The sequence below is a fragment of the Saccostrea echinata genome, unplaced genomic scaffold, assembly GCF_033153115.1.
Source record: "Saccostrea echinata isolate AGI-Se365-2 ecotype Australia unplaced genomic scaffold, CSIRO_AGI_Sech_v1 ptg000014l, whole genome shotgun sequence".
Lineage (NCBI taxonomy): Eukaryota > Metazoa > Mollusca > Bivalvia > Ostreida > Ostreidae > Saccostrea > Saccostrea echinata.
Window position 1 is genome coordinate 1,883,126 of NW_026889763.1, and position 72,089 is coordinate 1,955,214.

The window sequence follows — 72,089 nt, forward strand, 5'->3', positions numbered from 1 at the left end:
ATTTGAAAAAAAAAAAAAAAAAAAAACATTGGCTGAGTTAGTACTGAAACCTTTATTTTACGCAGAAGAAAGTGTTTACTTTGCTTAAAGTAAGACAGCAAGCCCCCCCCCCCCCTTTTTTTTTATTTTCTCTCGCTGTAAACGCATGGTAAATTTAGTATGGAAATTATTAAAAACTCAAGCCTAACGTAGCGTATGAAATTCAGTAACTGTACGAGTTACTCCACTACTATGACTAACCGACATAATGATGAACAAGTTAATGAATTTTTCCAACCAAAACTTCTTGTTGCGAACGAAAACTTTTGTTTTTGACTTTGTTCTATAAAAAATAATGGCCGATGAGCCCTCAGACCACACTGTGGTGATAAAATGGAGTGGTCAAGAGTACAAACTTACCGTTAAAAAAGACGGCGCGGTGGCAGACCTAAAGAAAACAATTCAAGATGCAACCGGTGTACTCCCAGAAAGACAGAAATTACTCGGGTTAAAATTCAAAGGCATGTGTATTTCCTTTAAAATAGTTTATACAATTTTTTAAATTTTATTTTAAGGAAGCTCTAACCACTAGTGAAACTAACAGAAAAAAAATATATCGTATAAAGGTACATATTTAGTTTATCTAGTTCTCTTTGTAACATTTAGGGTTTCTGTCATATTCTGATATTTATCAGTTTATATTTCCCCAAGAAAATGTTCAAACTTAAAAGACAGTGAAGTCTTAGTGAACAGATAGAATCATTGTTGCCTACTTACATTAGAAATAGGCAAATAAAGAGTTTAAATTACTTTACGTCAGTATAATATAGTTTTTAGTATATTTGGGATGGGTATAACCAAAAATTTCTTATCACGATTTATCAAGTTTGCTCATTTATACAGTGGATATCAGTCATATGATAAATTTTTCACATCAACAGTTGTGATGTCACACAGTTTTTGCTTGGAAAATGATGAAGTCGAATAAAGTGGGTTCTTATATAAAAGCAAATCATGGTAATAAAAAAGAATCTCCCATGATTAGTGGTTGCATGGATAGGATTTTTATTCATTTAGTTTTAGGTTTTCAAGCCCCTTGCCAAGGCCTGGGGATAGAAAACACACAACTTGTTGGATAAAAATCATACCCAATGAACATGATGAAAACCATGGGAGATACTTTGTATGTTGATTCCCCAAAAATTTCATGATGATGTCATAGTTATAAATGCAGTTTTTATCGATTTAAACAAACTCTATTATTTTTTTTATGAATATGATGCTATGAAAGCATAACCTTGCTTTTTTTTTTATTTTTATTTCATTTTTGTATTTTTGTATTTTTGTATTTTTTTTTTTGGATGTCGTCGGTCATATAACAGCACCTAGCTGTCCATGCATGCAGCATTAGCATGATTAGTGGGGTATTCAATTTGTCAGCACAGCCGGGTGCTGTTACATTACCAAAAATAAAAAAAAATTCAATGCTGAATGAGATACAGTTGTTTTAAAACATTTTTCCTACTTCTTGTTTAATAATTTAAAGGCCTGAATGAAAAAATGAACTTTATCAGAATTCTGGAATTTATTATTATGCACAAAATAAAGCCTTCATATCACGATACATATCACACAATAAAAATAATCATGATGTGCCATTTTACCAATAAAATCTTGCATACCTATAAGGCCTATATAGAGTAATCTTTTACAAATTGTGTTGATCTCCACATTGTATCTTGTGCACCTAAGGGCAGAAAACTCCAATTGCATAAAACTACCATGGAATTAGAACTCTTCAGTAGAAAGTGTTTAGAGTTTCTTTGATATAAATTTTTCATGTTCAATTATTGATACATGATCATTCATTGTCTGTAGTTAGAATGACCTGGGAACCTGATAATGTTCCAATAGATTATTAGCTTGTCAGTGAATTATATTTCACAAGTACTTTTTACAAGATACAAGTATAATCAACAAGGACTATAATGTTATTCAGATTGAACATTCCAGGGAAATATACTATTATACACACAGGGGATTTAAATACTTGAACAATTTCACAATTTAACCCTCCCCCTTTTTTATTTTGTCCAGATGAAATGGGAATAATGAGATACTGATTGGGATACTTGTAACATTAACGTTTTTCTTATTTTAGGGAAGCCTCCAGGGGATGATGTCTGCTTAACTGATTTGAAATTAAAACCTTCCACCAAAATCATGATGATGGGAAGCAGAGAAGAAGAGCTGGTAAGAGTTGTAGAACATTCACTAGTGAAAGGACACAGACTACCAATTATTTTGCTATACATTCCTTTATAATGTAAAAATTTATTTAAAAGATCACACCAGCTCTACTTACCTGAAACTTGGCACAGAGTTAAAAAAATTCAAGTCCAAAAAATTTTTCAGGCTCTCAGGAAAATTCATAGTCTGCAAGTCCAGCTATGGCACCACAAATAACCCCTACCCTGCTTATTTCACTTTCCCTTCGAGGAAAGGGTAAACATGGGCCTCTTTACACCCTTCCTACTACACACTTAAAAGCAAAATTTCCCATTATTATCAATTTCATAATTTTTTTCAGACCCTCTCCTTTCCATCTATGCCCTAAAATAACCTGATTCCACCCCATATACATCCCCAAGAATTTTTGAGAAAAAAACCTCCATTTTTAAACTGGCACTAATTGCGTGGTCAGTGAAATAGGGGTAAATTTAGTAGCCTGTAACCTTACAGAAACCTTCAGTGACAGGTGCTCTGTATTCAGCATAACTTTACCTGTCTGTGAAGTCTGTGGTTGATTATTCTTTTTTTTTTTTTTTTGATTTCCATTTAGTAGGAATGGAAATTGAAGCAAAGCTATGCAGTTTTGAACCATATTGGAGAGTCTAACTTGTGAATGTTAGTTCATGAATTTAAACAGCTGACTTCAATCAATTATGAATACTTTTTGAAAATGTTAGACATACATGTACTTTTTTGTTTGTGTGTGAATCACAAAAGTACAATGATCGAAATGCAAAAAAAATTACTTTGATGAAAAAAATGGAAGAAAACGTTAACGGAACAAAGAGAATTAAAACGTAATACATTCTAACCTTTTGTCTTGGAGATTAAACTTTAAGATATTCGAGGATTTTTAAGATATCAAGATTAAAAACTAAAAACACCAGAAGAAAGAAGACCTTTCAGTTAAAACTGAAAGGCGACTTTCATTGACTTTTCAGTGGCTATTCAGTCATGAATGGCGGGTACAATTCAGGTACCTTTCAGTCCTCATTCAGGGGACACATTTCAGTTATCTTTCAGTGACCTTTCCGTCGTTTTTCAGTCGCGTTTCAGTGACCTTTCTGTGGTCTTTCAGACACCTTTTAATGACTTTTCCGTCATCTTTCAGTAACCTTTCAGTTGTAATTCAGTGACCTTTTCATCAGCTTTTCATTATGTTTATCAGTAATTATTCCAATCGAATTTTTAATAAAATTATTCACATCTTTAAATGTTTTTTTTGTTTCTCATTGTTATAAAATTCAGATACGTAGAAGTGGTAATGTTTAGATGTTCCATTGTCTTTCAGTTGTTTACTAAAATGTTAAATTGTGATTATTAACTATAAAGTTTATGTCTAAAAATAATTTTATTAATATTAAAGATTACAATTCAACCGTGGACTCATAAAATTCAAAATGATTTTCGAATTTCTAAGGAGTTGCATGAAAATTGATTTAGAAAAAGAAAATTATTCAAATAATGAAAAATAATGATGAAATATTTGTATCAGAATTTAATTAACAGACATAGTCATAGAATTGTCTTATTTTTGTCTTTCTGTAAAATCTCTAAACCAGCGATAAATATTTAATTTAATAAGTTGTTATATGAATAAACAATCAGTCAATCTGAAAAAAAAAAATCGGATATCGGTCAAAATTCTCTTAATGTAAACAAGAAAAAAAGTTTTCTTATTTTTTTCAGTAGTTTTTCATTATTTTTATGTCCATCTAACACAGTTAGTTTTCATGGAAATAGACATAACAGAATTTATTATTTCTGCCTTTAGTGGAAGAAACTTAATATTGTAAAATTAATTCTGTTTCTTAATTGTTAAAATCGCTTGATATTTTTGCTTTTTTAAAGATATTGTTTTAGAATTATTTTATATAATTTTCTAGATCTACATGTATAGAGAATTTAAAATGATCTCCGAGGTGAAGTTTTAATTCTTTGAGAAAAAAAAAAAAAAACAGGTGCCTGTCGCCGATAATTGTCATCCCAATAAGAGATGTGTAATTAATTAGCCTGCCCCAAAATTCCATGCAATTAACATAGAATATACAAAATGCATACAAGATATATACACAATGCCCACCTCCTCTATACAACAAGTGAACTGGGTGTTCCAATTCGATTTCTACAAATTTATTGATTTTAAAACCACATGATATTCATCAAGATGCCGTGGGCTAATGGAGAAGCTAGGTCATACACTACCAAGCGGGAGGACACAGTTCGACCCTGGCTTTCTGCAAGAATTTTCTTTTTTATCTTACATTCACTTTTTTTTTTTTTCATTTTTTTAATTTGAAAATAGATAAATAGATTAATTTAATACCATTATAATAAGAAAACGTGAAATAAAATTTTTAGTTAAAAAATAAGCCGATTATTTAATAAAAAGATAAAACTGAAACGTCTGAAAGATAACTGAAAGGCGACTGAAATGTACATGTATCTGCCATTCAGTCGACTGAATGGTAACTGAAAGATCATGGAAAAGTCACAGGAAAGGATCTTTTCAGTGACCTTTCATTGACCATTCAGTAGGCATTCAATTACCATTTGGTCAACTGAATGGTGTAATTTCATCCTGTGAAAGAAAAAGGGGTAGGACTGCTGAATCCCTGATATATCCCCTATTTCTTTTTTCATTATTTTAATTAATCAAAGTACTGAAAGTACTACTACGAGTTGATGGTATTGATTATATAATGTTTAAATGAGTTGAGGTCTCTAATCCATATTTGGATTATGTGATATTATGTGCAATGATGAAAACTATCACTTAATCTTTTCTTTTTGTTTTCTTTGAGAAATAAAATTGTATCATTTTATTTCCACCTTTTCTATCACGCATTTTTAATATATTTTATTTTTTTTTAATATCTACTGGAATGTATAATAATTTATCACAAATCGAACCTTTAAATATAGAAAACAAATACAATGTAATACTAATTCAGGTGCAGATCCAGGAATTTTTTCTGGGGGGAGGGGAGGGGGGGGGGTTCCACCCCAGTGAAAAAAATTTCCAACCCAAAAATTTCTTGACATGCAAAAAAAAAACAACAAAAAACCCCCCCTAAAATCCATTTCCAAAACGAGAAAAACACCTATTTCGTGGTTGTGGGGTCCACGTTTTCAAGGGGGGGGGGTGTCCAATGTCATTTTATTTTGCTTCAGTATATACTTTTAGTAACTCTGCAAATTCCAGGAAGGTTCGGACCCCCCCCCCCCCCCCAATCTAGATTTGCGCATGTAATTAGTTGTAGGATTTTTTGTAAAATGACAATGTAGCTTGCATTTAAAGTAATTTGTATTTTTACAAAATATTAAAGGATACTACCATCATTGAAATGGTCACAGAGCACAGAATATCATCATTAAAACTACCGGGAACAGGTTTTAGCTCACCTGAGCCAAAGGCTCAAGTGAGCTTTTCTGATCAAAATTTGTCCGTTGTCTGTCGTCGTTGTTGTCGTTGTTGTCGTCATCGTTGTCGTTGTTGTTGTAAACTTTTCACATTTTCATCTTCTTCTCAAGAACCACTGGGCCAATTTCAACCAAACTTGCCACAAAGTATCGTTGGGTAAAGGGGATTCAAGTTTGTTCAAATGAAGGGCCACGCCTTCTTCCAAGGGGAGATAATTAAGAATTCGTGAAAAATTAATGGCATCATTAAAAAATCTTCTTCTCAAGAACCACTGTGCTTGAAAATATGAAACTTATGTGGAAGCATCCTCAGGTAGTGTAGATTCAAGTTTGTTCAAATCATGACCCCTGGGGGTTGGGTGGGGCCACAATGGGCGATCAAAATTTTACATAGGAATATATAGGAAAAATCTTTAAAAATCTTCTTCTCAAGAACAGCAAAGCCATGATTGGTCATATTTATATGGTAGCATCCTCAGATAGTGTAGATTCAAGTTTGTTCAAATCATGACCCCCGGCTGGCAGGTGCGGCCACAATGGGCGATCAAAGTTTTACATAGGAATATATAGGAAAAATCTTTAAAAATCTTCTTCTCAAGAACAGCAAAGCCATGATTGGTCATATTTATATGGTAGCATCTTCAGATAGTGTAGATTCAAGTTTGTTCAAATCATGACCCCCGGGGGTCGGGTGGGGCCACAATGGGTGATCAAAGTTTTACATGGGAATATATAGGAAAAATCTTTAAAAATCTTCTTCTCAAGAACAGCAAAGCCATGATTGGTCATATTTACATGGAAGCATCCTCAGGTAGTGTAGATTCAAGTTTGTTCAAATCATGACCCCCGGGGGTCAGGTGGGGCCACAATGGGCGATCAAAGTTTTACATAGGAATATAAAGGAAAAATCTCTAAAAATCTTCTTCTCAAGAATAGCAAAGCCATGATTGGTCATATTTATATGGTAGCATCCTCAGGTAGTGTAGATTCAAGTTTGTTCAAATCATGACACCCGGGGGTTGGGTGGGGCCACAATGGGCGATCAAAGTTTTACATAGGAATATATAGGAATAATCCTTGAAAATCTTCTTCTCAAGAACAGCAAAGCCATGATTGGTCATATTTATATGGTAGCATCCTCAGATAGTGTAGATTCAAGTTTGTTCAAATCATGACCCCCGGGGGTCGGATGGGGCCACAATGGGCGATCAAAGTTTTACATGAGAATATATAGGAAAAATCTTTAAAAATCTTCTTCTCAAAAACAGCAAAGCCATGATTGGTCATATTTATATGGAAGCATGCTCAGGTAGTGTAGATTCAAGTTTGTTCAAATCATGACCCCCGGGGGTCGGGTGGGGCCAAAAAAAATGGGCGATCAAAGTTTTACATAGGAATACATAGGTAAAATCTTTTAAAATCTTCTACTCAAGAACAGCAAAGCCATGATTGGTCATATTTAAATGGAACCATCCTCAGATAATGTAGATTCATATTTGTTCAATCCTTGACACCCCCCCCCCCCCCCCCCCCCCCGAACCACTTTTTTTATTTAAACTTTTCAACCTTTCAAGACTGAACTGTGATTTCTGCTTTTTCCTAGCCATAGTGCTCAGGTGAGCAATGTGGCCCCTGGGCCTCTTGTTCCCCTGCGAGAGTATCAAGAATAATTCTTGAACTTTTAAGAAAAGTTCATGAAATATATTCTTGAATCTGCTCATGAAATATTCATGAAGATCCTATGAAGTTAAAATTAGACACTCATGATTTCATGAATTTTATTCATGAAAACCAAGTTCAAGAATATTCAAGAATAGTGGGTTGTTCATGAATTACTTACTACTCTTGAAAATTCATGAACTTCCTTATAGAATTCATGAAATCATAGTGTCCTGTGAATTTTAGCTTCATTAGATCTTTCATGAACATTTCAGGAACTTTTTAAGAACATTATTCTTGAATTACGTAATTTAACAGAAGGCCAAATTGACAAAACCACTGTGAGTACCCTCAAAATACATGTACATAAACATTCTATTTAAAAATTTGATAAGGCCAAACAAAAAAATATGTGTGGTTCTGGTTACACCTCCAAAAAAATTAGGGAAGGTAGGTAGGGATTTTTTTATTATTTTTTTTTTTTAACAAAATGATTTTCTTAATTATTCTAAATAATACTTATCACTACTTTGCAAATGACATTTAGATGTTGTGTGATAAAATACTAGTCAGTATTGGTAGGGGACACCTACATGCTAGCTTGCTTTGGATTTAACACTAATAAACACTTGCACTATGTTGTGCAAGGAGGCTGTCATTGCTGAAACTAAAACTTAAACCGGAGCCATTGATGGAAATTGGGGAAAATTCCTGAAAAAATATGAAAATTGTCAAAAAAGTTTAGGGTCGGGGAGTATAAAATAGGGACGGTCGGGTAACCGGAACCACACATATTTTTTTATTTGGCCTAATATATAAATAATGGCTACAATATTCTAAACTAAATGCTATGTATTAAATTAATTCATTGAATTTATAAATGTATACAGCTTTAAGCCAACACACTCTTAAACAATTACATGTACAGCCTGGATCAGTTTCAGAATCTTAAACAACGCTTGTGTTCTTCTTATGGCACGTTCAAGTAAGTCAGATGCCTGTGGTGCATTTGTTATCCCTGTCAACTTTGCTTCTTGACATTCCAAAAATGAATTTTTCTCTATGGGTGTTTGCTGGATCACTCACTAATTCATCCAAAATTGAAATCCATCCTTTAAATCATGACGTGGTTTTTTTTTCTAGCTCTTTTACAATAGGCCTTGTTTTTCATTTCACTCTCCCTGAAATTACATATACATGTATATAAATGATATGCCAAATAGAAATAAATATTACAGGGAACAGGATACTTTTAAATAATATGGGAATTGTGGTGATGCTGCAACTGGAGGCCAGAAAAAAATATAGGAATTACCAGTCTTTTATAAAGAATACTTGGTCTTTAATTTATAAAGAGTCAGGAATCCTCAGAGACGAGTCAAAGTCAATTTGTTCTAATCAGTAAAGAAAATTTAAAAATGATTTTAGTTTCAATTTAGAATCAAGTTTCCTTTTTTTCTTCAATTTGAGCTTGTCCATGGGCATACGGGGGTGTGTATGCCCCCCCCCCATCCAATTTTTATTATAAAATATAAAAAAAATATTCTGAGACCAAAACACACAAGTTTTTTAAAAAAAAAAATTAAAATATATTTCATTAAAATTCATTTCATTTAACAATAACTGAAATTATATTTCTTTCCCATCTTCGCTAGCCAAAGGTTTCTGATACGCTACTCTCCTCATAAACCCTTGGCATACGGTGCTGACAAAAGACGGGATTGTTTTCGTCACGTGATCACGATTCTTACCAGGTTCGCACGGATTGCGTCATCGACAGAAATAAAAAGCGTATTTAAAGATATAATGTTTTTAAAGAATAATTAACAAGAAGTTATTGAATTATGTTAATTTGTTATTTAAACATGTTAAAATGCAAATCTACATCTTCAGTATAGATTCTTTATCACATATTTTGCAAGTAGCTTAAGATATTGGATGACACCATATAACTATATTCATAGAATGGCATGTAATCTTACGGATCGTTGTTTGCTTGCGTTTTTCATTCCCGATATTAAAGAGTCAAGATATATCCCGAACGCAAATATCGTCATTTACAAAAAAAACTTTTTCTGATTGGTCGAACGATGTCGATCAACTCCAATCACAACTTGAGAAAAAAATCCCAACTTTTTTTAACGCCGTATGCCAAGGGCTTATGAGGAGAGTAGCATATCAGAAACCCTTGGCTAGCGAAGATGTTTCTTTCCGAGTTATTTTTTTTTTAAAATCACGTTTGTTTGGCATACGTGCACCAAGTGTGCTAATCAACAAATTTGGAACCAAAAGAATTATGTTCTTACCACATGCTTTCTGTATTGCAGTTCTTCCTTTCGATGAATATAATAGTTAACTCTCCATTAAAAAAAATGTTGACAGAATCTAGGTCTATCGACAATCTTCTGACAATGCAATGCACATCTTCCTTCCAATCTATTGAAAATTTGGCGCTCGCGTAACTGCTTAACTAATCAGTAATGATGTTATAAATCAGCTACCAGAAGCGTCCAATCAAACGACGTTTTCTAAAAACGATTGAGGTTGCGATTCAAATCGTACCCGTTATATTAATTGGCCGCCAATGTATTCTTGTTTGGGGTACCTTGATAAAAAATGGTAAATAAATAGGCCTAGTTAATCGTGAACTGGTACTATTAAATAAAGTTTTACTTTTTTAATTATATTTATGCCAACATTTCTACAAACTTTAAAAAAAATCTTTGAATTAAAAGGGTGTGAAAAATTATTGATACGAATTGCCTCGCCACCCGCTAAAAAGATGGCGGCCTTTTTGTTTTTCGGTGGGCGATAGAAGCTTGTAAACTTGAGATTTTACAATATAGACTGCATTGGAGGTTATATTTTAAATGCACACCATCCAAACAACATCCACAGAAAGACCAGCACTGTTCCGCCTGCATTCATCAGCTAACAACATGAGTAAGTTTTCATCTGTTTTATACATGTTACAATCGGGGGATGGATATCGTGTGCACAACCTGCAAGCTGCAAGGTTGTTGTTTCATATGTTCTTAAATTAATTATATTTTTATGGCCCTATTTATTGTTTGGTTTGTTCGAATTTCAAAATGAGATTGGCAAGACATTTGCTTTTTTCTCAAGAATGAAACAAGAGGGAGATAAAATACGATTTAAAATTATGTATACAGTGTTTTTAGTTGACAGAGTTTGACACAATCCGTGTCCTCACAGATTACTTAGTAGGCAAAAAGTACCGATATTATGTGGAAATATTTTTATAAAGTATTTAAACTTAACATTTTTTTTAATTATCTAGCTTACTGAATTCAGGGAAAACGATTGTGTTTCTATTTATACATCAAAATTATTCACATAAATTGAAACTTAAGTCATCACAGACATACTAAACGTATAGATTACCTGCTTTGAAACTATGCAGATAGTTGCTGAATGTTTTGTTTGTTTTTGTTTTGTTTTTTGTCAATGTCTATTCATTTAAAATATAACTTTCATTAAGAGCGTACAATTTTTACAGGTCTAACAAAGAAACAACTAGAACTGAAATATCCCAAAAGACTGAAGAATCAGCGACAAGAATCAGCTATGTTTATCAGTGAAGGAGAATTGACAGGAGTATGATTCTTATGGAACCAAGTTGTTTTGGATCTTCTCATGCAAGCACACAATTTGAAACTGACATCATAGACAAGACTAATATATCTTTTCAGATGATCGGCAACATGTTTATTAACCTCACAATCTTTATTTTCTACTTCAAGATGTTACCTTATAAAAAAAAAATAAATATATATGTTGTAAATTTTAGAACCATTTATGCCCATGAACAAAAATGTTGCAATAGGCATGGAGGCTTTTTTTTAAATAATAAATTATAAGTTTTAGGGATCAAATAGTTTTTTTTTAACATACTGGACTGTGAAAGATGGTTATCATTACTTGAAAACATTGAAGATTCATGTATTTCTTAAATGGACATGAGAAAATACAATTCATGTTAATGTGTATGTACCAAAATTGTATAAATCTTTTGCATTTTAAGACGTAAATTTACGTAAATTCCCTGATTTGCAACTTATTACTGATGGTCTATAATGATGTTAAAAAAAATCCAGCAAGCTTTTCTGTCTATTTAGTCTTTCCATTTCAACATTGAACAGTATTGTAATACATGTATTGTTAAGCAATTACCAATGGAGAACACTCAGTTAATTAAAATTGTACTTAAAATTCAATATCAATAAATTTGAATCATTATAGAATTTAAATTGTATTGAGTCATGAATAATCATGAATAATCATGAAACTTGTGTTGCTGTGTAATGTTGAAGATTTTCGAATTTCATAAAGGTTCATCATTGTTCATGAAGTATAAATTTTTTTCAGTATGAATGTGTTCATGAATTAAATTCATGAACTACTTTTATGAAACTATTATGAATCTTTTATGAGCATTCATGAACAATGATGAACAACTCATAAAAGTTCTTTAAGTCATGAATATCATCTCGCAGGGGTTGGGCACAGTATCATTTGACAGAAATATTATATATCAAGTGACTAGAAATTTCATATAGGGAAAAATGGCACAACTGTTGTATAAAATCATATTACAGAACTAAAACAACTCCTAAATAGACAAAAACAAGAAAAAGCTTTAAACACACATATCTCAAACTAATTGGCAAAATCTACAATAGTATTACATTCAAGTAGAGAATTATTACTCACAAATAGCGCAAATTGAATTATTTCATTAACATGTTCATTGAACATTTTCACTGCTTTCTTAAATTGACAAACAATTTGACATTTTCAATGCACATCAATATATTCCAATTCTCATGATTAAGCCAGTCTTAAAATTCATATCTTTTACTTTCATTTAAATGTATCTTATATAATTCAATTTTCTTGGTTTAGTTACTATTGAAATTCAACTCCTTGTCTTTCAAAATTTACATGCACGTATTATAATTCAATTTTCTTGATTTAGCCACTCTTGATATTCAGCACCCTGTCTTTTATGATCATTGATATGCACAATAAATATTTTAATTATCTTGTTATAGCTACTCTTGAAATTCAACTTCTTGACTTTTAACTGAAATGAGCATTTTATATGTCATTTCGTTGGTTTTGTCACTCTTGAAATAAATATAACTACTTGACTTTAATTGATATGCACATTTTATACATCATTTCTCTCGGTTTAGCCTTTCTTGAAATTCAACTACTTCACTTTCATTGATACATGTATGCACGTTTGATATTTCAATTCTTTCGGCTTTTCGACTGAAGACTTCAAATTCATCACAATGACATGATATTGACTATTTACATGATCTGTCTATACTCTTGAATTAATTTGATTTCTTAATCTCTTCACATTTATAAATATGCATTTCACATTTAATTTATCAGTAACACCCGCTTAATTTTTAGCTCACCTGAGCCGAAGGCTCAAGTGAGCTTTTCTGATCACATTTTGTCTGTAGTCCGTCTATCTGTCTAGCTGTCCGTCTGTCCGTCTGTAAACTTTTCACATTTTCGACTTCTTCTCAAGAACCACTGGGCCAATTTCAACCAAACTTGCCACAAAGTATCCTTGGGTGAAGGGGATTCAAGTTTGTTCAAATGAAGGGCCACACCCTCTTTCAAGGGGAGATACTGAAAAATTAGTGAAAAATTAGTAGCATCTTTTAAAAATTTTCTTCTCAAGAACCACAAAGCCAGGGAAGATGAAACTCAAGTGGAAGCATCCTCAGGTAGTGTAGATTCAAATTTGTTCAAATCATGACCCCTGGGGGTAGGACAGGGCCACAGTGGAGGATCAAATTTTTACATAGAAATATATAGGAAAAACCTTAAAAAATCTTCTTCCCAAGAACAGCAAAGCCATGATGAGTCATATTTATATGGAAGCAACCTCAGGTAGTGTAGATTCAAGTTTGTTCAAATCATGACCCCCGGGGGTAGGGCGGGGCCACAATGGAGGATCAAAGTTTTACATAGAAATATATAGGAAAAATCTTTAAAAATCTTCTTCTCAAGAACAGCAAAGCCATGATGAGTCATATTTATATGGAAGCATCCTCAGGTAGTGTAGATTCAAGTTTGTTCAAATCATGACCTCTGGGGGTAGGGCGTTGCCACAATGGAGGATCAAAGTTTTACATAGAAATATATAGGAAAAATCTTTAAAAATCTTCTTCTCAATAACAGCAAAGCCCTATTTGGTCATATTTATATGAAAGCATCCTCAGGTAGTGTAGATTCAAGTTTGTTCAAATCATGACCCCCCGGGGGTAGGGCGGGGCCACAATGGAGGATCAAAGTTTTACATAGAAATATATAGGAAAAATGTTTAAAAATCTTCTTCTCAGGAACAGCAAAGCCCTGATTGATCATATTTACGTGTAAGTATCCTCAGGTGGTGTAGATTCAAGTTTGTTCAAATCATGATCCCCGGGGGTAGGGCGGGGCCACAGTGGAGGATCAAAGTTTTACATAGAAATATATAGGAAAAACCTTTAAAAATCTTCTTCTCAAGAACAGCAAAGCCATGATGAGTCATATTTATATGGAAGCAACCTCAGGTAGTGTAGATTTAAGTTTGTTCAAATCATGACCCCCGGGGGTAGGGCGGGGCCACAATGGAGGATCAAAGTTTTACATAGAAATATATAGGAAAAACCTTTAAAAATCTTCTTCTCAATAACAGTAAAGCCCTAATTGATCATATTTATATGGAAGTATCCTCAGGTAGTGTAAATTGAAATTTGTCCAAATCATGACCCCTGGGGGTAGGGCGGGGCCACAGTGGAGGATCAAAGTTTTACATAGAAATATAAAGGAAAAATCTTTAAAAATCTTCTCCTCAAGAACAGCAAAGCCCTAATTGGTCATATTTATATGAAAGCATCCTCAGGTAGTGTAGATTCAAGTTTGTTCAAATCATGACCCCCCGGGGGTAGGACGGGGCCACAATGGAGGATCAAAGTTTTACATAGAAATATATAGGAAAAATCTTTAAATATCTTCTTCCCAGGAACAGCAAAGTCCTGATTGATCATATTTATGTGGAAGTATCCTCAGGTAGTGTAGATTCAAGTTTGTTCAAATCATGACCCACTGGGGTAGGGTGGGGCCACAATGGAGGATAAAAGTCTGAAATAGAAATATATAGGAAGATATGTTCTGATGAAGAACTGCAAAGCCATGATTAGTCATTTTGATATTGAAGCATCCTCAGGTAGTGTAGATTCAAGTTTGTTAAAATGATGACCCCAGGGGATAGGGATGGGCCATAATGGGGGATCGAAAATTTTACATAGGAACATATAGGAAAATATCTTCTTCTCAAGAACTGAAAATCATGTTTAGTCATTTTGATATGGAAGCATCCTCAGGTAGTGTAAATTCAATTTTGTTCAAATGATGACCCCCGAGGGTAGGGTGGGGCCCAATAAGGGGATCGAAAGTTTTACATAGGAACATATAGAAAAAATTTCTTCTCAAGAACAGAAAAGCTATGTTCAGTCATATTGATATGGAAGCATCCTCAGGTAGTGTAGATTCAAGTTTGTTCAAATGATGACCCCTGGAATAGGGAGGAGCCACAATGGGGGATCAAATTTTTACAGAGGAATATGGAATTTTTTTAAAAAACCTTCTCAAGTACAACAAAGCCATTTGTTGAAACAAATTGTATATTGACATGGAAGCATCATCAGGTAGTTTAAAATTCAAGCCCCCCCCCCCCCCCCCGTAATCTTTTCAATACTGAACTGATTTGTGCTTTTGCATTGCCAATGTGCTCAGGTGAGCGATGTGGCCCATGGGCCTCTTGTTTTGATTTTGTTTTTATTTATTGCCTTCACAGTACTAATTCACTTTATCACATGGTCAGTATCTGATAGCAAAACACAGCTGCACATATTAAAGGAAACCACTTTCTGGTGTATTATGCTGACAATTAATGAGATAAGAATCACAGGCGCAGTAAGTGACCATTGCTGTATTTAAAGCTTGCTGTGAAACAGATCTAGATTGTGGAAGACGGGAATTTTCAACACTGTTTTTAACAAGGAAAAGTAAATTGGAACACAAAGTTGTCCGCTGCTGAAAAAATCTAACCCTTTAAGCAATCGAAATCTTTTGTTGCTTGCACAGAAAATCAGAACTTTAATTTCAAATTTTTTTTTTTTCAACTGGTACAGCTCATTTCTTCCGTTTGAGATAAGTAATTGGTTTACTTCGATCTTCTTTACTGCAAACTCCTCGCTTTGTTTACAAACATAGGCAGTGTTCTCTGTGTTGAACGATTCATCACTAGCGCGGGAAAACTGCTCTGTTCATTAGCATAACAGCGCAAGAATATTAGTTTATTTATATACCACCAGCACGTCAATCTTGTAAAAATAACCTAGTTTGTACAATGTTCAATTTTGTAAATTTTCTTTAAAAATCTGTTTTCAAAATACTTCTTATTATATTAAACATTTATTGATTTATAAATCAAAACTTTGTTTGCACGATATGTCACTTTTGTTGACCGCATGTCCCTAACACTATTTTCTCTAGCGGATAGACACAAATTCCATTAAAATCAATAATAAATATATAAGTTTATAAACACTTCAAAGCATATCAGGAAACATATTCTTGTTCTGTAGATTACGGAAATTGTAAATAAACCAATATTATACAAGAACCCGCACGCAAAGTACTCAAACGAAAATGTGATTAGTTTCGATACATTGGGGAATCCCTTACAAGTCACATAACATGAGTTGATACCATCAACTCGTAAAAATCATGTCCAACCACAACTATTAGAAATCCTTCATATATATAATTATGTGTATATTGTATATATATACAATTTTATCAAAATAATCATTACAGTGTATATGGTAAACATGTCTATTCCGTATCTGGGTATTTCTTTTAAATCTTTCATATAGTACATGTATTAATATTGTTTTTGATGGGTTTATATAGAATCTAGGGGAAAAAATTGATTTTTTTATATTTGAAATAATAATCCGTTAATTGTCTTACAATGTCATTACTATTGAGTACAAGTAACATCTCTAACTAATGTTGTAATGCATATGTGAAAAAATAAGAAAGATATTATCATGATCAATGGACACTCCCATTTAGAGACATGCATAACAATGATATTTTGGAAATGTGCGTCAATGATAAATTCTGTTTTCAAATTACATGCATCTTCTCTCTTCTCAAAGTGTAACTTATATTGATAAATTGTTAGCTGACTGAGATATATGATATATTTTACAGGAATATATGTGATTGTCACATATTTCTACTGCTAGTGTTTTCTTTTTTCACCCTCTCAAATTATCTGATCATGAAGTACATGTACATGTATATATGTGTTGAATATGAATTTTAACGCACTTTTCTATGCTTTGTATCAAATTAATCCACTCTAAACCTTGCTTAAAGTGACAGTACGGCGCATCTCATCAAAAACTGACTAGATAAAATTTTCCGACAAGATTTGGCATTTTTTTACTACTCATAAATGTATAAACTTTCAGAAAATTACAACTTTTACAATTAATTAATTTGGATTACTTCATTAAAATTAATAGTTATTTATGGGACGTAAATATATACATCGCAACGTGTTCGGGGTTCCACATTCCATGCTATGCACGCATGCGTAGTTTTCATAAACAAAACAGCATGGTTAGAGAGAGAATCCCGGTAGGCCTGCTACATTGACAAAGTCGACTAAAAATAAAAAGAAACTGAAATAGAACTTGAAAAAGCAACTTTCCTGACTAAAATTTAGTTTGGGGATAAATATAATCGCTGGATAAGGAAGAAACGGGAACTCGGCGACACTCAAGCAGGGCTCTCGAAGGTTCTACTCGACAGGTTTGTTGATACTTGTTATCATTTCTCATTTTTCTGTCGCTGTCAAAGAAAAAAAATAGTGTAAACTCAACATAAAAAATACATCTTTGACTTATAAACATTGTTGCCATTTGAAATGCTAATATTTTTTAATTGTGCAGAAAAATATTTTGTTTGACATTTGCCGCGATAACGTATGATTAGTTGGTTTTTCCTTTCTCGGACCCCAATACACAAAACGTCAACATTTGTACTTTTAATTCTGTTAAATTCGCCTGAATGCAGACTAAAATCTTTACGATTATTATTTTAGATTATTTTATCAGAAAGTTATGATAATTTGTGTTTTTGAAAATTGCTTTCACCTAATATTCATTATAACTGTAAACTCTATAGTGTAGGCACGTGCCGTTTTGGAATTCACGTGGTACAAATAAACAGATCTAAGATTGCTCCAGTTCGTACGACCCTTGATTTTCCGGCAGATTCTAATTACGTTAATTTTGTTTGAGTAGAGAATATTTCTGTTTCTCAAACTGCTTACATCAACTTTATACCTTATTTCTTAATGACATATTGGGTAAATTTGGATGAAAAAGCACACATTTTGCAGCCGTACTGTCGCTTTAAGTCTACTTTGACTTCCAAGTCATATGAAAGGGAATGTGACTTCAATTTTGTTAATGATCTATTGTCTATAATTGTAAAATTATAACAACACGTTTTGGTTGATAAAATTTTCTGCTGTAAATTGATTAAGGATATGCTCCATAGCCAGGAACGATAACTCTTAAAATTATTATTTAATTTAAAAAATCTCAAAATGAAGCTTGAAATTAAAATTTTTTGTGCAAAAATTTTCAAAATGTTTCAAGGTTCTTTGAAGTTTCAGAAATGGTCTTGTAAAAAGTTGACATATGGTATCCCATAAAAGTTTGAAAAAGTGAAAATATTCTGAGAGAAATTGAATTTTCTTTAATCTAGCATCAGATACCAATGTGTACTGGCATGAAATGAAATTAGAAGTAATCTGTTAAATACCTAAATAATTGCAATGACAGCGTAAGCTTTATATGCATTATATAACAGTTGAAGTAAACAGAAGAACTAAATAATTTAAAGCAAAATATAAAGGATAAGTAAAAAAAAAAGCATGCAATTTTCTCACAATTCCTGGATATACCTGTAATTTTTTTTTTCATCAATTGATAATTATTGATCACTTTTCAATTAGAAAATGCATAGCAGGTACTTTTATTTGCATTTTCTGAAAAAAATATTTGAGATTTGATAATATTCCTCATATGATATGGTTATGTATAACTTTATATGATGAACTTTGGAGAAATACCATGGGTAAATACATATTACTTTCCGAATTGAGAGACATTTTTGTAAGCATTTTCAATTACTCGACCTCTGATTTTCAGAACCTGAGGGAACGGACTACCTTAATTTAAAAAAATCCTGATTGTGACTTGGCTAAATGATTAAAAAAAACTATTTATTGATGGAGGTTGGGAATGCAGCTTTAATAACTGCACCCCAAAACAATCTTGGCATATCGTGTTCCAACCGCAAGAAATTACAGGTATTTCACTGTTTTTAGGACAGCTTCATGATAGATGGATTATATACACTTGTAGAATTTTAGAATAATTGTGGAAGTGCTTCCCTTGATTAGTATAAAAGGGTATTACACTGTATAATATGAATGTGGGGATTATTAAATGTTATTTTCCTTTGTTAACAAATAAAATCTTGACATGATCAAAAATAAATATTTTACTGTCCATTCTTTTCCAAAAAATATTATAACACTTAAACATTATTGTACAGAAAAATCACCTTCAGTTGTGGGAATTCTTTTTTCACACTCTCTCATTATTTGTTCCAAAATGGTGCAAAAATCATGAAACACATATTGAATTCATTTTAACACACTCATATCATGTTTATTTTCTTTGTATCAAATAAATCCATGCTGACTCCAAACCTTAACGTTTAGCCGACATTGACTTCAAGTCATATGTAAGGGAATGTGACTTTAATTATGTTAATATACTTGCTGTTTTATGTATTTATAACACTGTGAAAGTATTTTGTTTGATAAAATTATCTGCTGTAAATTTTGAATTTAAGGGGCTGGCCTTCACCTTTGCTTATTTACAGGTTTAAAGTAGAATACAAATATGATAACTAAATCAAAAAATGTAAAGGTTGCTACCTTTTTTTTTAAAGATGTTAGATATTAAGCAGAATTTGAAATACATTTATGTACATGTTAACATCACAAAATCACATATCTTCTGTAAACAGCATTTATTTATTACAAAAAAAAAAAAAAAAAAAAAAAAAAAAAACTGGTTCAAATGGCATAATTTAATTATAATTGTTTCAATAAAAATGTTACTTAAAATTTATTTATATAAATTTTGGAAATCAGAGAAATGATGTACATCTGAAATATTTTATAGAAAATGAATGACAAAACATGAGTAAGAGTTATTGCCCTTTTCATAATGGCATGTGTTAAATTGAATAATTGATTATATAATATATTAACCTTTTTGGTATCTTTAATCATACTACATGTATATTCATCAATGTATCTATTAAATAACAATTTTAAAATTTGTACTTTTATCATGCAAACAACTTAATTAAAAAAAGAATCTGTTATACCATTTGATATATCAAATGAAGGTCACGCCCGTACGAACAAGTGAGGCGTAAACCAGCTGGATGAGACATGGAAACCAGCTGGTTTCTAGACGGAATTCAGAATTACGTGTCTTTACCAGGCGTACATGAGCAGGACACGTATTCCTGCTCTTTGCACACACGGAATACGTGTCATTTTCCGCCTCTTGGGCCAGGCGTAATTCTTGTATCAGGCGTAACTTTTTAAAACCAGGCGTAATGCTGAACTTAGTAAAATTGGTAAGGCGTAATGTTGGACTTAGAAAAATTGATGAGGCGTAATGTTGGACTTAGAAAAATTGGTGAGGTGTAATGTTGGTCTTAAAAAAAAAATAGAAAAGGTACAATGTAGGCAAAACATTATATATCACTTTTTTTTTGTTAACAATAAATCCATTGGCAATATTTACAGTGAAATACTTTATAGATTAGAAAACTTTAAGATAAATATTTCAGCATTTGTGTTTGTCCTTCCCAACATCATTGTTGAGCTAAGATAATTTCTAGCTGAAATTACAGTCCCATCACAGATGTCCTTATAAGTTCCACCAGCTATATTTCTGTTAAACCACTCTTGCATTTTGCTTTAAAAAAATCCATCTTGAAAAATAATATTGTGGAGTAGATTTATAACAGGTATTTCCAGAAAGAAGTTTTTGGTTTCTTGAATGGTGTTTGACAAAATTCCTTTAGACAGATGACACAATCAACATTTTATATGGCCCCCAAACAACGATGACAATAAAAGTGGTAAACACTGTCACAAAGGTTCCTTAGTTTTGTTTTTCTTTTTGGACAACTGTTAAATGCATATATATGTCAAATGGCATATAAAATGTGTTCTGCTAGCATCACATCTGAAATTTTGTTCAAAAGTGGTTGGATTCATCATCTATTATTGGTGCAAATCACAGCAAGCACTAACATGAATACTCTTATTGAAATACGGATGTTACACAGCAAAGAATGAAGTTGGAAGTCTTGATCATCATGCTCCGTAACATTGCAATTTCTTCAGTGATATCATCCAAAATGTATTCTTCTTCATCAGATAAATCAGAAAAGAGAATACTTCCTCTTCATTATCAGAAAAATCCTCATCACTAAATTTTATGTATCTTTTTGGCAGTTGGGGTTCTTTGTTTCTTAAATGTTGTCATGTTACTCATCAAATCGTCCAGCTCAGACTCTTCATGGTCAGACATCTAATTCAAGAATAAAACACCACTATTATCCAGTTAATCAAATGCATGCAAGTGAACATTAATTTAATCGACTAAAATATATATATTTTTAAAAACCAGTAATTGGTGTGGAGGTTGTATTGTTACAAGCTAATCAATATGTACAAAAAATAATTAATTTTCTTGAAACATATTGAGAAAAAAAAATCGATGAGAACTCATTCGTATTTTTTTTTCTCTTGCTTTACATACATGTACTGTATGATCATCAAGTAGCAGGGATCTATATACGTCCCTGCAACTTGCAAGAAGTAAATAATTTGTAAGCTAATGGTAAAGCGATACAAACAAAACAAAACAATGTTATTTAAGGTGACCTACCTCGCTCATGATCATTATTTCTGCGCCTTCGTCTTCTAACTTCAGAGTCGATTTAGTTCCGAGATAATTCGGGCTGCAATCTGTAAAACGGAAGTAACATTCTATTAAATTGATTGTCGATCCCGATATATGTAAGTCGATCTTTTTTTTTTTTTTTTTTAATGTTTTAAAAAACTGTAAAATACTTACCGATAACAGTTTACTAGAATCTTCTACGGTTTTCTCGCTATCCAAGATTCCTGTTCTTGTTATTTATGTCTCGGCAAATTTTACACATTTCGATCACAAATTCTGTAACTTGTAATACATCTCATATTTTTATTCTCCATCGTTCCATAAATTAACTTGAGCTGAAATTTGCTAAACTTTACAAACGCTTTCCGTAAGTAACCTTCTTTTATTTTGTTTGGTTATTCCATGATTTTCCAATGTGTCGAGAACAACTGTAAACTAAGGTGTTTTCTCAGAGGCCAAGGGGAATCGCCTTACAAAATGATCTCAGTGAAATTTATTGATCTACACATTGATTTGCATCTTAAAAAAATTCGACAAATTAATACTAAAAGAACGCATTTTATTATTTTGAGAGACGTTTTTGGGGAAAAGTTTGTAATAGCTTTTGTATCGATCCCGTCGTGAACCTCAACAGTAGAGCATCTTCGAACCGGGGCTGCAGAAACTTGATATCCCACGCTATCAAAATCCCGCCCGCATGGTCATTTCAAATTCTGTTGCTTTGAAAGAAACATTGCCCTGCCGATTTCTACTTGTTTCTGACAACTTGGTTTTACTTGAAAGTGAAAATACTTCGATGAGGATTGCAGTTTGACTGTTGTGGGCGAAAAAGACAAAACGTTGACAATACGGACGGAATTCGAAGTGAGATACCATCATTCATGGCCCCATCATCAATGTTCATGGTAAGAATTTTTTAGATTTTCATACTCCAGCGAGGTTAACACTTTGAAATATACCATATAGTATTATTTATAAAAATTTAAGAAATGTGCTTTCAAAATCATTCTGTTAACATGGTTAATGATTAGATTACATGTAGCATGCGTGTTTGTTTACGCATGGAGACCTGTCGTATTTGTAAACTACTGCTGTTGTATACTCCATGATTTTTTTTTTGAATTATCTTTCTATTGCATAATTATCATTTTTAGTATTTAACATTTCGAAAAAAATATATACAAAACAAAAAATATACGAGGCATTTTCCACCTTTTTTTTTTTTTTTTTTTTTTTTTTTTTTTTTGAAAAACAAGTCGGGATCAAGATGAGGGAAATATAAAGTCGCATGGATCACAACATGGTATGATGGTATGAATTATATAGGGAAAAGACCACTAATTATTTTCCCATAGAACTCTATACAAACCTTTTGCCCTCTCAGTACTCTACTAATTCAATTTCAGACAAATCCTTGGCACCATTTGAAACTTTATTCTAAGCGCTTATAAAAAAGCCCGAAAAAAATATAGGGTCCCATGGCGTTTATAGGTCAAAATTGCAGTTGTTTACAACTTATAGCGATCGGCAGTAAATGTCACTCTGCCAAAAATATCAACCCCCACTCCTACAATCTCCCCTGGTATTTCTATATTTTCTGTAATATTCCTACATTCCATCATTTATTTCAAACATTAATATTTTTACTTTAAAATGAAAATAATTACATACCTGAATTCAGCCAATCAGGTAACACACACTATTCAGTACTCTATACTACTTTCCATAACAAACAAAACCACGTGTACATCCGGGGATTTGGTGCTCTCATTCCTATAAATTTGCCACACGGCGCGGTGGCTGTCTTAAAAATTTTACTAGACAAAATAATTACAGTAATTTTAATAAAAAGCTGTCCTGATAACAAATAGAGTGCACTTTCTGATAAGCTGATCATGTTAACATGGTTAAGGTGATGTTTAATGGGTTGCTACAATGCATAGGTGGATCGGAAACTTTTCATTTCATACCCAATCAATATATATATATATATATATATATATATATATATATATATATATATATATATATATATATATATATTCTTTCATTAACTTTCTTGTATTCGTTCCTTCCTACTGACTTACAAGGGGTCTGTTTTGTGTTTCTTAAATGGGGGGGGGGGGGTTGTTCAAGCTCAGATATGCTACACAAAGCTCACATTTCTTGGTGATAATTTTGTTATATGTGTGTGTATTTGTAGATGATGAAGAGGAACTAACAAAGTTTGCTATTCGGCATGCAGCAAATTATTACGAAACTTGCAGGAGAAAGCCAAAGATATTCCAGAGAGACTGTTTACTTTCTCAATCTAAACACAGAGAAAGCAAATGGGAAGAGAACAAGGGCTCCAACAGACAAAATAAAAGAAATTAAGGAAGAGTTTATCCCAAATAATAAGAAGAAAAACACTGAGGATACAAGAGAGAAGAAACATGAGCTAAATCCCAAGGAAAAGAAGATACCAAGTCACAAAACTCCTCCCTTGAGAAAACACTCTACTACCAACATCCTTTCATTGGTAGTAGTAGTAGATATTAGCATTTCATCCCATGGAGGATTGTGTTGAGGTTAGAAAATAATAAAAAAATAAAAACCTAAATAAAGTATTTGTGTAATAGTAAAATACACATTCAATATTTGATATATTTAACTATATGCACGGCTTTAATATATTTCTATTCCTATCATCCAGATAATCAAGAAGCAGGCTTCCTGTGTCCAGATCCTCCTTCTTCAGAAAAACCAAGGGAGAATGACCAGGATATTTCACCCCCTGGAATATCTGAAAGGGTAAGATTTTCATGCCCCCAATTGAAGGATTGGGGATATATAGTGTTTGGTCTGTCTGTTTGTTTTCCTGTCAACCCATTATGTAATACAACAATTTTTTTTTCTCTAATTGTAAATACTGATCTTGTTGGACATAATGTGATTTCAGACCTACATTAAAGCATGGCTACAATTTTCCTTCAGGTTATGCCCTTGAGTGGTGTGGAGAAAATGAAAAGAAAAAGTGAACCAAGAACTGAACAATGCCATCACAGAGCAAGTCTCATTGCAGGACAAAAATGTAAAAAGGAACAGAGGAAAGAAAAATATGAGAATGCTAAGAAGAGCTCAGTGCACGATACAAGATAAGCTAATGTAAAACACACTTATTGCGAAGTACAATGAATGAACAATTTTAATTAGATGTAGTTCATTATATCCGTTAAGTTCACAGCAATATTCTAAAACTTAAGGAAATGAAAATCACTATAACCATGAATTCATTATAAGCATCTCTGCTGTAATACAAAGTCATCAGAGATTGGTATTTTCAAGATAATTTATATATTTTTGTATAATACAAATTTTGAATTTTCCTTAAATGGGAAGATTTATTAATGTAAAGTTTATTTGAATGACATTTTGTTGTCCATCAAAATGTTAAGAAAAACTGCCTTTGAATGTCATTTAAATTGATACTAAGATATGGATGTTTTGATAAAATAAATACTTAGTTTTCAAAACTTGTAATGTATTTTGTATATATCATTGTGTATTGTACGCCTGGACTTTTTTACGCCTGGACATTTTTACGCCTGGACACTACGATCCTTTACGCCTGGTCTATTGAAGAGGCGTAAAATTTGCATATTACGCCTCTTTTTACGCCTGGTTTCCGTCTCATTTGACGCCTGGTTTACTTATTTGGTATTGAGTCAAAATCCGCCTGGTTTTTGCAGAGCATGACGCCTGGTTTACGTGTTATTACCAGGCGTACAATTTCGTACAGGTGGAGATCTCCACCTTAAACAACCCTGATTGTGACATAGCAATAGTGTTTGAAATAACCATGCACCCAACCACCCGAGATGCACAAATTTTGCAGCAGATGAACAAATTTGTATGTATGGAAACCCGACTAGACATGTTAAAATTTTCCATTATGATAATTAAAATCCATATATATGATAAATCTCTCTCTGTCAAATCATTAAATAGTATCAGTAACAAAGTGACATAAGCCAAGAGGAAGAACTCATCAGTCTGTTATTATAGATTCAAGATTGAAGTTAATATACTGTCCTGATCCAAGTCAACTATTGCTAAAAAAAATAGTTCTATAAAGACAATTATTTTCTTGGGATAGTAGATCTTTGGCAGGGCTCAAAACATTGCAGTTCTTTAACCATGAAATCAAATCCCAATTTCAAACCAACATTTTTTCCTCGAACCAAAAAATTTTGATCCCACTAAATTATGTGATATACAGTATCCCTGGTATTTGAGATATCAGAACAACTGTTCAAGATAATGAAGGTTAATTGTATCAGATCTTCCATACAGGTCATTATAGGCCTAATTAATGCAATAAGAATTAATAGCTGTCAGATATCAATGTGCTGTTACATATGTATGATGTACATGTAAGTCATTTTTCTTGTATAAATTGTCAGAAGTTCTCCAATTCACACAATATCAAGTACAGCTTATTTATGAAAAGTGAAAACAAAACAAAAAATCTGTCATATCAGACTTGATATTTTGTCATGGTCACCATTTTTTCTTAACAGCTCTCACAAAGTTATTATTATTTTATTTCTCAAAAGCAACAAGTGTTGTGATAATTCCTTATGCCATCAAGTTAAGACAAAGAAATAGTTCCCATTTTTGTTGGATTGATCCACATTGTCATCCTCAATGTCACCTGGTACATAGTCATATTGGTAAAAGAAAAACAAAGTACTATTACAACCTGTGCTAGCCTTGAGTAACATTAAACCTGTAATACTCATGAAGTGTTTATGTCTCTTAATTTGCTGAAATGCTGATAAGGTTAACTTTAATGTTTCAAAAATAATATAAGTAAAGGTATTTACAGTTTATTAGGAATATGATTATGGTCAAGAATTTTAAGTGGTTTACCAGGTAATTCAAGTTTGTTAGAAGCAATATGTTTTAGGTCATATGAGGAGCTGAGGACTCTGGGCTAAGATCTGTAATCCCTGGGATATCCAAGACAGCCAAGTTAGCTTTTGTCTTCACTTTGTATCCCTTGTTGTAACCTTTACCAAAGGTGACTTCTCCTCTGAAACCACTGTGCAGAATTTATAGTATTGTGAGACTTTATAATATTGATTTCCTCTACAAACGATCAAGGTTCACTTTTCATTTTGATCAAATGGAAAACAAGGCCACTATTACTATGAAAAAAAAATTGGAAGGCATGAAATGATTTTTTTTTTTTTTGCCAGTAACTTAGAAATAAAAAGCTAAAAAGCAAAATCTGGCTGGGAAAAATAACAAGATGGCAAGACTTGGCTACTTAGCAAGTTTCATAAAAATCTGTGCACCCATTTTGTAGTTATTTCCCCCTGAACTGTCAAAGTTTTGTGACTTTTGGTCTTAGTCTAGACAAGTATTGGATATTTTTTAATTGTCTATACAGCCAGGTGAGCAATTCTGACTCCTTGAAGACTTTTGTTGCCAGCCCAGGGCCCCAGGCAAAGTTCCACTGTACTAAATTAGTGTGAAACTGAAACAAACATATTTTGAGTAAGCTTTAGTGTGTTTAGTAAGTCATTTCTTTTTTCACACTCTCCCATTATTTGTTCCCAAATGGTGCTAAAATCATGAAACACATATTGAATTCATTTTAACACACTCATATCATGTTTATTTTCTTTGTATCAAATAAATCCATGCTGACTCCAAACCTTAACATTTAGCCGACATTGACTTCAAGTCATATGTAAGGGAATGTGACTTTAATTATGTTAATATACTTCCTGTTTTATGTATTTATAACACTGTGACAGCATTTTGTTTGATAAAATTATCTGCTGTAAATTTTGAATTTAGGGTGCTGGCCTTCACCTTTGCTTATTGACAGGTTTAAAGTAGAAAAACCGCATTAATATATATATATATATATACAAATATGATTATTAATCAAAAAATGTAAAGGTTGCTACCTTTTAAAAAAAAAAAAGATATAAGCAGAATTTCAAATACAAGTATGTACATGTTAACATCACAAAATCACATATCTTCTGTAAACTGCATTTATTTATTACAAATGCAAGGGGAAAAAACTGGTTCAAATGGCATAATTTAATTATAATTGTTTTTAAAAAATGTTACTTAAAATTTATTTATATAAATTTTGGAAATCAGAGAAATGATGTACATCTGAAATATTTTATAGACAATGAATGACAAAACATGAGAAAGAGTTATTGCCATTTTCATAATTGCATGTGTTTAATTGAATAATTGATTAAATAATATATTAACCTTTTTGGTATCTTTAGTCATACTACATGTATATATTCATTAATGTATCTATTAATTAACAATCCTAAAATTTGTACTTTTATCATGCAAACAGCTTAATTAAATAAAGAATCTGTTATACCCTATGATATGTCAAATGAAGGTGGAGGCACCTTAAACGACCCTGATTGTGACATAGCAATAGTGTTTGAAATAACTATGGGCCCAACCACCCGAGATGCACAAATTTGCAGCAGATGAACAAATTTGCATGTAATGACACCCGGCTGGACATAATTTTCCATAATTAAAATCCATATATATGATAAATCTCTCTCTGTCAAATCATTAAATAGTATCAGTAACAAAGTGACATAAGCCAAGAGGAAGAACTCGTCAGTCTGTTATTATAGATTCAAGATTGAAGATATATTGTCCTGGTCCAAGTCAATTATTGCTAAAAACATATTTCTAAAAGACAATTATTTTCTTGGGATAGTAGATCTTTGGCAGGGCTCAAAACATTGCAATTCTTTAACCATGAAATCAAATCCTAATTTCAAACCAACATTTTTTCCTCGAACCACAAAATTTTGATCCCACTAAATTATGTGATTTACAGTATCCCTGGTATTCGAGATATCAGAACAACTGTTCAAGATAATGAAGGTCAATTGTATCAGATCTTCCATACAGGTCATAACAACTATAGGCCTAATTAATGCAATAAGAATTAATAGCTGTCAGATATCAATGTGCTGTTACATATGTATGATGTACATGTAAGTCGTTTTTCTTGTATAAATTGTCTGAAGTTCTCCAATTCACACAATATCAAGTACAGCTTATTTGTGAAATGTGAAAAACAAAAAAAAATGTGACATATATGAGACTTGAGACATTTTGTCATGGTCACCATTTTTTCTTAAAAGCAGTCACAAAGTTATTATTATTTTATTTCTCAGAAGTAACAAATGTTGTGATAATTCGTTATGCCATTAAGTTAAGACATAGTTCCCATTTTTGTTGGATTGATCCACATTGTCATCCTCGGTGTCATATGGTACACAGTCACATTGGTAAAAGAAAAAACAAAGTCCTATTACAACCTGTGCTAGTAACATGGAACCTGTAATACTCATGAAGTGTTTATGTCTCTTAATTTTGCTGAAAAGCTGATAAGATTCCAACTTTAATGTTTCACAAATAATATAAATGAAGGTATTTACAGTTTATTATGAATATGATTACAGTCAAGAATTTAAAGTAGTATACCCTGGCAGGTAATTCAAGTTTGTTAGAAGCAATATGTTTTAGGTTATATGAGGAACTGAGGACTCTGGGCTAAGATCTGTAATCCCTGGGATATCCAAGACAGCCAAGTTAGCTTTTGTCTTCACTTTGCATCCCTTGTTGTAACCTTTTTCAAATGTTTTCTTCTCTGAAACCATTGTGCAGAATTTATAGTATTATTATAGTGAGAATTTATAATATTGATGGCCTCTACAAATGATCAAGGAACACTTTTCATTTGAAACAAATGGAAAACGAGGCCTCTATTACTATGAAAAGAAGGAAGGTATGAAATGCATTTTTTGCCAATAACTTAGAAATAAAAAAGCTAAAAAGCAAACTCTGGCTGGGAAAAATAACAAGATGACAAGACCTAGTTACATAACAAATTTCATAAAAGTCTGTGCACCCATTTTGGAGTTATTGCCCCCTGCACTGTCAAAGTTTTGTGACATTTGATCTTAGTCTAGACAAGTATTGGATTTTTTTTATTGACTGTACAGCCAGGTGAGCAATTCTGGCTCCTGGAAGGCTTTTGTTGCCGGCCCAGGGCCCCAGGCAAAGTTCCACTATCCTAAAGTATTGAGAAACTGAAACAAACATATTTTAATTAAGCTTTAGTGTGTTTAAGTAAACGATATGCTGCAAACTGTCATGTATAATATTTACACACAGGATAAAGTGAAGGAAGTTCCGAAGGATCTCCCAGAAGTGGTGAATGATTTTGACATTGAAGAGGAAGAGATAGCTATAGAAAGCAGGTATCAAATTGTCAATGTCAATGGTGCTCTTTGTACAAGTCTAATATATGGATCAAGATATGTTAAAGCAGTTTCGAGGGGGGGGGGGGGGGGGTGTAAACCAAACAAAAAATCCTTGACAAGCAAAAACAGTCATCAAGCACTACTGTTAAGGGGACACAGCTCTGATTTTCTAACTTATAGGGTTTTCAAAAAAAACCCACTGATTTTCTAATGCATGCTTTATACAGGCATAATTATCCCCCTCCCCAATTCCTACAGACATGTAAAGCAAAAGTTCATAGAAAATATATTTGCAATTCTTTCTACTGTAATTGTATTTGTATAAAGACTGACATTGAATGTTTATCATATGTTAATGTTTTCATTTATTTTATTTCTTATTTATATGGATAAGAAATGTAATATTTTCCTTCAGGTAGTGATGTTTTACATATATTCAAAAACAATCTAATTAGAGGTTTTGAATCTGCTATTGCTTCTCAAATTTTGAGAAGCAATAGCAGATTTATAAAATTGAATTAATTTTGGATAACTTTGTTCAGTTTTTTTTAAAGTCAGCATTTTTTAAATTTTTGTTGTTCTAGAGAAGAATATCTATCCAAAATTGACAGACGCATCAAAGACTATAAAATCACTGTACTAAATGAACCAAGGCAAGGGAAGAAACTCTTGGTATTGGACATTGATTACACGTTGTTTGGTAGGTGCAAGTTTTACATAATACATATGTATATTATTCTTGGCAACAAGTATACCATGTATACAGAGACTGTTATACTACTTTTTTCCAAACCAACAGAACTTCATACGGAAGACTAAAATGACAATACTCTTAAAATGAAATTTGAAAACTATTCAAAATTTGATATGTAATTAATTTGAAATTGTGTCATTCAACACTTTTGAAGCTGCTTTGTATTTCAAGGCAAATTAGACCAATAAAAATACCAGTTTGAGATTTCCCAACCAAACATCCATTTATTTCACCATCGCCAATTTTTATGCATCCATCTTTATGACAAAAAGTGGAAAGAAATAGCCCCCTCTCCCTTTACATGCCTGAAGTTTGTAGAGTTTAACCTTTAACGTACTGAGGCTGTCTACTTTTGTGAAATGATGATCTTTTTCATAAAATATTAGGACGTTTCATGTATATGTAATTGGATTTTAAAAAAAGTACCTGCATCTACCCATATGGAATAGCATCTTGTTGCTCTCTACATATAATTTCCAAACATATGTCCAAAATTCTTGCCCAACTCTAAATCGGAATCGGATTTGATAATGTTGCTCAAGTCAGACATTTCTTAATTCTATTCTCTCTTTTTCTGTAAGTTCCCTTTCCCACCAACAAGTTTTCAAATAATAACAATCTACAATTCTGATTTTATTGTTTAATTAAATATTTAATGTACATGTACATAGGTAAACAGTTTAATTTGTTAGTTAAATCAGAAAATTAATTTAAAGCTGTAACTGTCACCTAACTTTTGTACAACAGGTTTAACTCTCAGTTAATTTTAATGTAGCATTAACACAAAGATAATGGCTATAGTTAAATTTAACTAAAGTTCACAAAGCCAGATCCTGAAGACCTTATGAGATGGTTTAGTATCTGTTATATCCAATTTTCTGTCTGTAAACAATTTTACATAATGCTACTCCTCATACAATTTTCGTCAGATTTCAGTGAAAATAAGTACTCGAGTAGACTACATTAAGATACATAATTCTATTGATCGGTTTTTGATTTCAACAAATGATATTGCCATTGTTACTAAAAATAGAATCTCTAAAAAAAATCCTTTGAAATCGCAATTCCCCCTACAGTCAATAAAATTTGGATGTACAAAGTAGACAACATTTAGACATGTACATGATTCTGTTTACTGGTTTTTGGTTTCAAAAAATGGTTTCACCATGTTTAATAAAAAATCAATTTTTCTGTGATTTTTTTTCAAAACATTTCTCCTCCTTGCTTTACTGTGATATAAATACAAATAAGACTTGGTACAAAAGTAAATTACCCTAAGATACACAATTCAGTTTTGGTTTCTTATTTTGAGAAATGATGTTGCCATGGTTATTTATGATAAAAATATCTGTGAAATTCTTTCAAGAGGTTACACCTCATACAACTTTAGTCCAATTTCAATAAAAGTTGCAAGGAGACCAATTTTATTTATTGGCATTGCTACAGTCTAAGTGTTGCTTTTAGAGAGGTAGAGCTGCATGCATTCTCATTACAGAAAGCTGGTTTTTCAACATTGAAAAATAAATAATGATGAATTATATCTGAGAGAGCAGCAAAAACCATGCAGAAGTAAATCTTTTAATTTAAAGACAATAGCATAAAATTGGTCTAATTAGTATGTCACAGTATTTCTTTTCATTTTTCTCATTTTTTTTTTTCAGATCACAGATCTGTGGCTGAAACAGCTAATGAACTGATGAGACCATACTTACATGAATTTCTGCAATCAGCTTATGAAGACTACGACATTGTAATATGGTGTAAGTGCATAAATGATTGACATATTCATTATATGATTAAAAAAAAAAACTGCAATGACCAATTAGAATATTATTAAAACCGTATGTTACACATAGATACCAATAAATCTGTTAAATTTTTATTCCCCATTGTAATTTAAAACTTAAGTAGAGCATAAAAGTACATGTAGTTTTAAAACCTTTGGATGTACAAGGTATCGGAGTTGAAATTCAAAATTCATTATAAGCTGGGAAAGGCCTACTCAGTTTGACATGTTCTTTATATTCAATACATTAAAGTTTCGAGATTCTGCAACTTTAACTTTAGCTGTTACTTTTGACAATTCCATTTTGCTTGGGATCAGTTTTTGGATTTCATTTGCCACCTCTGAGAAAAAAAATGCACATATTAGACAGAGAAATAATCTTTTTGACAGGTTGTTAAAGTGAAAAATGAGGTAGTAAGAAGAAATGTCTCGGGGATTAATTCGTTTTTTAGCTCACCTGAGCTGAAAGCTCAAGTGAGCTTTTTTGATCACCCATTGTCCGTCGTCCGTCCGTCCGTCTGTAAACTTTTCACATTTTCAACTTCTCCTCAAGAACCACTGGGCCAATTTTAACCAAACTTGGTACAAAGTATTCTTGGGTGAAGGGGAGTTTAAATTGTTAAAATAAAGGGCCAAGTCCTCTTACAAGGAAAGATAATCAAAAAAAGACAAAAATAGGGTGGGTTCATTAAAAAATCTTCTTCTCAAGAACCACTGTGCCAGAAAAGCTGAAACTTATGTGGAAGCATCTTGGGATAGTGTAGATTCTAAATTGTTAAAATCAGGACCCCCGGGGGTAGGGCGGGGCCACAATAGGGAATCCATGTTTTATATTGAAATATAGAGGAAAAATCTTTAAAAATCTTCTTCTCAAGAACCACTGAGCCAGAAAAGCTGAAACTTATGTGGAAGCATCTTGCGGTAGTGTAGATTTTAAATTTTTAAATCATGACCCCCGGGGGTAGGGCGGGGCCACAATAGGGAATCCAAGTTTTACATTGCAATATATAGGAAAAATCTTTGAAAATCTTCTTCTCAAGAACCATTTGGCCAGAAAAGCTGAAACTTATGTTGAAGCATCCTTGGGTAGTGTAAATTCTAAATTGTTCAAACCATGACCCCCAAGGTAGGGTGGGCCCACAATAGGGAATCCAAGTTTTACATTGAAAATATAGGAAAAATATTTAAATATCCTCTTCTCAAGAACCACTGAGCCAGAAAAGCTGAAACTTATGTGGAAGTATCCTGGGGTAGTGTAGATTCTAAATTGTTCAAATCAAACCCCCGGGGGTAGGGCGGGGCCACAATAGGGAATCCAAGTTTTACATTGAAACATATAGGAAAAATCTTTGAAAATCTTCTTCTCAAGAACCACTGAGCCAGAAAAGCTGAAACTTATGTGGAGGCATCCTCAAGTAGTGTAGATCCTAAATTCTAAAAATCATGACCCCAAGGGGTAGGGCAGGACCACAATAGGGAATCCAAGTTTTACATTGAAATATATAAGAAAAATCTTTGAAAATCTTCTTCTCAAGAACCATTGGGCCAGAAAAGCTGAAACTTATGTGGAAGCATCCTTGGGTAGTGTTAATTCTAAATTGTTCAAACCATGACCCCTGGGGGTAGGGTGGGCGCACAATAGGGAATCCATGTTTTACATTGAAAATATAGGAAAAATATTTAAATATCTTCTTCTCAAGAACCACTCTGCCAGAAAAGCTGAAACTTATGTGGAAGTATCCTGGGGTAGTGTAGATTCTAAATTGTTCAAATCAAACCCCCAGGAGTAGGCCAGGGCAACAATAGGGAATCCAAGTTTTACATTGAAACATATAGGAAAAATCTTTGAAAATCTTCTTCTCAAGAACCACTGAGCCAGAAAAGCTGAAACTTATGTGGAGGCATCCTCAAGTAGTGTAGATTCTAAATTGTTCAAACCATGACCCCCAAGAGTAGTGCAGGGCCACAATAGGGAATCTAAGTTTTACATTGAAATATATAAGAAAAATCTTTAAAAATCTTCTTCTCAAGAACCACTGAGCCAGAAAAGCTGAAACTTATGTGGAAGCATCCTTGGGTAGTGTCGATTCTAATTGTTTAAATCAGGACCCCAGGGGGTTGGGGCGGGGCCACAATAGGTATTTCAAGGGGAAATCTGGTAAAGAACAGCATAGCCAAAGTTACCCAGGTGAGCGATGTGGCCCATTGGCCTCTTGTTATGCTCTCAGTTCAGAAGTGCATACCATAGTCACTATGACTTCACAATTATTATGTGCCAAATAATGTCTGGAAATGTTTAAAGGTGTCCAAAATAAGGTGGAAAGTAATACAGATTTCTATTTCAATAAAAACAGTATTTTAAAAACGAAGTGTTTCAAATCTGTCACTGATCATGCTGATTATGCATGTAATCAAATGCAGATTGTTGGATTTTCATTCTGAAAATAGCATTACAAAAAGCTTCATGTTTTTAGCTCACCTGAGCTGAAAGCTTGAGTGAGCTTTTCTGATCACCCGTTGTCCGTTGTCTGTCCGTCCGTCCGTCTGTAAACTTTTCACATTTTTGACTTCTTCTCAAGAACCACTGGGCCAATTTTAACCAAATTTGGTACAAAGCATCCTTGGGTGAAGGGGAGTTTAAATTGTAAAAATGAAGGGCCAAGTCCTCATCAAAGGGGAGATAATCAAGATAATACAAAAATTGGGAGGGGTCATTAAAAAATCTTCTTTTTAAGAACTTCTGGGCCAGAAAGGCTAAAACTTATGCGGAAGCATCCTTGGGTAGTGTAGATTCTAAATTGTTCAAATCATGACCCCCAGGGGTAGGATGGGGCCACAATAGGGAATCCAAGTTTTACATTGAAATATATAGTAAAAAAATCTTTAAAAATCTTCTTCTCAAGAACCACTAGGCCAGAAAAGCTGAAACTTATAAGGAAGCATTCTGGGGTAGTGTAGATTCTAAATTATTCAAATCATGACCCCAGGGGGTAGAGAAGGGCCACAATAGGGAATTCAAGTTTTACATTGAAATATATAGTAAAAATTTTTAAAAATCTTCTTCTCAAGAACCACTAGGCCATAGAAGCTGAAACTTACGTGGAAGCATTATGGGGTAATGTAGATTCTAAATTGTTCAAATCATGACCCCCAGGGGTAGGATGGGGCCACAATAGGGAATCCGTTTTACATTGAAATATATAGTAAAAAAAATCTTTAAAAATCTTCTTCTCAAGAACCACTAGGCCAGAAAAGCTGAAACTTATAAGGAAGCATTCTGGGGTAGTGTAGATTCTAAATTGTTCAAATCATGACCCCAGGGGGTAGAGAAGGGCCACAATAGGGAATTCAAGTTTTACATTGAAATATATAGTAAAAAATCTTTAAAAATCTTCTTCTCAAGAACCACTAGGCCATAGAAGCTGAAACTTACGTGGAAGCATTCTGGGGTAATGTAAATTCTAAATTGTTCAAATCATGACCCCCGGGGGTAGGACAGGGCCACAATAGGGAATCCAAATTTCAATTGAAATATGCAGAAAAAATCTTTAGAAATCTCCTCCTCAAGAACCACTGGGCCAGAAAGGCTGAAATTTATGTGGAAGCATCCTGGGGTAGTGTAGATTCTAATTGTTCAAATCATGACCCCTGGGGTAGGGCAGGGCCCCAATAAGTACTACGGGTGGGGGGGGGGGGGGGGGGAGAGAAATCAGGTGAAAACAGCAAGGCCAAAGTTAGGTGAGCACTGTGGCCCATGGGCCTCTTGTTATTAGTAAAATGTGTTAATAAATCAAAATATTAGATTATTTTGTATTAATGGATGTGAATATTCTTTACCATGGTTACTATAAAGATATTATAAACATTATTCAGTTTTAAACAAAATTCAGTGATAGAATATGTAACAAGCAGTTGCTTGAACCTTAAAGAATGACATTAATATTAAATCAGATGGCAAAAGAATTCCATTGATGACAAGAAAAAAATTTCTTTTGTACATTTTGTAGATCTACAATTGTGGTGCTATATTTTTTCACTTTCAAAAAAGTAGGTCAGTGATCTATTTTTTATGCTTGCTAGTGACCTTGAGTATTTCTCAAAAAATCCCCATTAACATGCTAAAAACTATGACTAATATTTTCTCTCTCCTCGAAATATTACAGGTCATAGGGAATGCTTTGGATAATGAAGTATATTGAAAATAAGGATAGTTTTACAAAATGAAATAAAAAATTAGATTTTGAAAAATAAAATTGTTGAAATAGTCCATTTTGAATTTCCTCTGGCAAATTTCTGAATTTTCTGATTCAACCTAATTAAAATCTAATGTTACAAAAACTGAATGATGAGAACTCCACACTACTCATAGCTTCTGTTTAGTTGTATTGTCCTAATTCTGCTGGTATTCAAATTACATAAGGTCAATGTTCATATTTTTGAAATACGCTGTCTGGAATGGCTTTTGATCATTGCATATTTCGAATTTTTTCTATTGTTTGCCTTCAAATTATTTGTAATAATACATGAGCTTTCACAAATATAAATTTCACCAAACTATGTGAAAAAAGATAGAAAAATAATTTTTATAAAAAAAAAAAAAATTATTTAAAAAAAATCAGAAAATTAAAAAAAAAAAAAAAGTCTGAATTTCCTCTGCATTACCATTCATCTACCTTTGTTTGTTGCATATTGTCATAAATCGTAACATATTAAATTTTGATATTCATTTATTACATGATTATTTTGTTTGTTTAAAACAATTTTGATACAAGACATTGTACTTTATATCAATCCATTTCCAAAAACTGAAACTCTGAGTATTAATGTCATCCTTGTAGCTTCGTTTGTGTATTGTTTAACGTCCCTCTCAAGAATATTTCACTCAATGTCATATGGAGACGTCACCACTTGCTGGTGGAGAGCTGCAAATTTTGACTTATACTCGGCACTCAGGACCATTGAGTAGTGAGGGATTTTTTTCGTGCCAGTGTATATGGTCTCATCCGAAGGACCGGTCTCCATTTTAAAAAATCGTTGTTTGTAGCTTCGTTATTTAAAGAATAATTTAGCTACTCAAGTTTTACTGTATAACCTGTGTGGGACAGTTTATGCACGCTCTATATAAACTGTGAAGTAGTTTATAATAAGTGTAATGTGTTCCATGCGAAATTATACAAGTATTTCGTATATATACACTAAATATTTTCTTTTTTATTTCTCTTGAAAACTACTTCTCTTGATCAATCAATTAATGCTTGTTAGAACTGGTTTTCAAGGTCACCTGACAATTGGCTCTTCCATCAGTGAACCATAACATGACATACAGATAAAGAATACGATTATATTTTAAATACGAGGGCTGTTCAATAAATTATGTCCTGAACTCTATAACGTACAATATAGAAAATATTTTACATTTACCTTGGCTTTTTCTCATTATTGAGTCTTTAATAAATTGATAACCGTTTATGTGACCACATTTCATCATATAGTTTCATTGTGAGAAGCTGGAAAACAAGGGCTATTCGAGACACTGCATTAAAAATGAATGGTAAAGAATCGGTTAACAAGATTGAAGTTATATGCTTCATGTAAAACTTGTTAGGAATGCAAAAGTAATATGAACTGAAATATGTAATGTTTACAGCAACCAGTGTTTGTTTTATAGACACTTTAGCAGGTGGATTTCAATGATCAAAAATGGAAAATGAGCATACAAAATGGGTACTGTCCTTGGCGACAAGGACTTACAAAACCAATGTAATATTTGCCAAAATTCAACAAATTATCATTGATGATGTTTAAATTGACTTTAAGACGCATAGCAAATTCGGTAGGCATAATTTTGGAGGTAGTTCACACTGTTTTAAAGAAACATTTGACAGTACAAAAGTTTTGTACTCAATGGTCACCCTTTGTTTTGACAAATGAGTGAAAACGACAGCGTGTAACAATATCGAAATTTTTTTTTGAAAATTCAGAAATTGTAGTTATACACGTTTGTCTGAAATTCTAACAGATAATAAAACCTGAATGCATTGTTTTGAACCCTAAAGGAAAATTTACAACAAGATGCACATGACCAAATTAGCAAGGGTCTGAGAAGAGCAAAGAATTGCAAGAGCACAAAGAAAGTTTCATATGCCATTTTCTTCAATAGTAGTGGTCTTGGTGTTCAGATTCTTGTATGGGGAGGCCGTTTAATTTCTGGACGAGTCTAGAAAGCAAAATTTTTGCAAAAAAAATCGAAAGGTTTATGAGAAGAAGGAACCAGAATCAGGAATCTTCTGCATTAATTTTCTTCATGACAGCGTTCAAACCCACATGTCCTGAATACTAAAGGGGTTTTTGGGATAAACAGAAAGTTAATGTTTTGTCACACCAACAATATTCGCCAGATCTTTTACCCTACCACTTGTTTCATTTTCCAAACTTGAAAAAACACCTTTCAGAAAGAAGAAACAAGTCCAGGAAATCATAGAATCTGTCATATTCCAGTATACGAAGGGCATACTCAAAAATGTGTTCTAAAAACAATTAGGAATTGGATAAATATATTACAGACATGTGTTTCAATTAAAGGAGCATATTTAAGGGAAATCATTAAGACAAAATCATTGAAAAGCGTTTTTTGTTTCTTTCCGAGCACCGAGGACGTAATTTATAGAACAGCCCTCGTACTTAAACCTACTTTATACAATTATTTATACATACATTAATATAGAAATACATAAAATGTTTTGGGTTATGTACATTTTTTTTCTGCAAAAGTTGCAATTATTAAATTCCCCATTTACAAACAAAGCATTTAATTGTTAAAATAACTTCGGTAGCTATACAATTTATTTCTTATAATTCAATTTTCTTTCATTAAGTGTAAAAAATAAGACAATTTCCCTTCAAAAATGACTTCAAGTTGAACAAAATTTACGTGTAGTGTCAAACAGAATGATACATTTTAAATATTTAAATAATATTATATATAATTGTGATGTCCCTTATTAGACCTTATTAAACATGTTTAATGCCTTTTAGACAAATTTATTAAAAAAAAAAACATTTAATCATTTGCTCAGTATAGTATTAAAATATTTATTCAGTGCAAATTATTTTTAGCTCAACTCTATAAAGTGAAGATAACTGCGCTTATGCTCTGTGTCAGCATCCCAGTTGAGATTTTTAGAAGCATTCATTGCCAAGTCTGTTCCCAAGTAACTACAGTACATGCTTAACCTGGACCAAACTTGCATGAATCTAGTGATACATACTACCAGACTTGCTTCAGATGCTTGATCTGGAACCTGTTTTACAAAAGAACTTACGACTTACATTTCTTTCAAAGTTCTTATTAAAAAGACTAAAACCATTTTTAAATAATGTATAATGGAAAGTTATATATAAAAATTATATATTGGTCTTAGTTGTAAGTTCTCTTGTAAAAGGGGGCCCTGATCTACATTTTCTGGTTGAGAGACCAGGTGAAAATTTTTGAAACAGGTCCATTTGAAAGTAACTACAAACAACATTGTCTCAAAACATGCATGATGATGCATTTAGGTATGCAAATAAATTTAAACACTTATTTTCACGTGCGAAACTTCGCATAACTTGTGCATAACATTTCTCGAGGTGAACTTTGTAATTTTTGATTACCAGTCTTTCAAGATATGTTCAGGTTTCAAATCTTTATTTTGATAGCTGCCACAGGGATGAAATGGGTGGAGGTAAAGATGAAAGAGTTAGGAGTTACCTCAAACCCGAACTACAAGATCTGCTTCATGTTAGACAGCCTCGCCATGATAAGTGTTCATACACCTAAATATGGAGTCATTGAGGTGAAAATGCTGTAATATACCATAATTTAACTAATTTATCTAATTTTTGGTTGTTGCTTACTGTGAAATCACAAATTTTGATGAGGGTTTAATTTTTGTTGTCTTTATGGTGAAGAGACACACGAATTCACATCCCCAGTGAACTGTGAAAATTTCATACTGCTGCATAATATTTCTCCTTTAAAACCACGAAATCAAATCTCCTCAAACCATGAAAATTTGACCCCATGAAAATAAGTAATTTTACAGTATACAAAAACTTGAATTATTTAAAGTTTGTGGCAAATTATTGTTGTACATGTAACATGTGGGCATATTTTAAAACAGTTAAGAATGGGTAAACACATATACATGTAAAAATGCTCTATATTTAAAGGTGAAGCCACTAGGAGTTATCTGGGGTAAATATCAACAGTGGAGTGCCAAAAATACTATTATGTTTGATGATATTCGAAGAAACTTTATCATGAATCCACAAACAGGACTTAGGGTATGTAGTTAACTTGCTATGAGAAAGCCTTGGCACCCCATTTATAATTACTCCTCTCTATTTATGGCAATGCATATAACTTGAAAAAGCCCAGTCTCTGTAAACAAACCGGGAATAGTATTTACAGATAATTCCATATATGGCCTTTAACTTAATACCTTATAATGAAAAAGAATAAAGATACTGTAAACGTATTACATTTGGCCATGTATTCTATTTACATCTAGCTGCTTTCTGCTAAATCAAATACAATGCTAAATGTTTTTTGTACATTATATTCATATATAGCACATTCAGAAAGTGCTAAATCGAATCTTTGCTAACTAAATTGTTGAAGACTCAATTTCTGCAATATGTAAATACATTAACAGTATGCTTTGTTCCAAAAAAATAAGGTAGTTAAAATGGAAATTTACTATATACAGATATAAAAAGGCAACTTTTACTAACACGAAGGACTTTTTAATCATTTTCCGGCATGATGTTGTCTCTGTTTTATGATTCAAATTTTTTTTGTAGATACGAGCTTTCAGGGAAGCTCATTTTAATAGGGATAAGGATAGAGAACTATTAAAACTTTCAAAATACCTCAAAGACATAGCAGCTCTAGATGACTTCACAGGTCTTAATCATCGTCACTGGGAAAGGTATGTGTGAAGAACAGGTTTGTGCCTCTCCATGGATTTAAACCCCGGACCTCTGGCATGCCAGTCCAGCGCACTACAGATCAAACCAAAAAGTTAACCCACTATATAGCCCAAGCTAGTAGGAGGTCATGCATCACGCACTACCATATTTGATCTAGAATTTATTCAAACCCAATCCACCCTCCCCTTTTAAATAGACTGTAGATATCTTGCATAATAAGAGAGAATATTTTGTTGTTTGTTTTTTTTTTTTGTTTTCTTTTTTTCTTTTTTCTTTTCTGTTTTTTTTTTTTTTTTTTTTTTTTTTTTTTGAAAAGGGGAAACTTATTCATTAATTTCATAATTTCATTTCAAGATTGTTGAAAATAGGTACAGTCAATTCTTTGATGTAATACAATGTAAGTATCTGATATATTTTAATTTGATCTGTTATACATGTACATATTCATTAAATTCAAACCCATATATCGGCTTTGCTACCATTTCCAAACTTCCTGAGCTATATATTTGGATTTTCAAGAACGAGGACGCATTTGATTGGCATTCGGCAGGAATCTGGGCGCACTGGAAAAGTTGAAAATGTCATTGATTTGTTACATCAAATTATAGCATTCTTTTGATGTATCAGGTTCATATTTTCCCGATGTCGTGTTTTAATTTTGCTAAAATATAACTTAAAAATGGGTTAGATGAGTGACTTGTACAACATAACATTACATTTTTTTAAACACCTTTTGTGAAGAGTTCCTATCTCTGGGTCGTCTCTCCATGATTTTAAAACATTATTTTTGTGCATTTAGTTCAAGGAAACGAGCAAACGCTTGTAAAAAATGGAGAGAAGACCTGAGATCATAAAAATTGAACTTTTCTATTTATAAAAAAATCCCCTTGTGTAAATGTGGGGCTTCATTGCCGTTTTAAAATCCAGAGTAGCGATGATAGCTAAGTTGTATGTTGTACCGGTCCAAAGCTCTCTGGAATCGAGAAAATTTTTGGTTTGATCCTCGCATGGAGCATTAATTTTTTTTAATGAATACATTCATTTTAATTTTATGTACTGATCTAAAATTTCAAAATACTAGATAAATTTTGGTTCAGTTACACCGAAAGTGAAAGCAGTTCCTCCAAACTACTGACCGTTCATGATAGCTTAGTCGGTAGAGCGCTCGCTTCGTGATCGGGAGGTCGTGAGTTCGAATCTCGGCCGCGACTGACCTAAGTCGATAAAAAATGGATACACTACTGGACGAAAAAAGTGCTGAGAATCCCAAGTTTTACTGATAATGTTTGATAATTACTGATACCGTGCTGTTCTTGCTGATAAATACTGATATTTACTGTTATTCTTACTGTTGTTGCTGATAATTTTAGTTGTTTCTGATAAATACTGATAATTACTGTCGTCTTTACTGTTGAGTCTGATCAATACTGATAAATACTGTTGATGTGCTGTCGACGCTGAGATTTACTGATAATTACTGTGGTCATTGTTCTTGAGCTGAGAAGGTGCTAAAAAAGCTTGAGTGCTGATTAATTATTTTAAAAAAAGTATTTTATCAACAAAATTCATTACAATCTACTTACTAGTTAAATTCTAAATGAAAATCACCTGAATTGTTTTCACATTTCATTATTCATTTATTTATTTTTATATTTTTATTATTATTATTTTTTTTACATCTTAATGTTAAAATTAGATCATAAATGTTTATGTTTTCCTTTATCTTTATATTTCTCCTTTGTTGTTAATATCTGAAAGGGGGGGGGGGGGTGTTCATGCAGTAGTTACTCTACCTATGCAGGTACTTTTTAAAATAATTTTTTATTCACAAAGGTTTTTAAAAAAATCCCATCTCATATTTTTTTCATATTTATTTGTACTGTCGTTAAAACTTTTAGGAAGCATCTTTAATGCAGTCAATGGTTGCAATTAAATATATATTTTCATGTAGAGAACCTGAATATTTGACAAGTAACATGGGTTCCGTCTACTCTGTTAGTTAAGACCCCCCCCCCCCCCCACCATTCTCCTTTTAACTAGGCAGTATTAAATATTTCTCACAAAAAAATCTATTCATATAACATATATTAACCTTTAACGAAGAATGTGACAGGTTCAAATATTAATAAAATTTAATCATGATGAATTATATCTTTTATATACTCGGCTAGTGTGCTCTACATGTAGTTCTATAATTTATGTCCTCCTCGCAATTTTTTAAATATCATTTTGTGGTATCAAGCTATCTATCTTTCGTTGTTTTTATTTTCATTTTAATTATCTTTTAAACCATCGGGAACTAGAAATCTTATGTAGTGTGATTTTCAGTCAATGAAATACATGTACGCATCTTTCTTTCTTCGTTAGTACGATGTACGTAATTACTGGTAACAGCTAGATCAATTTAAAAAAAATTAATAACCTGCTACGCGGTCCGTCAGCTAAAAAACAAAATAAAACAAAACTTGAAATTACTCGGTTGTTCTAAAACACCGTGTTAAATATTCACATGTCCACCACGTGTAGAAGTTTCTACTTTCGTTTTGAGAATCGGGTCAAATATTAGTACATTGTATGTCTTACGATATATGCATTTAGTGAAATTAGAAATAACCTTGTACAGAGAGTATAATATTTGTTGTCCATTCCATTTCTCGTTGTGCGAGACCAATGTACTCAAAGTACACGCGACATGATTCAATTACATGTAGTTATTCAGACTGTAGCAGAAAAAAGGGGGATGAAAGACTTTTACCTAGGCTGCTAGGCGCAAGGTTGATTCTTTAGTTTTAAGTTCCATAAGTTATGCATATATTAATAACTTAATATCTATAATATACATGAATAAATTATTTTAGAGAATCAAGGAACAATACAAAATTCAGCTATTATAATAACATTTATTCATGAGTGCGATCAGCATGTTACTGACATTCATAAGTCATACAATGTAACAGATTTTTTCCTCGGATTCAGCGATGTGGAGTTTTCGCGTTTCTGAATTGTGAACAGTTGATGCTAATATCATTACACAGATTGCTAAATCACTAAACCATCTTTTTTTTTAAAAACAAAAATCTCGTATAAATTTTGCATAATTATTTATTAGATAGAGACGAAATCTTCCTTTTGATTTTCTCGTCTCCGTTTTACAGGCCCTTAAACAGTTTAACACTGTTAAGAGAGATTCAAATGAATTTACATGTAGCACCCTCTCCCCGGATATTCTTTAAACTTTATCTCAAGAAATGTACGTAAAACTAGCAAATGAAATTAAATACTAAGCAAAGATCTACGTGAATTAAAATAAATTTATTTTATTTTAACATGTTTAAGTTACTTCATTTAATTAATAGGTTTGTACAATGTATATAACTTCATTTCTTTTCTTTTTTTTTAATTTTGTACTGTGTACTATTTTGCTAAATATTTTCTATCAATTTAATTTGTCAACAAAATCGATAACAAATATTATTTTTTTTTGTACATCCATAAAGATTGTTCCTGCTCCAAGTAGCAAGACTTAGTACATGTACAGTGTAGGTTCATTTGTTTATTATTAACACCGGTGGCCGCAGACGCAGAACAATGGGTAATTAGTGCCCATTGTTACGCTGACCACTACAACTTACATGGAATATACATGTTGTACCCCGTTCTGCCCCTGTGCCTAACATGTACACAATAAAGCCAAATCACGGGTTGATCTTCGATTTCTGATCAATACAAATTAATTTAAACGTGTATTCCATTCAGATCTGTGACCTCAGAATATTAAAATCGATCAACTTAATAATCCATTATTTACATTTAGTAGGTCCCATTTCTTATTTTCCATTCCATAAAATTAAATTAAATGAATGAGATTTTTAAAACTGATTGAATAAAAATATTTTATGTGGTCACTTGTGAAATTGTAAGAGACCAACATCAAAATTACATGTACACGTGTATACCATTGCACTTACACTTTAATTCTGACAAATAATTTTTGATCAGCCCCCATCTGCCGGTTGCACATGTATAAACATTATATTCTGGGACGATCTACGAATGCTTGCATTACGTATTCCTAAAATGAATAAATAAAAAAATGTGCCTCCTGACGGAACATATTCACCCCTGTTTTCATCTCTCAATTTATTTTTTAAAAAAGCATAAAATTTATCACTTTCGGGCAGATTTACGGGGGTGGGGGGGGATCAGAAGAACCGAACATTAAAAAAAAATGTTTAAAACTATGCATATCTTTCGGAAAGAATTTAAAAAAATTGCTATCATGTTGGGCCATCTTTAAAAAGAAAATGATTGTTTGTCCTCTCTTGACCGAGTAAAAACAGGTCAAAATTTTTCTATTCTTCTGGAATTTTTTTTTATCCCGATTTTTTCCCACCCATTAATAACTATTTCCACTTCAGATGAGTGTTTTTTTTTATGAAAAAATTCACCAACCTCCTTACCCAAATTTCTTGAGTCGGGCTATCACCCTTTTCTTTTCTTTTTTTTCTTTTTTTTTTTTAAAGCCTTAATGTTTTAGTATTACAGTGACTTATGTTAAAATGAAATCTTCATGCAAAAGGTAAATTCCATTTATTCTGCTTACAGACATACATGTACTATTTTCATAGATTCTTGGCAAATATTTCCCTTTACGCTGACAATTTTATTTAATGGTACTTAACTTTTATTATAATTGTCCAGATTTTCACAACCGTATTGTAATCGAGATCAGTGTCATAATTTTTATCACAAGCAGTAGATATAAAGAAACATGAAAATGTTGTTGTGAAAATTAAATAAAAAGAAAGTAATGATTGAAGAAGGTTTTAACAACCCTAAGCTCTATTTCAGCACCTTCTCAGCTCAAGAACAATGACCACAGTAATTATCAGTAAATCTCAGCGTCGACAGCACATCAGCAGTATTTATCAGTATTTATCAGACTCAACAGAAAAAACGACAGTAATTATCAGTATTTATCAGAAACAACTAAAATTATCAGCAACAACAGTAAGAATAACAGTAAATATCAGTATTTATCAGCAAGAACAGCACGGTATCAGTAATTATCAATTATTATCAGTAAAATTTGGGATTCTCAGCACTTTATTCGTCCAGTAGTGATAGCAACTGTTCCTTCGCCATGTGCTCGGCACTTTGAAGTGAAAGTTGCGGGTCCTTCGGATGAGACCTTAAAAACCGAGGTCCCTTGTCATGACAGGCGTTAGCACGATAAAGATCCCTCACTGCTCAATAGCTCTGAGTGCCGAGAAATGGTCAAAATTTGAAGCCCTTCACCGGTATATGGTGACGTCTCTATGTGTCAGAGTGAAAAATTCTCGAATGGGACGTAAAACAACACACAATCAATCAATCAATCCAACCTACTGAAACTTTAATATTCAACTATACCCTATTATCTTACATGTATTATAATAGATGTTTATTATTTATCAGAAGTGTTACTAAGTTATCGTAACTATAAAGATCAGTGGACTTAAACTTGAAAAGGTATTTCAAATTAATGCAACATTTTCCTAGTGCGTAACTTTATAAAGTCTGTCTAGCTTTTATCAGCCGACTAAATCATGGCCATTAAGACTATAAATCTTTTGTACCCATGATTCCTGCAGATCATACGCCATACATGCCCATCTGCTTTCTACTGTATATGCATTATGTATCAAGAAGAAAATATTTCGTTGAAATGAAGTTGTCTAACTTTCATCATCAGCTGTTTACAATGATATTGTAGGTAAAGTCACAAAGGTATGACTTTGGTATATTGTAGTAAATCTGACTTAATGATCTCAGGTATGGTTTATATATGTAGATTATGTCTCTTTTGTAAATATTTTACTCGAATATTATAGTCGTTTATTTGAGGGAGGGGGGGGGGGGGTAGTTGATGATAGTTGAGTACTCGCTTAAATAATTTTCTTACCGCAGTTTATTTTTTAAGTTATAATGCTATAGAACATTTGAAGAGATCGAGGTTGTGCTCTACAGGAAATATCGAAAAAACTTCTTGAACGTTTGTCCATTTTTAAAGAAATTTTTCATGGTATTGGAATATTGACGCAATTTAGGACTGACCCAGTACCAGCACTTGAACACTCATTGACATCCTTACTCTATGAATTAAGAATTGGGTAGGGAATATTATAAAATTGTTTTATGAATTCCATTATCTGCACACATCTCTGCATTTATATCTCAACTACTGGGATCTCCAGTGAAACAATAAATCGGAAATAACATATTAAGAAAAAGATAAGTATTGTCTGTAATTCATAAACTTCTTGTCTGAAAATAGATTACAATCAATCAACCTTGAATTAGTAGATGTATATTTTAAGTACATCTGAATGTACATAGTACTATTCAAAAGAATTTTCTGCTGTTGATTAAAAAATTATTTTTTTAAAATTATGAATTCATTGGGTTTGTAAGTCAGATAGAAAAAACTGTATGATACTTATGCTTTTATTAGACTCAAAAGATTCGGGGTGCAGCAAGCAGCATTCATTGTGAAATTCAAAGTGATTGAAGAGAAGAAAAAATATCAACTAAGTAATGGTACTTACGTATCTGTAAGATCGAATTCAGAAATTGTTTAATTCAATGTGACATTGTTTAGCTGAAAAAGCAGAGACCATTTTAAAGATGTTTTAAAGAGAATAAGCATCATTGTTATAGTACTGATATAATCCTTATCATATAGTGGAAAGTCCCATTCTTTTTATGTAATGGTATATCCCAATTATTTATTTATTTAATTATTTTATTTTCTTATAACCTTAATGCAAAAATAACTTCCGTCGCCCGCGTGGCGCAGTGGTTAGAGCGTCTGCTCTAGAGTCGCGAAGTAAGGAGTTGATCCTTACGTCGCAGGTTCGAATCCCACTGTGGGACGTGGAGACCGGTCCTTCGGATGAGACCGTATAAACCGAGGTCCCGTGTCGCAGTAGGTGCTGGCACGAAAAGATCCCTCACTGCTCAATGGCCGTAAGTGCCGAGTATAGGACAAAATTTGCAGCTCTCTAGCGGCAAGTGGTGGCGTCTCCATATGAGTGAAAAATTCTCGAGAGGGACGTTAAACAACATACAAACAAAAACCAAAATAATTCCCCCCCCCTTTTATCCGGACTTTTTTTTGTAAAAAAATTGTTTTTATTCAGTGCACCTCCACGTTTACGCTTGCAATTTAAGCTTGAAGAAATACTTGAACTTTCTTGGATGAAATCCTAAGCAGTTGTAAGCCTGTATTTTCTGTTTTATGAAAAAAAAAATAAGAGTTCAAAAAGTGTGAGAGATTTTGTGTCACATTTATTAAATGTTATCTGTTGAAGAAATTTTCAGGCCTAATTAGTTAGACTTTCCTCTATTCTGCACAAATTACCTAATTATGTTTGACATTTGATATCTGAGGAAAAACAAGAAGTTTGCCTTGAAGGTTTAATGGTAAAATTCTGTGTTAATATTTCATTGTTAAAAGACTCATGATTACTAAAAAGTCGTTTTTAAATGTTGCTCACATATAGAATTTTTTTTTATTAAATACCATACTTACGATAAATATATGTTTTAGAAACCCTTGTAAAATGTTAGGATAAAAAGAACACTCATCTAATACAGACTTTGAATTGATAGAGTATCATTTCTGTGAACTAACTTATTTCATACTAAGCAGTAATTATATATATATATATATATATATATATATATATATATATATATATATATATATATATATATAACTCCATCTAGTTAAGGACATTGGCAAGGTTCCTGGTTATCGTATAGAATTTTTCAAGAACTCTTGAGTAGGTTTAAATGTACTAAACAGGCTATATTCTGGACTGTTTTACCTTCCAATCCAACCTTCTTTTTTAGATGTTGTCAAATCAATGTTTTTACACTTCTCAATGCATTTCCTATGTAAAATGTTGATAAAAGGGACCAACATAATTTTTCACCATAATATTTTTCCAAAACCCACTTATTTCATAAAGTTTTTGGATCATATACATTATTGTATCATCATTTCCTATGACTTCTAGAAATTTTGGCTAAAAAATTATATATCGGAACAAGACATGGATATACCGGCACCGATCATTATTTCTGAGTTGCTTCCCTTAACAGCTAAAATTGATCAAGAGACTGGTTGATTGTTTTTATCATGTAGTTGACTGAATTGATTGAAACACATTGTAACAAAAATATTGGCATTGTTTTATTTTTATTTTTCATTCGTAGTTACTAAATGCTGCTTCCTTCACACGACCTAGCTAAGAACTGTTCTCAGTCGGCCTGACCTTTCAGCGTATGTCACATCTTTGCCCTTCTCAGCATACTGAGCACAACTATCGTAAATGACGACCTATTGGCTCTTTGTCCCTGAATACAATGTACAACAAAGCCATTGCTACTTTTCTTTCTTGCTGTATAGATGATTCTACCCGTTGAAGGAAGTACACGTGCTTTTGTTTACCTCTGTAACATACGCTTTATTGGTTTCCACCGCTTAGAGAATTCTACACGGGAGATCACTCTCAATCACTATTTTATAAGTGAAAAAACCCATGTATTAAACCTTCTTTCTCCGGAAACCCTTGACTTGCCAATGTCCTTAAAACTTGACGTATGGATGTTGTATCTAGAGATCTTTGAGTACTGTATATGATCTACTGTGAAGTCACTTATTTTCTTTATGGGGGTATTTTTCGTTGTTTTCGTGGTGTGAAGACACCCAGGAATTTAAACAAAACTGATAAAAATAAAATATATATCAACTGAATACTTCTTCAGTCACGAAATTTAATCCCAACGAAACAATTTTTTGGGGGTCAAACCAAAAATTTGACTCCACAAAAATAAGTGATTTTACCGTATATTTTCAGGATAAATTTATGGCGCAGGATTCCAAACTTGCATAGATGGTTCATTTAGGAATACAACATCATCAAACTTGCTTTTGATAACACATCCGTTTTTCATGGGTATTTTCTGGATGAGTGGGAAAGTTAGTCTTTTGTACAGGTCCATTACATGTGTAATGCATGTAGAAGTACATACTTACCATTGTGCTGAGGATGCTATAAGTGACTTGTATTTTAATTAAGTTGCTTAATGAAAGGCCGTTAATATTGTGCTTACATGCACTAAATGGATCTTGCTGAACATTGATTTAATATGAGACGATGCCATATGCCTTTTAAAATAACATTCATCTTTGTAATCTTTAGTTATGTTTAAGATAAGAATCAGTCGGCTTTATTGAAAAACATGTATTATGTAATATTAATTGAAACACACAATACTGCAGGCAATGGACAAATTTTCATCAAATTTTCGTACATATATTCTTGTCATTTTTTTTAGATACAGACCAAAAAGAAAACATGAAAATACAGAATCAGTTGAAGGAAAATCTGACAAAAAAGCGGATGACACATGAAAAGAAATAAATCATTAGCAGTTCATGTGATCAGAAAACCTTCAAGCGAGGAGAGAGAATGGAACCATGGGCTTCCAGAGAAATTAAGCGTAAGCTTTAAATCCACTACAAGAAATAGGTTATCTGAGGATGGACAAGTACTTTTTTCGCACCATGATTTTGACTGACCGTTCTGCACGTTTACTCCATGGTTTGGTTTTTCATTTTGTTGTGACAAAAAAGGAATATTTACAACATTTTTGGAGTACTCTTCAACAGGAATTGTAGAGTGTCAAAATACATTTACATTAGATTTTTTTTATTGTATGTTAATTTTTTTGTCAGAATATTTGTGTTGTAAATTTCAGTTGCTTTATAAATCGATATTGAAATCAAGCCACATGAAGTTTAAAAGTTGCGTAGAACGCGGAATTGAGATATGAAAAGTAAATAATACAAAACTTGTAGATATGGTAAACAAAAATAAATAAAGTTATATGATAGGTCACTGCATATTTATTCACATTAAGAATGGATGAAAGGGGGGGGGGGATTTTGTTTAAATAAAGGGAAACGCCTTCTTTAAAGAATGTATAGTATTGAAAAAGACAAAATTAGAATTGGTGTCTCCTTAAGAGAATTCTCAAGAGCCACTGGCCATAAAGACGATAATTTTTATATGTTTATTTCAAAGATCAAAGTTTTAATGTGGGATTGTAAAGGAGAGAAAAAACTCTTCAAGAATAGCATAGTCATAAGACATATTAATATGCAAGCATCCTCAGGTTGGGCGTATTCAAGTTTGTTCAAATCGTGGTCTAAAGGAGTCAGGTGGGGCAACAGTTGGGGATCAAAATTTTACATTGGAATACATGTATATCAGAAAATAAATCTTTATTAACATCTTTTCATAAACATTGCTTCGTGATTATTCATCATTATGTAAGCAACCCAAGTAGTGCAAATAAAAATATTTCGAATCATGCCCTCACAGGATGATGCCACAATAGGTGACAATAATTCAATGTACATGGAAAGCTTCAGAAACATTCCTAAGTTGTGTGGGTTTATGTTTTTTAAATCATATTATTGATACTTTGGATATGGTGCACCAAAATTGGGGATTAAATTTAACATGATGGAGGTATAAAAGAATGAAGCTTCTCCAGAACGACATGGAAATCCTGATATTAAATCATTCCCTTATTGAGTGAAATCTTGTTCTTTGCTCTGCTGTTTTTCATCAGATTTTTGATTTTTTCCCCTTTTCACATGAAATTTTTAACTCCATATTTTGGTCTTACTGAAGGGATTTTTGGAAATAACTGAATTTGAATCCACACATTACGGGAATGCGTCAGTATCAGTATGACAAACATGCCCTTGCTGCTCTTGAGATGATTTTTTTTCTTGTCTGCGTATTAGGAAAAACTGGATGCATGGTTTTTGCACAACCATAACCTCAGGGTCCATAATTTTTAAGAAAAAATATAAATCCAAGTAAATCAATAATTTAGAAATATAATTCAATTCAGCGTTGCCCTATTTTTAAAAAAAAGTTAATTTCCTATACATCTTTGATCTTTGATCTTTTGTTGATCCATTGATGTACTATTGTCAACAGCTTAGTCCTACATTTGTATACATGGGAGCTATGATTTCAACTAATTTAAATCTGCATGACTTAAGAATGCTAGCTATTATGTAATTAATATCACTAGTCATGGCCTAGCTGTTTTGTTCCCCTTTCAGTAAACCGTGCTACACAAGAAGATTACACTAGGATATAAAATTCTTTTATAACGTTACGTCGAAGAACTGTGTTGCTTTTATTAATAAAATTTGGTTTAGTTCCGATTTCAATTAAACTGTAAACAAGGAGAGAATCGTATGATACATATTTTCTTCTGTCGGTTTCTTATTGTAATAAACACAGTTCTTGTAATTACCAAAATAATTTCATTCTGCAATTTTGGTCACTAATAAAATGCTACTCACCCTACATATTTACTTCGATAAAAGTTATTAAACAAATAATCTACAATTAGATATATCTACTTCTAATTATATTCGTGTTTTATTAATGCATATACATAAAGGGGATATGTGAAATGAAATATGAAGGTAACGAACAGTATTCAATCTCGAAAGTCCAATGAAACGATACGAATTTGGAGCAGACCAAACTCGGACCTCAAAATTTAGAGGTTGGATCTGGTGCCATGGAGAAGTGAGCATCCCCCCGACTGGTCACACCCGCCGTGTGTTCCTTATGATCGGGAAGCAAAAAAAACGGAAATATCCGTAGACAGTACAGTGTATTAATAATGGCCTAACAATCGGTATGAAAAACGTCAGTCAGCATTTGACTAAATGACAGGTTGTATGTGCTGACAAGGTCATTGTATCGACCGAAAAACTTGCGAAAAGATGACTTCAAACGAGACTGTTGATATCCTTGTTTCGTCAACTTGTTTGTCAGTAGCTTGCCTCGTTTTAGAAATTGTTCATACGTAGAGCATGCTCTTGCTTATCGAATCAACTGAGAGACATAAACCTCATATGCAGGTGATAAGGGTATATTGCTACATAAGTAAGGGAAGTTGACGATTGAAAAGTTGAAGTCATCACATTTATCAAAAAGCTTTGTTGTTAGAATACCATTAACGTCTGTTTCTAGTAAAATGTCTAAATATGAAACAGATGTATCAGAATCTGTGGTATCTTTTATTTCAAGCTTACTGGGATATATCGAGTCGACATATGAATGAAAATAACTATTGTTAATTGATAATACGTCGTCGATATATCAAAATGTGTAGTTGAAGGCCACAGCAAGTGTTTTCTTCTTCTCATGTAGAAGTTTTTGAATAAATTCTGCGTCATATGAATACAAAAGTAGGTCTGCTAATAAGGGGGCGCGATTGGTACCCATGGAAATTCCAACAGATTGTTGAAAGACATGATCTCCAAAAACTACAATGTTTCAAAATGTTTATCCTTCTACAGATTTTATCTTTACAACAAAAATGGCACACGGTTCGAATAAAAAGGGTACAATACAAAACAGTAATCCTATTTTACTGTTTGATCGGACACATATTTCGGGTTTTCAATAGCAAAACATAGTCTTGCGGGGGTGGTGGTATGGGGGGGGGGGTATCATTTTGTGAGCTCAGTGCTCAAAGTACCTCTAGTTTATATTTGTACTGGGCTTACTGTGTTTTGTCTAACTCTCGTACAATTTACCTAAGATTATTAATTAAAAATAAATGAAAATTCTCACGTCATTAGAAAAGTTAGGGAAAAAAGAAGGATCTCTACTTGGAGAATTCACACTTGTTTTAGAAACTACATTTATATGAATTCTCATAACTCTTTTTTTTTCTCAGATAAAAAGCTAATTACATAACACTCAGCTTTCGCCCATTGCTTAGCAGGTAATGATCATGATGCTTCGTAAAAATGTTCATTTCACAGAAAAATTATATTTCTGTTTAAAGCAGTGACAAAGATGAATTTGATAAATACCACGGACATCATTTGTGACGAACTGTCAGAATAAATCTTACTGGTGTCCACCTAAAGCTTAGAAAATTGACAAGAATTTAAGTAATCGGCTGTGTTGCAATCTGTCTGAAATCCAGATTGCAAAAAATCAAACGAAGGCGACAAAGCACGGAGAATGTGGGCTTAATACGATAAACACTTTGCAAATTACTTCAGGTTTTGTTTCATGAAGTAAATCAATTTTTGTGTGAATTTGTAGAATAGAGAACCTCCTCTTGAAGCCAATCGCTCGCATAAAATTGATTAAAATCGCTGAGCTTTCAAAACATCTATTGATGCAAGTTTATCAAATTTACCCAAATGAATCTCTGGTTTATGGAAAGTTTCACCTTTATGATTAACGTCCCTCTCTCAAATTCATTGTTGCCACCAACAAAAACAGGATTTTATGAATTACGATATAATCTGATATGTTTTTAAATGATTAAACTATGAAACTTGCACTGCACAAAATTAGGATGTAATGATTGGTGTATATTCTCGGACTTATTTTTGGTTTTAGATGTTGCTGTAATGTTCAAAATTCTAATTTTTGCCGTTCCACTAACAAATCTTTACAATTTTTTTTTAAAATGTGGGCTTTAAAGCTGTTATTTTATAAATGTAAGCTAGATATTTTACTTTTAATCCTGTTATATTCTTACAGAATATCTCCAATAATTTGACTTCATAGTGTAATAGCTACAAATTGTGAAAAAATCTTAACTTTATTTGTGTTAGTATAAATTAGTCGTGTGAAGTAGTTGAAAGTACATAAGATATTGTATTTTTGGTCTGTAAATAGAAGAAGCAACTTCTTAAGGAGGTTGGATCCTGTCATCAAAAGTAATGAGATTTTTTTATCAAGTATATTTTTGGAATTTATAAACATAGCTTAACTAAAAATCAAAACAAAAAAATGGGGGTCAATGCGCTTCTTTTAGCGCTACAGAGCATTTAGTTTGACCTTTTTGCACTGTAAAAACGTCTTATACATAAATCAATTTTTAAAGTTTTTCCTCCAATATTTTTATACAAATAAATTATGGGAACAGACACGGTCTTATTTCATCTTGAATAGACACATTAAAATTTGCGACAACGAAAAATTTTTCAAATTACTCCGCAGCTTCAATTATTTGACTTTTTTACACTCAAAAAATTCATTTTTCTGGCATTAAAAAGTTAACGAGCAAAAAATTCATTTGAAAGTAATGACATTTTACTGAATTTAAGAAGAATGGTTATAACTATATTATATATTCAGAAAAGAAAATTAGTGGGGGTCTTTGATGCTAATTTTTAGATATTACTAAAATAGTGCTAATTTTAAGCTTAAATTAGGGCTATTTTTTCCTTGATTTTCACAATATATTTGCTATATGTATCAAATATGATGATAGAATTCATGACAGTTTATTTAATATATAATTTAGGACCAGTATAAAACAGTTAACTGCACAAAATAACTCGGTGTGCAGACTGCATGTAAAAATAGGAATCCAAACTTAACATACTTTAAATACTTATAAAGAGAAAAAAATGATCATTTTCTTCTAAAAATCTTCCGCCACAAAATATAGTTCCTCACTTAATGCTTTTGGTATGGAATTTAATCATTGAGTTTTAACTGAATATAGTTGAATTGGATTGTAGAATCCAAATTCATTGTAAGAATTAAAACATTATGCAGATTTTTTGAAATATAGGTTAAGATAAAAATCTGCTCAAAAGCTCAGGAGCGAACCTCTTAAGATATATTTCAAACAGATGGTTTTAAAAAGACCAGTTCTAACTAGTTTAGTGGCAGCAACGACAAAATTCTCTGAAATAGAGGCATTTTAGGATTACTTTTGACACTCATGATGCTCCAGATCGGTCACAGTAGCCGGGTGGTAGGGCGTCGCTTCGTGATCGGGAGGCCCAGGTTCGATTCTCGTTCTACGCGTCGCGCCAAACCAAAGACGTAAACGTAGGTAGTGACTGTTCCTTCGCCTAACGCCCGGCATTAAATGTGAAAGTCATGGGTCTATCGGACGAGACCTTAAAAACTGATGTCCCGTGTCACGGTGGGCGTTGGCATGATAAAGAACCCTCACTGCTCAATGACCCGAGTAGCGAGTATAGATCTAAATTTGAAGCCCTTCACCGACACACGGTGATGTCTCAATATGAGTGAAAATTCTTGATTGGGACGTTAAACAGGATACAATCAATCAATTATGATGCTCCAGGATAAATATGATAAACTGTACATGTACTCTAACCTTCTTGTTACTTGAACGTATAAAAATAAAGCCATGGTAGCTGAGAAACAAGCGCCATCAGTCTGAGCTAGCAAGGATTAAATTGAAAAAAGCTGAATTTGATACATGTACATGTATACATGATATACAAAGAGAAACTCAGACTATTGTGTTATAGGCCGCTTCATGATATATGCCAGCTTGACAAGTTTGTGTTATTTACCCATCAGCAACAAAAATCCCCCCCCCCAATCCTTTAGTAACCCTTACTATGGGTCGACAAGATGTGCATTATTGGTAGGCATAATTTGTCGATGAAGACAACACAATCGAAACTCCTCGGATTTGATTGTGGAGAGTACATGCGAGACATCCAAGGAGTTCCTATTGAGAGACATTTTCAATTCTAGCCTGTGACAATATGTGCCGAAGGACAATGTTATTTTTGGTGAGGTTTCGCCGACGAGACATTATGTACAGGGCGACAATACTACTATCACGAAAGGGAAGGTGGGGGAGGCTTTCCTGTACAAAATGAAGCTGCTGTGACAATACAGACACTAGAATGTCTGCATAAATTAATATTTTTTGGAAATCATGCTCAGTTTGATTGATTGTGGCTAAACAAAAAAATCATATTCGGAAACTCAAGAAACACCCATATTACACATCTTAAGCAGTATAATAAAGCAAGAAAATTTTTGGAAATAAGATTAACTGAATTTCCTTGCACAAATTTGAGGTGATTAAATCACTTCTACAACTATTTTCTTTTTCAAGAAAAGTTCATCCTTGTTCAACAAGATATACCTAACTTAAATAAAACTGCGTAATAACTTCCATATTTATTTTCACCAGCAGAGTATTAACCCACAACAAAGTTTCTAGCAAACAAACAATAATATTTTCAAAAATAAGTGAAATAAAATAAGGGTATTATTTTTTTTAATTTGGTTATTGAGTTGTTTTTCGCGAATGAGACAGGATTGGTTAAGCTGAGATTTGAACAACCAGTAAATTTGAAATCCTTCTGCGACTGTCAATACAACAAAAAAAGAAATGATTCACAACGAGAACTATTTGCAGATAAAAAAAATGGTCGTGAAACTATAAAAGATATTATTTGCACGCGAATAACAAATTGGTTTACAGCTTAATCACTGTAAGACTTCTTATCCATAGGGAGAATTTTCTTCCAAACTTTTCGCGAAGGGAGGAAAAAAGAGAGTTTTCATCGCAAACTTTGGGAAAAGAAATTCTAAAAAATAATTCTTAAAGAAGCTTTAAACACTTTTTTAGGGGAGGGGGAGGGGACTTTGAGAAAATTGTATCATTTAAAAGTGCACATATTGAACTTTTCTAGTTCATTTTCAACATAAAGTACCTGACATATTTCTCCAGGAAAAAGGTTCAAAGACAATGAAGTATTAGTGACAGAAATCGATGTTGTTTACTTACAATGTATAACTGCACACTTGGAATGTATAATCTATGGTGTTCTCTTCAGTGAGCAATGTTTAGAGCTTCTTTGAAGTTTGTTCTTATCAACTTATTCTAACGAACTACCATATTTTTACAGTACAATTGAAAATTTGATCAATCAGTAATTTGTAATTTTTAAAACTTTAAAATCATTTCTCAAAATTTTATTTTTATTCTAGTGATAGCTATAAAGATAATACAGATTTTTAAAAATTACAACTTTGTAAAGAAAAAAAAAACCGAGCTAAACTGTGTTCATGTGCCTGAAGTGGTGTGCCATTTAAATGTCAAAAGAAATAGAAAAAAAATAGATACCGACAGTAACTACTCTCTTGAAAGTAGAAAATTTTATGCCCAAGTATTTGTATATATCTGAAATTGTAAGCATCCGTCTACATGTATATGAATACGTTCATTCGTATTGGATGTCAGCAAACGCTTCAAGATAAATGACAATGCTGCTAACAAAAACAGGTCTAATAAATTACACTTCCGCTTTCCATATTTAATCCAATAGAAAAGAATTAGGAAATGTATTTCGTATCAGGAATTCATGGGTAATTTACTTAATTGAGAAAAAACTACCACTAACAAGAGCTGGTTGTAGTTCTCCTAATGCCTTTCCAAAGGCTGTAACAGTTAATGATAGAAAATTGAGGCTTTCTTCGTTTTTCCTGACAGAATCTACATTGAGCGTCTTCTATAAGTAACTTTACTTTGATTAGACATGTATCAATTTTGAGATTACACGATAGTGTAACTTTTTCATTTAACAATACTTCATGGACGAAGACAAGACATAATCCAGGTTTGAAGGCTCTTTTTTTAACTTATTATCAAGAAAAATGAAATCCTGGTGATTTACCGCAATGTTAACCGTTTTCTGTCTATCAAGCTAAAAATATTACTCATGACATTATCTGGAAAGAAAAAATATATACATTTTGTTTACGTTTGTGTGCCTGCTACCCAATGATAAATTCTCTTTTCTTCCCTTTTACCTTCTATTATGGTAAGTTGTAGACGTTGGACACTTGCTTACGTTTATCATGATAACCAAAACGTCATATTTTCCCCACCTGCAGTCATATACATACATGTACATGTATATAAATCGTTGTTTTCGTGAAACACGTGTCATTTGGTTAACAATGCATCAGTAATGTATTGTACGAGTAGTTTGTCATATATGAAATATATCACATATAAAATGTTTATTTGAAAATTTGCTGTATATTTCACTTTTTTATTATTATTTTGATAAATTATGATTAGATTTCTAATATTGGAAATACGCTTGTATAACTTAATAACTCTTCTTCGAAAAAGAGGAATATACAGCTTTTTAAAAGTATTTTCTATAGAAATTTGCTTGAAATGATCTGTCTTATACTTTAAAATGATTTTTTAAAGTTGTTTTAATTTATATACATGTTCTGTCACCCCAAACCATATGCATGTTCGTGATGAAGAAATGTGATTCACAGTTACTTTTGAAAGAACGAAATTCTTTGTAATCACATTTCAGTCTTAATACTTTTAACATTCCAGTCAATGAAGGTGACTACCCTACCTAAACTGGATTCCTAAACTTCATGAAAATACTTAAAAAAACGCATTGTGGGGTCCAGAAAGTGCTCTACCAAGCCCTATCTTTACTCCTCACAAAATTATTAAATTCTGTAAAGGAGAAACTTCAGACTTACTGTGCTACAGTATATTCTAGAAGTGATGTAAATCAAATGGGAATTCCCAAAAATTTAAAGTAACAAAATTTTTCAAAAGTTACTGGCATCAAAACGTTTTACTTTTCTAAATTTTATTCAACCATTCCTCACGTTAAATGAAAAACTAGGCCTTTTGATATCATAGTCAACTGCTTCTTCAATAAAAATGGAACTCGGAAATTTTCCTATATTGTGATAGGTCATCAACAAATTTACTTTGTTAAGATCACTCTCATTCTACACACTGTGAAGTTGAAATCAAAAGGATACTGAGTTCCTCATTGACAACATATACTAGTATGTAGTCCTTGGAGACCAGGCCTTCCAACAAACTTGAAATTTCGATTGTGCTCCTTTATTAGCCGACCTGTTCTTATATTCCTCGAAAACAGAATTTATTCAAAAACCTCTACATGAGAAAAAGTAGGCACGTGCTGTGGCCTTCAACTCGACATTCAGATACATGTATATCGAAAGCATTTTATCAATTAACAATAGTTACTTCCATGAATATGTCGACTCGATATATCCCAGTGAACTTAAAATAAAAGACATCACAGAGTCTGCCACGTAGTTTCTTATTTGGATGTTTTACTAACTATAGACGATAAGGGCCCTTTAACAACTAAACTGTATGACAAACGATATGACTTCAGCTTTTCCCTCGTCAACTTTTCTTATCATGTAGTAATATTCTGCTATCACTTGCATATGATGTTTATGTCTCCCAACTTATTTGATACTCAAGAGCATGCTCTGAGAACGATCAAGTTTTAAACCGCGGCAGGCCAGTAACGGATAAGATGATGTTACAGGGATTTCAACAAACTCGTTTAAAGTCAGTATTTCGTAAATATTATGGTAGTTATGACTTTGTTAGCAAATATAAATAATCACTGGGTCGTATTTTGTCTGACATATTTCATACCAATTAGGCGTTTGTTTTTATACTAATTTGACTAGGGAATATTCCGTCTCCTGGATGAATACTTAGGGCTCAAGACAAGTGTGACCGGTCGAGAGGGGATGCTTTCTCCTCCTAGGCACCTGATTCCAGCCCAGGGGTCCATGTTTTATGCCCTGTTCTGATTTATCTTGTTTGTAGGTTTTTTTAGATCGATCATTGTTCCTATTATCACCACTTACCGGTACATCTAAATATTGTCTACGAGGTTATTTTCGCCTTTTTTATTTTTGCCCTTCCACACTTTAAAAGAAATTTGCCCAGTCTTTTTTTTTTTTTTAATTCATCCCATTTAAAGAACAAGGTACAGTTTCAATACAAATCTGGCCCTGTATTTTTCTAAAATATGAAAGTGATGAAAGAAATTCAAATTCATGCTTTCTGAAATGTTGAAACTCCATGCACTAAATTCAAACAAATCGTTTTTCTCATTTGACTTTCTAAATGCTAATTGTGACGTCAAAAACTCGTGCATTTTCCCCTATTTTCTTAAAAAGTTGCAGAAGACATCAATTTTCAGTGAAATTTTCTTTCAGATAATATAGACCACATGCATCGCCCATTAAGATTTTGAGATAAGTGATGTTTTAAAGAATTTTACACAACATATCCGAATATTAAAGTGGGCGACGGCTGTGAACACTATTTTCTCAAGGAAAATACCTCCTGAAATGAGTCATTTTGAGGCTTTTTCTGCTTAAAACTTTATAAAATACGAAATTAATGACGTCATATTTGCAGAATGGTCCTGCTTCATGCTATATTCTTTCATGAATTATCACACTCATATACTCAACTCATATTTATGCCAATTTCAAAACTTTTTGAAAACATTCAATTTTTAGGGCACAATAAAGCCAAAACCGTACCTTCTTCTTTGACCTCTTGTGAGAGGAAGAAAGGGGCGAAAAATAATTGGGACGAAAATGATTTTTTATACAGCAGATGTACATTGACTAAATCTTGCATTTGTTTTGTATACAGTGTGTTTAATGAGACTGAGTGGCCAACAAAATTACCAAACAGATCAACCTAAAATCATGAAATATGATTTTTATAGTCATAAACAACATAATTTCCTATATAGTTATACAAAGCTCTTCTTTTCCAAAAGTTTTAAATAATTTTAAAATAACCATGACCACCGGGCCTTCTTGAAAGCAGGATGAGCAAGCTGCCATTACCTTTAAAGGTTCATAAACCCTCTGATCACTCATATAAAATGTTGGTTTTAACTTTTATGAGTTTCTGAAAGAAATGTATTTTATAAGATAAATACAAACAATTCAGTGTGTAAATAATGGCCTAACAATTAATATGAAAGACGTCAGTTAACATTTGACTTTATTATAGATTGTATTTGCTGACAAGGTCATTTTATCGACCATAAAACTTGCAAAATAATGACGTTAAACGAGACTGTTGATATTCTTGTTTCATCAACTTGTTTGTCAATAGCGTGTCTCGTTTTAGAAATTGTTCGTATGCAGAGCATGCCTTTGCGTATTGAATCAACTAAGAGACATAAACCCCATATACAGGTGACAAGGGTATATTACTACATAAGTAAGGGAAGTTGACGATTATACTACGAAAATGCAGACTTTACAGTGCATCAAACAGCAGATAGTGTATATCCATTCGTCCCTTGGGAGTAATGAGCGGACATGCATACAGTTAAAGATTACTAAATGAGTTCAATGTAGGAAGGCTGTCTTAATCATTTTTGATAGAGGATCTCTTTGAAACGGTTGTTATCTCTATATCTCTTGGGAATTCGGCAGAAGAATTAGAGATCCGGCCACGGGATCAAGAAACGTCTTATGCTTAAGTCAATATTTTTATATTGTGCTAAAATCTTGTGGAAGTCAAACAGAGCAAAATTATGATATTGTTCTATATTTTTCCCAAAAGTAATATTATCTGCAAATAGATTAATTCAACAATAAGTAAACATTTTACAAGTGATTGGAAATTTGACTTAATAGAATTAGTTGAATCCTGCTTTGGATTTTTTTAAATCTTGATGTAACGTTTTTAAAAGCAGATACGCATGCTGTTATCAGCCTTTGAGGCGTCAAAAACACTGGTGAACATGAGAAGTGTAAAATTTGAACTGAAGAAAAATGTATTGACTACTTAAAGGCCGAGATAATAAGCACCGCCCTCAGATTACCTGGTCTGTATTCCCCCGTCAATCATGCAAATTAAGGTCCAACATTTGGTGCTTGAAACTGATTGACTTTTAGCTACTAGTCCCTGTGTATAATTTGTACCCCTTGTTTGAAGCTCGTGGCGACCATCATAATTATTAACTTTCGGTTTTAAGCTTACTGCATATAATATAACAGCAAAATTAAAAAAAAGCCGTAGGCTATATATGCAAATTTTTTTAGCTTGAGTATAACTGTCTGTAGAACAACCATGAAAAAAAATCTCATATTAATTCAATAAAATTAATCATGCTTGTGAAAAATAACTTTTTTTTTAAATAAGTAAATTTCGATTCAAAGTACTGTATAATGAGTCCATAGTTATTAATTCATAGCAGACTTTTTGAGAATTGGCAAAAAAATTTCGATAAAAAAAGAGGAAAGAAACCTTTTTTGCGTATAATGAAAAGCGAGGATGAAAGCGAAATGTCTGATCAGTAGCAACTTTGCAGTACTGAGGGTTTCTTCTTTTTTCTATCCAGCACGCCACGTTGATTTTTACCGTCGTACAAATATTTTTTTGAAAGAAGTACATATGTTAGCAATTCATATATATTTTGTTTATATATATATATATATATATATATATATATATATATATATATATATATATATATATATATATATATATATATATATATATATTAACTCTACGAAATCATGTCGCCCGCGTGGCGCAGTGGTTAGAGTGTCTGCTCTAGAGTCCGGAATAAGGAGTTGATCCTTACGTCGCGGGTTCGAATCCCATTGTGGGACGTGGAGACCGGTCCTTCGGATGAGACCGAATAAACCGAGGTCCCGTGTAGCAGTAGGTGCTGGCACGAAAAAGATCCCTCACTGCTCAATGGCCCAAAGTGCCGAGTATAGGTCAAAATTTGTAGCCCTCCACCGGCAAGTGGTGGCGTCTCCATATGAATGAAAAATTTTCGAGAGGGACGTTAAACAACATACAATCAATCAATCTACGAAATCATTGTTCTCGCGAATTTTTCACCATAGGACTCATTTGCTAAAAATAGGACCACACGACTTTTTGATACAAACGGGAAGTCACTGTTCATGTAGGTCATTATCGAAGCTCCAATGCTACGATTTTTAGGGTCTTCCGTCTTCAGCGGAAGACCCTTTTATTATTCTTCGGTTTCTTTTTTACCTTTATTAGGGTCTTCCGTCTTCAGCGGAAGACCCTTCTATTATTCTTTTGTTTCTTTTTTAAGCTTCTTATTATTATTATTCTTTTTTTCTGCACAAATTTTGTGCAGACGATTTCTCGGAGACGGATTGATGGATTTGCTTCAAATTTTCAGGATTGTTGCTAGGTTATCTGAAGTTAATTCCGGCTGAACAGTTTTTCAAAATTTACTTCCGGTCGAAAGTTATCGCCCTTTTATCAAAATTCAGAGGACCTCCTTGTCTGTGATGGAACTCAAAAACGGCTTAAGCTAGAGCGCTGAAATTTTCAGTGATGATAGAGGATATGTTGCCATTTTGCATCTGGGTTTAGATATTTTCCGGAAGTGCCTAGTATGGAAGCTCGGTAGGGGTCGAAATTTAGGACATGAATCATGAGTGAATTTTCAAGACATTTTGTATCATATCTTTTAAACTATAATTATTTTGTTAAGACATACTGAACAATAATTGTGCAGAATGACAAGATCTTTTACATGATATCAAGAAAAAAGTGCTGACTCATCACATTGGGGGCCGAGAGGGACCAAAAGTTTTAAATCAATAACTCTTTAACGTTCAATATTTTGTAATGTATTACTGAAGCAAATATGTTTATCTTAACAATTTACAACCAGATATTATGATATATACATCACATATGACATAATTAGGGGCCATAAGGGGCCAGAATGCTAAATCTTTGACACTTTATATCTCGAAAGTGGGAAATATTTTGATAAGCAATATTGAACAAAAGATGTTCAAAATAATGTTTTGAACAATATGCAACCTTTCAATTTTCCCTCAACATCCCCATTAAGGAGTTGAAGGGTCGGCCCCTAAATATTTCTTTTGCAAATATCTCAGAAACGAAAAAGAATTTCTGATTAGTTGTTGAACAAAAATTGTTCCAATTCATGAGAGCTTCAAAGTGGTATGAAGAAAAAGGGGCTGGCCCCTCAAAATAGTTGCCGAAAGGGGCTGAAAGTCTTTAATCAATAACTCTTTAATGATCAATATTTTGTAATGCATTACTGAAGTCAAAATGTCTATCTCAACAATTTACAACAACATACCATGTTATATACATCTTATGTTACATAATTAGGGGCCATAAAGGGCCAGAAAGCTAAATCTTTGACACTTAATATCTCGAAAAGGGGGAACATTTTGATATGCAGTACTGAACAAAAGATGGTCAGAATAATGTTCTAAATAATATGCACCCTTTCAGTTTTTGTCAAATGGCCCCATTAAGGACTTGGAGGGGTGGCCCCTAAATATTTCAATTCAGAATATCTCAACAACGAAAAGAAATCTCTGAATAAATGTTGAACAAAAAGTCTTTGAAATCACAAGACCTTTCATTTGATATCAAGAAAAAGGGGCTGACCCTTCAAATTAGGGGCTCAGAGGGGCCAAAAGTCTTTCATCTATAACTCTTTAACAATCAATAATTTGTAATACATTACTGAAACAAAGATGTTTATCTTACCGATTTACAACAATATATGATAAGATTCTGATCATATGTTACGTAATAAGGGATCACAAGGGGCCAGAATGCTAAATCTTTGACGCTTTATATCTCGAAAAGGGAGAATATTTTGATATGCAGCACTGAACAAAAGATGGTCAGAATAATGTTCTAAGCATTATGCACCCTTTCAGTTTTTATCAAACGGCCCCATTAAGGATTTGGAGGGGTGACCCCTAAATATTTCAAATCAGCATATCTCCACAACGAAAAGAAATCTCTGAATAGTTGTTGAACAAAAAATCTTCAAAATCACAAGACCTTTCATTTGATATCAAGAAAAAGGGGCTGACCCTTCAAATTAGGGGCTGAAAGGGGCCATAAGTCTTTCATCTTTAACTCTTTAACGATCAATAATTTGTAATACATTACTGAAGCAAAGATGCTTATCTTAACGATTTACAACAATATATGATAAGATTCTGATCATAGGTTACGTAATAAGGGTTCACAAGGGGCCAGATTGCTAAATCTTTGACGCTTTATATCTCGAAAAGGGGGAATATTTTGATAAGCAATACTGAACAAAAGATGGTCAGAATAATGTTCTAAACAATACACACCCTTTCAGTTTTTTATCAAACGGCCCCATTAAGGACTTTGAGGGATGGCTCCTAAATATTTCCATTTAGCATATCTCCACAACGAAAGGAAATCTCTGAATAATTGTTGAACAAAACGTGTTCAAAATCACAAGACCTTTCAGTTGATATCAAGAAAAAGAGGATGACCCCTCAAACTAGGGGCTCAGAGGGGTCAAAAGCATGTCATCTATAGCTCTTTGATAATGTTATATAAATCAAAAGAATGAAATCTAATTAGGGAAGTCTATATATTATTATCTTTTGACAAAGATCATAGTCAAAATAATATCTCATTTTATCAAGAAATTGGACGGAAGACCTACTCGTTGCTCGCAACGAGATCTCATCTAGTTAGGGTCTTCCGTCTTCAGCGGAAGACCCTTCTATTATTCTTAGGTTTCTTTTTTACCTTTATTATTATTAGGGTCTTCCGTCTTCAGCGGAAGACCCTTCTATTATTCTTCGGTTTCTTTTTTACCTTTATTAGGGTCTTCCGTCTTCAGCGGAAGACCCTTCTATTATTCTTAGGTTTCTTTTTTACCTTTATTAAGGTCTTCCGTCTCCAACGGAAGACCTTCTTGTTTTCGTTCGGTTTCTTTTTCCCTATTATTATTATTATTATTCTTACCGATTTTGTGCACGCAAGTTCCCTGTAACGTCTTGGCCGATTTTCATGAAACTTTCAGATCTGATAGGTATTGATCTGAACCTTATTGGAAATTTTTTTCGTTGATGACGTCACTTTCCATCTCGAGATATTTAGGATTTTCTGATTTTCAGAGGGTCGGCTTGTCCTGGAAACTCCTCCGAAACGACTTCAGATATTGAGTCAAGATTTTCAGTGAAGGTAGGGGAAGGTTTGTAGATTTGCAGGCAGGTGTCCAAATCTCTCTAGCGCAAAAGGCGCCGAAGCTCGGTAGGGCTCAAAACATGTCTCAGAAACATCTCACAAAATTTTACACCTTTTCTTTCATATCTTCATACATGTTAAGAATTTGTTAAAACATATAGAAGAAAAGTTGTGCAGAATGATACGCACCCTTTCAATTTTTGTCAAACGGCCCCATTAAGGACTTGGAGGGGTGGCCCCTAAATATTTCCATTCAGCATATCTCCATAACGGAAAGAAATCTCTGAATAGTTGTTGAACAAAAAGTCTTCAAAATCACAAGACCTTTCAATTGATATCAAGAAAAAGGGGCTGCCCCTCAAACTAGGGGTTCAGAGGGGCCAAAAGCAATTCATCGATAGCTCTTTGATAATGTATATAAAATCAAAGGATTGAAATCTAATTAGGGAAGTCTATATATATTATTATCTTTTAACAAAGATCATAGTCAAAATCATAAATCATCTTATCGAAAAATCGGACGGAAGACCTACTCGTTGCTCGCAACGAGATCTCATCTAGTTATTATTATTATTATTATTCTTACCGATTTTGTGCACGCGAGTTCTCGAAAATGTCTTGGCCGATTTTCATGAAACTTTCAGATCTGATAGGTATTGATCTGAACCTTATTGGAAATTTTTTTCGTTGATGACGTCACTTTCCATCTCGAGATATTTAGGATTTTCTGATTTTTAGAGTGTCGGCTTGTCCTGGAAACTCCTCCGAAACGACTTAAGATATTGATTCAAGATTTTCAGTGAAGGTAGGGGAAGGTTTGTAGATTTGCAGGCAGGTGTCCAAATCTCTCTAGCGCAAAAGGCGTCGAAGCTCGGTAGGGCTCAAAAAATGTCTCAGAAACATCTCACAAAATTTCAAACCTTTTCTTTCATATCTTCACACCTGTTAAGAATTTGTTAAAACATATAGAAGAAAAGTTGTGCAGAATGTTACGACCTTTCATTTGATATCAAGAAAAAGGGGCTGACCCCTCAAATTAGGGGCTGAGAGGGGCCAAAAGTCTTTCATCTATAACTCTTTAACGATCAATAATTTGTAATACATTACTGAAGCAAAGATGCTTATCTTAACGATTTACAACAATATATGATAAGATTCTGATCATATGTTACGTAATAAGGGGTCACAAGGGGCCAGAATGCTAAATCTTTGACGCTTTATATCTCGAAAAGGGAGAATATTTTGATAAGCAATACTGAACAAAAGATGGTCAGAATAATGTTCTAAATAATATGCACCCTTTCAATTCTTATTAAACGGCCCCATTAAGGACTTGGAGGGTTGGCCCCTAAATATTTCCATTCAGCATATCTCCACAACGAAAAGAAATCTCTGAATAGTTGTTGAACAAAAAGTCTTCAAAATCACAAGATCTTTCAATTGGTATCAAGAAAAAGGGGCTGACCCCTCAAATTAGGGGCTCAGAGGGGCCAAAATTCTTTCATTTATAACTCTTGAACGATCAATTATTTGTAATACATTACTGAAGCAAAGATGCTTATCTTAACGATTTACAACAATATATGATAAGATTCTGATCATATGTTACGTAATAAGGGGTCACAAGGGGCCAGAATGCTAAATCTTTGATGCTTTATATCTCGAAAAGGGGGAATATTTTGATAAGCAATACTGAATAAAAGATGGTCAGAATAATGTTCTAAATAATATGCACCCTTTCAATTCTTATTAAACGGCCCCATTAAGGACTTGGAGGGTTGGCCCCTAAATATTTCCATTCAGCATATCTCCACAACGAAAAGAAATCTCTGAATAGTTGTTGAACAAAAAGTCTTCAAAATCACAAGATCTTTCAATTGGTATCAAGAAAAAGGGGCTGACCCCTCAAATTAGGGGCTCAGAGGGGCCAAAATTCTTTCATTTATAACTCTTGAACGATCAATAATTTGTAATACATTACTGAAGCAAAGATGCTTATCTTAACGATTTACAACAATATATGATAAGATTCTGATCATATGTTACGTAATAAGGGGTCACAAGGGGCCAGAATGCTAAGTCTTTGACGCTTTATATCTCGAAAAGGGAGAATATTTTGATAAGCAATACTGAACAAAAGATGGTCAGAATAATGTTCTAAACAATATGCACCCTTTCAATTTTTGTCAAACAGCCCCATTAAGGACTTAGAGGGGTGGCCCCTAAATATTTCCATTCAGTATATCTCCACAACGAAAAGAAATCTCTGAATAGTTGTTGAACAAAAAGTCTTTAAAATTACAAGACCTCTCATTTGATATCAAGAAAAAAGGGCTGATCCCCTAAATTAGGGGCTGAGAGGGGCCAAAAGTCTTTTATGTATAACTCTTGAACGATCAATATTTTGTAATACATTACTGAAGCAAAGATGCTTATCTTAACGATTTACAACAATATATGATAAGATTCTGATCATATGTTACGTAATAAGGGGTCACAAGGGGCCAGAATGCTAAGTCTTTGACGCATTATATCTCGAAAAGGGGGATTATTTTGATAACCAATGCTGTACAAAAGATGGTCAGAATAATGTTCTAAACAATATGCACCCTTTCAATTTTTGTCAAACAGCCCCATTAAGGACTTGGAGGGCTGGCCAATAAATATTTCAATTCAGCATATCTCCATACCGAAAAGAAAACTCTGAATAGTTGTTGAACAAAAAGTCTTCAAAATCACAAGACCTTTCATTTGATATCAAGGAAAAGGGGAAGACCCTTCAAATTAAGGGCTCAGAGGGGCCAAAAGCCTGTCATATATAGTTCTTTGATAATGTTATATAAATCAAAAAAATGAAATCTAATTAGGGAAGTCTATATATTATTATCTTTTAACAAAGATCATAGTCAAAATCATATCTCATCTTATCGAAAAATCGGACGGAAGACCTACTCGTTGCTCGCAACGAGATCTCATCTAGTTATTATTATTATTATTATTATTATTATTATTCTTTTTTCTCCTTACAAAATTTGTGCAGAGGATTTCTCGGAGATGGCTCGTTCGATTTCATTCAAATTTTCAAGGTAGATGCGTTGACATCTGAAGTTAATTCCGGCATGTCCGTGAAGGGATATTAACTTCCGGTCGAGAGTTATCGCCCTTTTATTAAAATTCAGAGGGCCTCCTTGTCTGCGATGGAACTCAAAAACGGCTTAAGCTAGAGCGCTGAAATTTTCAGTGATGATAGAGGACATGTTGCCATATTGCACCTGGGTTTAGATATTTTCCGGAAGTGCCTAGTATGGAAGCTCGGTAGGGGTCGAAATTTAGGACACGAATCATGAGTGAATTTTTGAGACATTTTGTATCATATCTTTTAAAGTATAATTATTTTGTTAAAACATGTTGAACAATATTTGTGCAGAATAAAAAGATCTGTAACATGATATCAAGAAAGAAGGGCTGATTCATCACATTAGGGGCCAATAGGGGCCGAAAGTCTTTAATCGATAACTCTTAAACAAGCAATATTTTTGTATACATTACTGAAGCAAAATTATTTATCTTAACAAACTACAACTATATATTATGATTTTTACGTCATATGTTACATAAATAAGGGCCACAAGGGGCCAGAATGCTTAATCTTTGAAGCTTTATATCTCGAAAAGGGGAAACATTTTAAAAAGTAATATTGAACAAAAGTTGCTTAGAATGATGATCTGAACAATGTGCATCCTTTGAATTTTTCCTAAACAGCCCCTATAAGGACTTAAAGGGACGGCCCCTAAATATTTCAAGTCTACATATCTCAAAAACGAAACGAAACTTCTGAATAGTTGTTGAACAAAAAGTCTTCAGAATTACAAGACCTTTCAAGTGATATCAAGAAAAAGGGGCTAACCCCTCAAATTAGGGGCTCAGAGGGGCCAAAAGTCTTTCATCTATAACTCCTTAACGTTAAATATTTTGATATTAATTATTGAAGCAAAAATGTTCATCTTCACAATCTGCAACTATATATCTTAAAATTTTCTTCAAATATTACGTAATTAGGGGCCATAAGGGGCCAGAATGCTTAATACTTGACGCTTTATATCTCGGAAAGGGGAAACATTTTGAAAAGCAATATTGAACAAAAGTTGTTTAGAATGATGATCTCAACAATTTGCATCCTTTGAATTTTTCCTAATCAGCCCCTATTAGGACTTAAAGGGACGGCCCCTAAATATATCAAGTCTACATATCTCAAAAACGAAACGAAACTTCTGAATAGTTGTTGAACAAAAAGTCTTCAGAATTACAAAACCTTTCAAGTGATATCAAGAAAAAGGGTCTAACCCCTCAAATTAGGGGCTCAGAGGGGCCAAATGTCTTTCATCTATAACTCCTTAACGTTAAATATTTTGATATTAAATATTGAAGCAAAAATGTTCATCTTCACAATCTGCAACTATATATCTAAAAATTTTCTTCAAATATTACGTAATTAGGGGCCAGAAGGGGCCAGAATGCTTAATCTTTGACGCTTTATATCTCGAAAAGGGGAAACATTTTGAAAAGCAATATTGAACAAAAGTTGTTTAGTATGATGATCTGAAGAATGTGCATCCTTTGTATTTTCCCCAAACAGCCCCTATCAGGACTTAAAGGGATGGCCCCTAAATATTTCAAGTCTGCATATCTCGATAACTGAATAGTTGTTGAACGAAAATTCTTCAGAATTACAAGACCTTTCATGTGATATCAAGACCCCTCGAATTAAGGGCTCAAAGGGGCTAAAAGTCTTTCATCTATAACCCTTTTACAGTAATGTTCATCTTCACGATGTGCTACTATAAATATTTTAAAATCTTCATCAAATATTGCGTTTTCTGGTGCCATAATGATCAAAATTTTGTTAAACATAACTGAAGCAAATTGTACGTTTTCACTATTTATACATTTAT

At 32.9% G+C, this 72,089-nt stretch overlaps 1 protein-coding gene and 1 long non-coding RNA gene across 2 annotated transcripts; both read left to right on the forward strand.

The window, feature by feature from the left end:
* The first annotated feature begins 305 nt into the window (after positions 1-305).
* Positions 306-51,301, forward strand: LOC133186621 (ubiquitin-like domain-containing CTD phosphatase 1). Its single transcript, XM_061321856.1, has 9 exons — positions 306-500; positions 2,141-2,232; positions 29,769-29,854; positions 30,442-30,557; positions 32,273-32,371; positions 40,096-40,232; positions 40,609-40,722; positions 41,242-41,369; positions 50,758-51,301. Exons 1-9 carry the CDS (start codon positions 335-337, stop codon positions 50,831-50,833), a joined length of 1,014 nt encoding a protein of 337 aa, XP_061177840.1. The 5' UTR covers positions 306-334; the 3' UTR covers positions 50,834-51,301.
* LOC133187106 (uncharacterized) lies at positions 22,134-24,977 on the forward strand. Its single transcript, XR_009721126.1, has 4 exons — positions 22,134-22,441; positions 23,740-24,106; positions 24,232-24,329; positions 24,513-24,977. It is a non-coding gene; the product is annotated as an uncharacterized LOC133187106 (long non-coding RNA).
* Positions 51,302-72,089: the final 20,788 nt, after the last annotated feature.

What these genes read in the sequence shown, in the direction of transcription:
- LOC133186621 (XM_061321856.1), top strand. Translation starts at nt 335, where the DNA reads ATGGCCGATGAGCCCTCAGACCACACTGTGGTGATAAAATGGAGTGGT. An exon ending in GAGATAGCTATAGAAAGCAG is followed by an intron (nt 29,855 to 30,441) that starts GTATCAAATTGT and finishes TTGTTGTTCTAG; the next exon opens with AGAAGAATATCTATCCAAAA. An exon ending in CTACGACATTGTAATATGGT is followed by an intron (nt 32,372 to 40,095) that starts GTAAGTGCATAA and finishes TTATTTTGATAG; the next exon opens with CTGCCACAGGGATGAAATGG.